The sequence below is a fragment of the Hordeum vulgare genome, chromosome 5H, assembly GCF_904849725.1.
Source record: "Hordeum vulgare subsp. vulgare chromosome 5H, MorexV3_pseudomolecules_assembly, whole genome shotgun sequence".
NCBI lineage: Eukaryota > Viridiplantae > Streptophyta > Magnoliopsida > Poales > Poaceae > Hordeum > Hordeum vulgare.
The window spans coordinates 128,028,310-128,100,398 of NC_058522.1; positions in this window are offsets into that span (position 1 = coordinate 128,028,310).

Here is a 72,089-nt window from a genome sequence, read left to right on the forward strand (position 1 = left end):
GGAAATTGGTCTAGAACAAATTCCTCAACCAGATCATCCGAGGATTGCAAATGAAGTAGAACTTGACAAAATCCTCGATGATATCAACGTGGCACGTCCTCTCACTCGCTCAAAAGCTTCACACTTAGTTAACTTTTGTGGGCATTCTTATTTTGTGTCTATCACAGAACCTTCAAAAGTTGCTGAGGCTTTCATGGAACCTGAGTGGATTCAAGCCATGCAAGACGAATTTCTTCAATTTAAGCTGAATGACGTATGGGAGCTCGTCAAACGACCAGATCCTCGCAAGCACAATATCATCGGCACCAAGTGGATTTTCCGAAACAAGCAAGATGAAGATGGTCAAGTTGTGAGGAATAAGGCATGACATGTAGCCCAAGGCTACACACAGGTTGAAGGAATTGATTTCAATGAAACTTTTGCACCCGTTGCTAGACTTGAAGCTATTCGAATACTACTTCCTTATGCTAATCATCATAACATTACCTTATATCGAATGAATGTGAAAAGTGCATTCCTCAATGGTAAGCTTGAGGAAAAAGTATATGTTGCTTAGCCCCCTGGTTTTGAGGATCCAAAGAATCCAGACAAAGTCTTCATACTCAAAAAGGCGCTCTATGGTCCAAAGCAAGCCCCTCGGGCGTGGTACGATACATAGAAGGAATTCCTCATGAAGAAAGGCTTCAAACTTGGTTCGCTCGATCCAACTCTTTTCACAAAATCCTATGGCAATGAACTATTTTTGTGCCAAATATATGTTGATGACATCATATTTGGCTGTACTGACAAATGTTACAGTGATGAATTTGCTTACATGATGAGGGAAGAATATCAGATGTCTATGATGGGGGAGCTGAAATTCTTTTTAGGTCTTCAAATTTGTCAACAGCTCAATGGATCTTCATATCACACGAGAAATACCTCAAGGATGTTCTGAGGAAATTCGACATGCATGAATGTAAAGGCGCAAAGACTCCCATGCCTACCAACAACCACCTCTGCAGTGACGAAAATGGAAAAGAATTCGATCAGCAGGTATATCGGTCAATGATTGGCTCTTTACTTTATTTATGTGCATCTAGGCCAGATATAATGCTTAGTGTTTGCATGTGTGCACGTTTTCAAGCAATACCGAAGGAATCACACCATAAGGCTGTGAAGCATATTCTTCGATACTTAGCTCACACACCAACACTAGGATTATGGTACCCCAACGGCTCAAATCTTCATATTGTGGGATATTCTTATTCTGACTATGATGGTAACCCTATGGATCGCAAGTCAACTTCTGGCACTTGTCATTTCCTCGGAAGATCATTAGTCTGGTGGTCCTCAAAGAAGCAGAACTAAGTTTCTCTCTCTACTGCCGAAGCTGAGTACATTGCTGCTGGATCATGTTGTGCTCAATAGATATGGATGAAGCAAACCCTCAAGGACTACGGCATCAACATGAAAAACGTGTCTCTCTACTGCAACAATGAGAGTGCAATCAAGATTGCATACAACTCAGTACAAAATTCGAAGACTAAGCACATCCAGATTCGTCATCATTTTCTTTGGGACCATGTCCTCAAGGGTAATATCATCATCGACCATGTGAAGACTGACGATCAACTAGCTGATATCTTCACTAAGCCCTTGGATGAGAAAAGGTTTTGCAAGTTGCGGTGTGAGCTAAATATCTTAGAATCTTCAAAAGTTTTGTAAAAACATGCACACATCCCAACACTTATGCAAAATTGATGACTTAGATGTGCAACACACGAAGAATCGATTTTCTTCAAGCAATGAAGAATATCACTCTTAGTTTGAGAAAATTAATGAAGAATTTGATCCTCTCACGACCCTACGACAATTGTACGCGGTGCCTAAAATCATCATTCTTATACGGTGGGTCACGCCACCATGCAACTTTGAAATTCCTCAAGTTGATTTTCTTCAAAGTTGTTTTTTTCTTCAAACTTGTTTTTCTTCAAAGCTGAAATTCATCAACCTGACGCTTCGTCACAAAATCCTCAAGTTAGTCAAAATCTTCAAAACACTTGATGATTTACATTTGCCTATATATATATATATATATATATATATATAGACTGTGATTTCAAAGTCCTCAACAGCATTCACTTATAGCTATTTCTTCAATTTGATATTTCATCTAAGTGAATGTGATCGGACCCTACCCCCCTATGCTTTACTCACCCAGTCTATTCAATTCTTCATATGCATTCTACTTGAAACTTTGTTCAAAATCCTCACTATGTCCTTGTCCGTTGATGATTTTGCAACGAAATCCTCAAATCCTCAAAAATGATTTTTATATTGTTACACAGTAACTGAACCCCACTTCCCACGATCAGATAAGCACCATCTCCATCGCTTGAAACTCTGGCTACACGTGTCGTGCAGAGACGAATAGGCAAGGGCAGTTCGGTCAGAAAGAATCGGCCCGACAGTTTTCACCTGAGCTATAAATATGCCCTTACCCCTTCTGTCCAAACTCTTCGTTCTCTCTCTCGACCTTCTCTCCGCCACAAGCAAAACCTAGCGCCACCACTAGAAATCTAGTTGCCGGCGACGAAAAGCTTCACTGCCTCGACCTCTCCGTCGCCGAACTCACGCCGGAAGAGGAACATCTTCATTCGCCACCGCCGTAGCCGTCTTCTGCCGCCAAGTTAGGGGGCAGCGGACTCGAACCGAAGAGCATCTACTGATATAGGGTAAAAAAAACCTTTTTTACTGTCCCTTTCGATCTACGATTTTACCTTAGATTTGAGAAATCTGTTTTTCCTTAGTGTCTATCAGCCTCGCACACTCTATTCCTCAAACACTTGATAAATTTCACTAAGGCACTAAAATTCGTGACGTGATTCCTCAATTGCGCAAATTTTCGAATCTGTACAACTCTAGAACCCAAGATCAGAGTGCTTAGACAAATTCCTCAACCCACTGGTCAAATTCCTCAACTTTTAAAAATTTCAATTTCTTCAAATGTGAGAATGCATATGACCTCTCTGAATTCCTCACACCTATACTCTGTTCACAGGTACAAAATGTCAGTTGATGAATCTCTAGGTTCTCATCAACTTAACTCATTTGCAGCATTTCTCGAAGAAACTTTGCTAGTGTCATCAGAATCCTCAAGAGTGCAAATTCCTCAACAAAAGCCTCAGCTGAAGAAAATGGAAGATGATAGCAAGCAAAAGGGTGGCAAGAAACTCGAACAAAACACTGCAATTGATATCCCTGAGGATATATACCTTTACTATTGCATGCCAGATGATGAAGAACTAATGCCTAAGAGGAAAATCAGGCTTCAAAAGATAGAACGCAGAAGGGATAAGGAGTGGAAGGAATACCACTTCGTCACTTCAAAGTATGCGAAAAAATTCGCTCTTAAGCCACCTAGCAAAAGGCCTCCTCTCGAGGATAATCAGGTTGGACATCCTTCAAGCCTCAAAACTGTTGATGATTATCCTCAGGAGAAAGACAAACACTTGTTTAAGCTTCAGAAGAAAGAAGAAGTTGCAGTGAGGAAATTCAATTAGGAATCTGTTGTTGCTACTGCAGCCACCTTCTCTGCTGCTGAAGCTTCAGGCACAGCTATTCCTCAAGTGAAGCAGATGCCACAGAAACCAAAGTCTTTAAAGGCTAAAGAGCAATTGCTTCAGAAGGCTGCACCTACGCCTGTGCCAAAACCCTCAACAACTACACGGGCTTCAAAGCCTGAACACAAGAAGATTGTCAAGCAATAGCCTGCTCACTCCAGCTCCTCTGTTCCATCTGCCACAAGCTCGGAGACAAACTCTTCACCAACACCTTTGAAGACTAAAATGACTGCTGGAAGAGGCATCAAACCCAGCCCAAGCAAAGTCATCAAAGTCCCTTCTGCATCAGAAGGAAGTGATGAATATGATGATGAAACTCTTCAATCCATCATCCGAAACAAGTAGGAACGCGTCGCACAAACTTCAGGCAACGCTATTCTCTTGCCATGGACCCGAAGGTCCTGCTGGACTACATCAATGTCTGGTATGATGACCCTAACACACCCATTGATGACTTGAAGCTTCCCCCTGGTATCAGCCATATGGTGGCCACATTAATCAATGAGGCCAAATGGAAGGAGACGCAAGCCAAGCAAGCAAAGGTTGTAAAGCTAAAGAAGGAGAAATTCCTCAGACAGAATCTCCTAAACCTGGCGCCTGATGCTCTTGTGTCAACCCAGGCGGAACTGAAGACTTTGACTGACAAGTATACCAAACTATCTGATCGTCAAAGTCCCAAGACCAATTTCATCAAGTTTGCAACCAATGCAGTTGATGAATACAACAAGAAGGCTGCTCCTCCAGCAAAACCAACGCAGCCTGAGCAGTCTGAGCCCAGCTATTCTCTTCAGCTCATGGAGGAAGATGATGAAGAAGCAACCCCTGCTGAGGAAAATGCCTCAAGAAAGCCGTGATGATGCACCGGTTATTGAGGAAATAGCTAAGGACATTCCAGCTGATGAATATGTGCAAGCTGATGAATCTGCTCCAGCTAAAGAAAATGCTTTAGATGAGGAAATTGCCAGGACTGATACTTCACCAGCTCCTGAAGAGAAAATTCATTCACTCAGTCCCTCAAAGGTGAAGAAAATGGTTCCGTCTGCATCAGACGTGAAGAAAACCAAGGTTGCCGAGAAAGAAGCAAAGAAAAGAAAAAACTTCTTTAACTCCAGAATCATCAGAGGCCAAGCGTCAAAAGACTCTTTATGAAACTGCTCCACTAGATGATGTGCCTCTGAAGATAGCTCCATCATACACTATGGTCCCCTTCGGAATTGACTATGTCATTCCTGAAGAAGATGAGGAGATTCCAGTTGATGAGGAAATGAAAGACGCTGATTCTGACAAAACCATGGATGAGGAAATTGAAATTGATGACATTCCTCAGTCCTTAATTCCACACAATACGTCTGATGAAACTGCACAAGGATCAGATGCAACAACTGAAGATTTTTCCTATTCCTCCAAGCAAATTCCTCAAGCTGAGGAAAACCTAGAAGAAAATCCTCAACCTGAGGAAAATCCTCATCCTAAGGAAAACCCTCAACCTGAAGAAAATCCTCAACCTGAGGTACATGCTAAAGATTCAGAAGGAAGCGTTCTATGAAGAAAGTATGTATTTCATCGGCGACAATCCTTATGACAAGCTTCGCATCACGCACAGGAAGTTTTGGACAATGACTCAGCTCATGGAAGAAACAAAATATTTCAGCACAGGCATATTCCTCATGTTGAGTTAGAAGAAATTCCTTGCTTCGCCCCAGTCCTCAACGTTCTTCATGAAGCCGGATTGCTGCCACTTTGCACTGATATCTGTGATTGGAATAGCGATATCATTCTTCAATTCTATGCAACTTTGCACAGCTCTGGAGACCCGAAGGATATCAACACTTGGGTGCTGGACTGGATGACACATCATAGACATTACAAATCCCCTGCCACTGAGCTACTGCGAGTACTTCCAGTTTCAATTCCCTCATAACATGTTGTGATGATGTATGATGAATGGGAGTTGCCCAATAAGCTGATGGAAGTCCTCATGACGCCTTTGCCCAAGGATCAGCCTCCAAGAACGACTTTTCTGGTTCAAGACTTGAAGTATGAACCCAGGACTATCTACAGGATTCTGTGCAGTGTCATTGCTCCAATCAAAGTCCATGATGATGAAGAAGATGTTGTAGGCATCATGAAGAATATTCTCTTCAACATCATCCATGGCATCCCTATAAACCTTCACGACTTCTTCCTGAGGACTCTGGCTGACAATGCTATGTCACCCTTCGACCTGAAGATTTACGCTCCATGGATCATCAGATTCATCAGACGCAGGTCAGGCATGAACTATCATGCTGATTTGAACAATCACATTGGATATATGCCTCCTATTAGAGTCAATAAGAAGACTTTTGAGCCCGTTGAAGGAAAAGGAAAATCAGTCATCGATGAAGGTAGTTGGCCCCTTGATGGATAGTTTCATGAACCAGATGCATTTTCTTCATGGGATGATATTGAAACTCACGAGCCACCAAGCCCTGTTGCACCAAGGGTGATGACTAACCGGGAACTACTCCTCAGTCTTCATCAGAAGGTAGATCGGAATCACAAATGGGTAAAACGTCAATTCAGCGCCATTGTGAAAACCCTAAACGAGACCCAGAATGCAGTGAAGAAAAATCACTACTATCTTCATGAGATTTTTGATCGCACTTGGGTCACTTTGGCTCATCTGAAGACTCAAGAAGAACTTGATGAATTGGAATTTACTCAGGACTTCGACTGGTCGTGGCCTCCCAAGAGGAAATTCAAGCCAATCCCAGTTCTAGACCTTGAGGACAGCTCCTTTTCTTCATTCCGCACTACAGAATCTGATGAAGATCAAGAATACACTGCCACCGGCCCAAGGAGGAAGCCCGTCAAGAATCCTCACGTGTCTTCTTCATCAGCCAAGAAGCGAAAGTCTTCAAGGGTCGTTAGTCCTGAGTTTTTTCCCTTTTCGTCACTTCATGACAAAGGGGGATAAATCTGAGAGTTAGTCTTCACGCGGGATATATTTTGGGGCTTATGAACTTTATTAAGTTACAAACTCTTGGCTCTTCTGAAGTGTTTTATGTAATGAGTTGTAACTTAATCCCGATGGTACTCTGACACTTTTGAACGTTTTTCTTCGCATGATTATTCCTCAGAATATTAATGCACGCATGCCGAAATTCGTCAGATACCATTTCTCATCATGCATTCTCAAATTCTTCATATTATATGTCATATGTATGCATGATTTACAAGACTCAGGGGGAGATCTCCATGATATAAATCATCAATATGCATTTGATGTGAAAAGCAAAATCCTCAAGATATGCACATCTTCAGGGGGAGTCTCTGTGTATCTTGATTTCATATTACTCAAAATGAGTATTTACACTTCATATTTTTATCCCCGTTGAAGACTTAACCTAATTGTCATCAACCACCAAAAAGGGGGAGATTGTAAGTGCATCTAGTGCCCCTTAGTGATTTTGGTGGTTTGAAGACTTATAGGTTAAGTATCTAATCTGTTCATGAGTGTACACAGGATCTATAAGTCACTGAGGAGTTTGAAATATATGATGACTATTGACCCCTAAAAATGTATATCTTGGGCTGAAGAAATTGGTCTTCTGCTGAAGACTTTGATCGCGAAGAAATTTCAATGAAATTGATATTCCTCATGCAGATGTTGAAGATGAGGAATTCGGTGTGTCCTCAAGAAAAACGATCCGAAGACTTTGAAGCGTGAAGATTTATTCTTTCTGTTTCATTTTCTTCACTCTTGAGTCATAGGAACACCGTACTATTAAAGGGGGTAGAGGTAACACTTTGGAATGAATTTCTTCATGATACTCAACCCAAGCCTAATCCTACCGAAAAGCCTCAAGTGAGGAATATGAGAGACATGAGGACTCTCACAGTTGAGGGTCCCGACCGTTGCCGCAATTCGGACCACACCACCAATCTTATCCACACCAATGGTCATATTATTTAAGGGAATTAATGTCAAAACATGTCGGGATGCTCCCAGGCTATAAATAGCCGCCCCACAACCATTAGCTGGTTGGCTGCTCCGTGAGAAACTGACACTTGTCATTTAGAGCAACCCAAATTCCTCAGAGTCTTCGAGAGTAAATCATCAGTGAGGAAATACCCCAAACACCAAACCACAACCCAAAAACCAAGTGATTGAGCATCACTGAAGAATTTGTTCCTGTGTGGAACTGAAGCCTTTTACCTTTGAGGATTGTGCATCCTCCAGACGGTTAGGCGTCATGGTCTAGAGCAATCCAGCAGTCAATTGTGGATCGCCGGGTGACTAAGTTTATGAGGGTTTGGAAGTCTACCCTGAAGACTTACCACGAGTGTTGGGCGAGGATTGTGTGTCCTTAGCTCAAGGAGAATACGGTAGGGACTGTGTGTCCTTTGGTTTCAATACCAAGCCGCTCCAAACCAGACGTACAACTGTCACAGCAGTTGCAACTGGGTCATCAACCACTTTCTTCACTTTGATACAGGTTATATTTCTTCAACACTTTCAATTCCTCAATATTGTATGTTGAAGATTTTCGTTGTCACTGTTTGAAGAATTTGCTGAAGACTTTCTGTGAAATTCCTCAACCTCAAATTCTTCACGCGAGTTAATCATCACCTGCTTTCTTTGTGCCTGCGTACTTTGCAAACTGTTTTTCATATTCCTCATCTTGCAAACTGATGTAGTGATACTTTGCACCCCTGATCCTTTGTTGTTTCCGCTGCAAGTTAGTCATCAGTGAGGAATTTGCGCAAAAGGAATTTCCTCAATGATGAAATTCTAAAAATCTCCTATTCACCACCCTCTAGTCGATATAACGCACTTTCAACATTAGTTCCTAAAAGCGATCAATGATGATCTTCGAAAGAAGAGTTCTTCTTATCTTGTCAAACTGTTACTCTTGTCTACTTTTGTTCTACAAGTTACACCTAAGAACACTAGTAACAAAGGCAAGAAAGTTTCTTCATCTATTAATAGCAATGCTAAAGCTAAATTTAATAATGTTGTTGCTAGTAGCTCACTAATGATCCTCTTAGACAAGTTGCACCTGAGGAAGAAAACGATTTATTGAAAGAGATTATAGAGAGAGGTGTCTTCAAGAGTCTTGTCGGAAGTAAACAATTTCAGGAAATTGTGCGCAAGCAAGGAGGGCATCGGAAGAAACAAGGTGTTTTCTACTTCAACGTCAACAGAGATGATTGGGAAGAAGGTCCATATCCCATCCCTAAGTTTGTTCCCCAAGAGGAGAAGGATGATCCTACTCCTCCCAAAGGAACACGCTCACAATCTAACCTTCTACCACAAGACCACAAGGTCAAGGGAAATCTTCAAGATGACTTGACTTATAAGAAGAAGAACCCCAAATCAAGGTCAAGTGGATTCCCAAGGACACTACTAGCACTACCTCTTCTAGTGCTACCACAACTCCAAGGATTCCCATCAAGTTGATGATGATCCCCAAGAGGAAGAACTAGTAAGTTCTTGAGGGTTGACTCCACCAATGAAATTCACTCTTATTCACTTTGGCAAGAACTATATGCAATCAACCTTCACCATACGAATTAGTTCAAGGAGTCACACATTCCCTCAAAGGTAAGGTAAGCTAGGAACAAGGTAATTAATGCATCCTTGGACATCATACCATGTGTGTTGCACTCCATGTCCATAGATATTGTTGCACATGTTCCTTTTTCTTTGGGACTAACCCATGTAGGTGAGAAGAGTAAGAAACAACAAGGAATCCTCCCAACTCAAGATGATCTTCATCAACATTGAGCATCCACCACTACTTCACCTACTTGAAGTCTTCTATGACAAAACCCAAGGTTAGTTTATACCTCTTAGGGGGGATGTCATATCAAGGGGGAGTTTTACTCTAAATCTTGAGTATAAGCATCTCTTAAGGATATGAACACATTAATGCTTATGTAAAAGTGGTAACGCCACTTGTGCTTAACGATGAGTATGACCTATGATCAAGTATTCTTACTTGGCTCCTAAGTCAATATACTCATATATAAATGACTTTGTGATCTCCCAAGTGTTTAATAGATGCTAGGATATTTGTGCATGTTCACCATATTTTATCTATCATCTTATTGTGTGAGCACGTTGGCCTGCATGTGTTTACTTATTCGAGGACATCCAATTCTTGTTATTTGGCTCTTGATTTATCTTTTGCCAATTGGATGGACAAGAATGCCTAGGACCCTCCTCTAGCTATCTATGCTATCTCATCTCAAGTTATATTCATGCTTCATCACAAAACTTGAACAAGCACTTGTCGATCCCTCTATGTGAAGGTGCACTCGGAGTTCCATATCGTCAAAGGCTGCCTTCGAAAACCTCTTTGGAAATCTTGGTGAGACCAACTCCACAAACTCGGTTCCAGCAAATTTCCAAAGTTGTTCTGGTCTTCAATATCGGTACCACCGAAATCACAAACTCGGTTACACCGAGTTTCCATGTCAAATGATAGTACAGGAACTCGGTGACACTGATTTCGTAATCTCGGTGACACCGACAGGAATGGGTATATATTCTGGCGGATGATTCTTTGAAATCAGATCTTCAAAAACCTTTCATCTCAAACCCTAAGCTACCCCAAAGGACCCCTGGTCGTCGCCTTTGCCTCCCCGAGTGCCTCTGTCATTGGGAATCGCCGATGTCGAAGGAATCTTCACCGTCGTCGCTGCCGTAGCCGGACCGCCACCAAGCCAGGGTTCGATTCCGATCTCCTTCTGTGCTCCCTCTATCCAACACATGCGCATTGGGTAATTTTATCTACAAGCCACCATGTTCAAACGTCTCCCTTCCACCAGAGTATCTCGTAGCAGAGAGAACGACGAAATTTTGGATCTGGTGTGTCGAAGCATACAACTCGGTGAGACCGAGTTGGTAGAATTGGTTCCACCAATTTCTCTTTTAGGGTTCGTGAGAAGCAACTCGGTGAGACCAAGCAGATCTTTTCAGTGAGACCGAAACAGACTGCCAAGTTTCTGTTACTCGAGTAAAATTTCTTGGCGACTACGAAATTACCAACCCGGAGCTACCGATTTTCATTCTGCAGAAGATCATACCCTAAGTTTCTGACTTCAAATTTTTGAAAATTCCTTCTGTGTTTTGTGATGCTCAACCCTTCTACCATTCCTATATCTTCTTCATAGGATTGCTCATTGTTGGTGTGCTGCTGAGTTGTTGTTTGTCTGCCAAGATGTCAGGATCTGAAGATAGCCAGAATGATTTCAGAGAGAACATTGTTGAGATGGACTCAAGTACAAGACCTGAGAAGACTGACTCTAACCCTGGATCCTACAACTCCCATGGCTTGCCCAAGGCAGCCACCAGGTAGAGGAAGAAACTTAACTCAGATGAAGAAGACTCAGACTTTTTGCGAGAGGAAGCTTCAGCTCCTCCAAAGGCTCCTAAGAAGACTAACAGGAAAGAATACGCAAGACCTGCTGATGTTAGATCTCATGAGTTTGCAAAGCAGAGCACGTCACTCTCCACTAAAAAACCTGCCAAGAAGGCTGGTGTGAAGAGAGCCAGGAAGAGGATAGTTCATGTTGTCATGTTGTTGGGAGACAGACTTGTATGTTTGAGGAACCAGAATATGCTGTTGGAGAAGATGAGATCCTAGCTCCTCCTAAGAAGAAGAAGCTCATGGCTGATTCGATGCCCAGGAAATCTGCTCCTAAGCCTCCATCCAAGGCTAAAAAGGTTGTAGCTCATAGGAAGACTACAAAGGATATTCCTGCAGCTGCCAAGGAGAAAGGCCCTGCTTCAAGTGCCTTTGCTATAGAGCAAGAATATGAGAATGCACCAATTCTTAGAAAGCTCCGAACAAATCTTCCAGTGCACAATGTTGCTCACCCAGTAGAAGAAGACATGAAGAAGAGGAAAGATGCGGGTTTGAGGAAATGGAGAGCTGTAGATCCATATGCCATAAGGAGAAGAACTTCTGTTGATCCAAGGTTTCACACCAAGGAACAACAAGATTTCTATGAGATTGTCGTGTATGACAAGAGTCCAGTTCTCGATGATATGAGATATGTTGACTCGGCTTACATCAAAGCCAACGAAAATTTCTTTCCCCACATGTAAGAAAACTTCAGGTTAGTGGACATTAAAGATTTTGTTGGAAAATAGATCACCCCATGGAATGATGAGCTGCCATGCAATTTTACTCAACTTTTCATTTCTATGGAGATGGTTCTATTGTCTGGATGACACATGGTCACAAGTATGAGTTTACGATTGATGAGTGGGCCACTATCATTGGTTCCCCCAAGTAGAAAGAGAGTCATGTCGATGGGTATTCTGAAGCAAAGATGAGCCACAACGCCACAGCCAAAATGTACAAGCCAATTCCTCACAAGTATTTGGCAAGTCACAAGATGGGCTCAGTATACTTCTGGCAAGCAAGGATACCCACAACTAACACCATTCCGAGACACACCTTGATGCCTAAACCAGGTGATGATAGGATGATTGGAGGACACTCCATCAATGTACTGCACCATTTGGACTCTCACACTAGATTCGAAGTGATGGACTTGATAGTAGAGACTATCCGCGGGATTGCTGCTGATCAGAAAAGATCTTGTGGATATGCCACGTACATTGAGATGCTTATCAATACCAAGTTAGGCAATCATGCATATCTCCTTGATTGTCCCCATCTACCCTTCAGCCATATGAAGACAATGTGGTGGCGATGGATAAAAATGATCCCAGCTTACCTGCAGCAAGAATGGCAGCAGAGGCAGCAGAAGCTGAGGCTACTAGAAATGAGCCACCACCAGTTCCACAGCTCAGAACTCAAGCTGAGAAAATGTCATTTCTAGTTAGCTCTGTCGAACGTATGGAGAGGAACATCCAAGAGATGCTGCAAAATCAGAAAATCCTTGAGAGAATCGTGGAAACAAAGTTTAATGACATGGATGTGAAGGTAACGAAGCAGACCACTATAGTCAAACAGATTCAACATGAAGTTGACTCAGTGGAGATCCCACACTCAAATGATGATGATGATGATGATGATGATGATCATGATGATGAGTCTCCTCCTCTCACTACCACACGGTTCAGCACCCAGCCAAGATCAGGTGTTGTACCTGCTTCGAAGACAAGACAAACTTCATCAGCTCAAGCGAATGCACCTTCAACTCCAACTCCAGCTCAAGAACCTCTAGTATCCACTCCTCCAGCTCCAGGACACTCAACATATGCCTTCGTGGATGCTCTTGTGTCGACTCAGTCATCAGCTACCCAGTGAGACGAGTAGCTCTATACTTTTTGAACTTTTTGGTAACTTTGTGCCAAAGGGGGAGAAGTGTATAGATCATAAAGCTTTGAGAGAGAGAGAGAGATTTTGACTTTATTTGCGCTCATTTGGTTTTAAAACTTTGGTATTTTGGATGACTTTATCCTGTTATGTGTGTTTGATCATACTCTTCTCTTGGTTAATGCCACATTATTATCCTTTTAGCTATATATGTGATGATCATTCACTTATCGTGTTGGTGGCATGTACATTACTATTCATTCTTATCTTGTATGTCCACCACCAAAATGTATCTGACATGGAAGAGTGACCCAAGATCCTAATCGATTGTGCATTTGCATTCAAACACAAATTTTAAATAATGCACAAATTTAGGGAGAGCTCTTGCTTTTCACATACTTCTCAAAGCATCGATGCTAATCATTGATTAGATCTTTTATCGATGCTTTGATCTATATGTTGTCATCAATTACAAAAAAGGGGGAGACTGAAAGCACAATTGCTCCCTAGGGTGGTTTTGATAATTGATCACAACATATGCATCATTCGACTAATATGTTTTTCCAAGTATATTTCAGAATAGTTCAAAAGATGTTTTGGCTAAAGGCTTATGTGGAGATGCCCCTCGATGAAAGAAAGGAATAAGATTGCATCAAGCTTTAAGCTAGAAGACTCTTCATTTTATATTTGTGAGAAAACACTTTTGAGTCCATAGGAAAGCCAATACTATTAAAAGGGGGCGAGGTAGTAAAATGAACTGGTTGCTCAAGCGCTCAAAGTTAGCCACCAAAATACTCACTCACTTTTCCCACATAATCATTCTGTACAATTCCACATACTGAAACTCGTGCCACTAAATTTCATATTTTGGCCTCATCGAGTTTGACCTTAGACAGATGTTTGGCAACGTAGTCATAATTCAAAATTTCCTGCGTGTCACCAAGATCAATCTAGGAGATGCTAGCAACAAGAGAGATGTAGAGCATCTTCATACCATTGCAGATCGCTAAGTGGAAGCGTTACTATGAACGCGGTTGATGGAGTCCTACTCGCGACGATCCAATCCGAGCACCGAACGAACGGCGCCTCCGCGTTCAATACTCGTACAACCCACGAACGTCTCCTCCTTCTTAATCCAGCAAGGGGAAGCAGAAGTTGAGGGAGAGCTCCGGCACCATGACAGCGTGGTGGCGGTGGAGCTTGTGGTTCTCCGGCAGGGCTTCGCCAAGCGCCACAGAGGAGGAGAAGTGGAGAGGTAGGGCTGCGCCAAGGGGAAGGGTTCAGGGGTGTGTGCATCCCTCCAAACCCTCCTCTATTTATAGGAGGAAGGGGAGAGAGGGGCGGCCACCCTAGAAAACCCTAGGAGGGGGCGGCGGTAGCCCTAGGGTTGGTTTGCCTCCTAAGTCAAAGGGAGGCAGCCCCACGCCCTAGGCGCCTTGGGCCCCTTGGGTGGCTTGCACCAGCCAACCAGGGAGCTGGTTCCCTCCCACTTTTGGCCCATGTGGCCCTCCGGGACAGGTGGACCCCCGCTACCCTTTCGGTTGTCTCGGTACAATACCGATAAACCCCGAGACCTTTTCGGTGACCTAAACTGGACTTCCCATATACAAATCTTCACCTCGAGACTATTCCGGAACTCCTAGTGACATCCGAGATCTCATCCCTGACTCCGAACAACTTTCGGTAACCACATACACAATTCCCATCACAACTCTAGCGTCACCGAACCTTAAGTGTATAGACCCTATGGGTTCCGGAACCATGCAGACATGACCGAGACACCTCTCCGGCCAATAACCAATGGCAGGATCTGGATACCAATATTGGATCCCACATGTTCCACGATGATCTCATTGGATGAACCACGATGTCAAGGATTCACTCAATCCCGTATACAATTACCTTTGTCTATCGGTATGACACTTGCCCGAGATTCGATCATCGGTATCCCTATACCATGTTCAATCTCGTTACAGGCAAGTCTCTTTACTCGTTCCGTAACACATGATCCCGTGGATCACTCCTTAGTCACATTGAGCTCATTATGATGATGTATAACCAAGTGGGCACAGAGATACCTCTCTGTCACATGGAGCGACAAATGCCAGTCTCGATTCGTAAAAACCCAACAGACACTTTCGGAGATACCTGTAGTGCACCTTTATAATCACCCAGTTACGTTGTGACATTTGATACACCAAGAGCATTCCTATGGTATCCAGGAGTTGCACAATCTCATGGTCTAAGGAAATGAAACTTGACATTAGAAAAGCTCTATCATACGAACTACTAGATCTTGTGCTATGCTTAGGATTGGGTCTTGTCCATCACATCATTCTCCTAATGATGTTATCCCGTTATCAACGACATCCAATGTCCATGGCCAGGAAATCATGACCATCTATTGATCAATGAGCTAGTCAACTAGAGTCTCACTAGCGACATGTTGTGGTCTATGTGTTCACACATGTACTACGGTTTCCGGTTAATACAATTATAGCATCAAGAATAGACAATTATCATGAAAAAGGAAATACAATAATAACCATTTTATTACTGCCCCTAGGACATATTTCCAACAGTCTCCCACTTGCACTAGAGTCAATAATTTAGTTACATTGTCATGAATCGAACACCCGTAGAGTTTTGGTGCCGACCATGTTTCGCTCGTGGAAGAGGTTTAGTCGACGGATCCACAAAATTCAGATATGTATGTACTTTACAAATATCTATATCTCCATCCTGAATGTATCCACGAATGGAGTTGAAGTGGCGCTTGACGTGCTTGGTCTTCTTGTGAAACCTTGCCTCCTTGGCAATGGCAATATCTCCAGTGTTGTCACAGAAGAGAGTCATCGGGCCCGATGCACTCGGAATCACTCCTAGGTCGGTGATGAACTCCTTCATCCACACGCCTTCCTGCGCTGCTTCTGAAGCATCTACGTACTCCGCTTCACATGTAGTTGTTGCCACGATGCTTTGCTTGCAACTACACCAGCTGACTGTCCCGCCATTCAAAATATACATGTATCCGGTTTGTGACTTAGAGTCATCCAGATATGTGTCTAACCTAGCATCAACGTAACCCTTTACGACGAGCTCTTCGGCACCTCCATAAACGAGAAACATATCTTTAGTCCTTTTCAGGTACTTAAGGATATTCTTTACCGTTGTCCAGTGATCCACTCCAGGATCACTTTGGTACTTCCCTAACAAACTTATGGCAAGGTTCACATCAGGTCTGGTACACAACATGGCATACATAATAGAGCCTATGGCTGAATCATAGGAGTCAATACTCATCTTTTATCTATCTTCTACCGTGGTCGGGAATTGAGCTGTGGTCAATCTCACACCTTGCAATACAGGCAAGAACCCCTTCTTGGACTTATCCATATTGAACTTCTTCAATATCTTGTCAAGGTATGTGCTTTCTAAAAGACCAATGAGGCCTCTCGATCTATCTCTATAGATCTTGATGCCTAATATGTAAGTAGCTTCTCCAAGGTCCTTCATTGAAAAACACTTATTCAAATAGGCCTTTGTGCTTTCCTAAAGTTCTATATCATTTCCCATCAACAATATATCATCCACATATATTATGAGAAATACTACAGAGCTTCCACTCACTTTCTTGTAAATACAGGCTTCTCCATAAGTCTTTAAAACCCAAACGCTTTGATCACCTCATCAAAGCAAATGTTCCAACTCCGAGATGCTTGCACCAGCCCATAGATGGAGCGATGGAGCTTGCATACCTTGTGAGCATTTTTAGGATCAACAAAACCATCTGGCTGCATCATATACAATTCATACTTAAGAAAGCCGTTAAGGAATGTCGTTTTGACATCCATTTGCTATATCTCATAATCATAAAATGCGGCAACTGCTAACATGATCCGGACGGACTTCAACATCGCTACAGGTGAAAAAGTCTCATCATAGTCAACTCCTTGAACTTGTCGATAACCCTTAGTGATAAGTCGAGCCTTATACATGGTCACATTACTATCCGCATTAGACTTCTTCTTGAAGACCCATTTATTTTCTATGGCTCGACGATTAACGGGCATGTCCACCAAAGTCCATACTTTGTTCTCATACATGGATCCTATCTCAGATTTCATGGCTTCAATCCATTTGTTGGAATCCGGGCCCGCCATCGCTTCTTCATAGTTCGAAGGTTCACTGTTGTCTAACAACATGATTTCTAGGACAGGGTTGTCGTACCACTATGGTGTGAAACGTGTCCTAGTGGACCTACGAAGTTCATTAGTAACTTGATCTGAAGTTTCATTATCATCATCATTAACTTCCTCTCTAGCTGGTGCAGGCACCCCAGAAATATTTTCCTGTGCTGAGCTACTCCCCGGTTCAAGAGTGGGGACAATTACCTCATCAAGTTCTACTTTCCACCCACTCACTTCTTTCGAGAGAAACTCTTTCTCTAGAAAGGATCCATTCTTGGCAACAAAGATCTTGCCTTCGGATCTGAGATAAAAGGTACGCACAATAGTTTTCTTAGGGTATCATATGAAGACGCACTTTTCTGATTTGGGTTCGAGCTTTTCAGGTTGAAGTTTCTTGACATAAGCATCGCATCCCCAAACTTTCAGAAACGATAGCTTAGGTTTCTTCCCAAACCATAATTCATACGGTGTCGTCTTAACGGATTTAGACAGTGCCCTATTTAAAGTGAATGCGGTAGTTTCCAATGCGTATCCCCAAAATGATAGCAGTAAATCAGTAAGAGACATCATAGATCGCACCATATCCAATAGAGGGCGACTACGATGTTCAGACACACCATTACACTGAGGTGTGCCAAGCGGCGTGTGTTGTGAAACAATACCACATTTCCTTAAGTGCGTGCCAAACTCGTGACCCAAATATTCTCCTCCTAGATTAGATCGTAAGAACTTTATTTCCTTGTCACATTGATTCTCTACCTCACTCTAATTCCTTAAACCTTTCAAAGGTCTCAGACTTGTGTTTCATTAAATAGACATCCCATATCTGCTTAAGTCATCAGTGAGGGTGAGAACATAAGGTAGCCACCATGAGACTCAATGCTCATTCGACCGCATACATCGGTATGTATTATTTCCAACAAGTTGGTTTCTCGCTCCATTGTTTCGGAGAACGGAGTCCTAGTCATCTTACCCGTGAGGCACAGTTCGCACGTGTCAAATGATTCAAATTCAAGAGACTCCAAAATTCCATCTGTATGGAGTTTCTTCATGCTTTTGACACCGATATGACCAAGGCGGTAGTGCCACAAGTATGGGGGAGTATCAATATCAACCTTACATCTTTTGGTACTCACACTAGGAATATGTGTAACATCACGTTCGAGATTCATTAAGAATAAACCATTGACCAGAGGGGCATGACCATAAAACATATCTCTCATATATATAGAACAACCATTGTTCTCATATTTAAGTGAGTAGCCATCTCGCATCAAACGAGATGCCGATACAATGTTCATGCTCAAAGCTGGTACTAAATAACAATTATTGAGGTTTAAAACTAATCTTGAAGGTAGATGTAGAGGTAGCATGCCGACGACGATCACATCGACCTTGGAACCATTCCTGACGCGCATCGTCACCTCGTCCTTTGCCAGTCTCCTCCTATTCCACAACTCCTGTTTTGAGTTAAAAATGTGAGCAACTGCACCGGTATCAAATACCCAGGAGCTACTACGAGCACTGGTAAGGTACACATCAATAACATGTATATCATATATACATTTGACGTTGGCGGCCTTCTTATCCGCTAAATACTTGGGGCAATTCCGCTTCAAGTGACCATTTCCCTTGCAATAATAGCACTCAGTCTCAGGCTTGGGTCCATTCTTGTGCTTCTTCCCGACAACTAGTTTACCAGGCAGGGCAATTGCTTTGTCGTCCTTCTTGAAGTTCTTCTTACCCTTGCCTTTCTTGAAACTAGTGGTCTTATTCACCATCAACACTTGATGTTCCTTTTTGATTTCCACCTCTGCTGATTTCAACATCGAATACAACTCGGGAATGGACTTATCCATCCCTTGCATGTTGTAGTTCATCACAAAGCTCTTGTAGCTAGGTGGAAGCGACTATTGGATTCTATCAATAACCGAGTCATCTAGAATATTAACTCCCAGCTGAGACAAGCGGTTTTGCAACCCAGACATTTTGAGTATGTGCTCGCATACATAACCATTCTCCTCCATCTTAAAACTGAAGAACTTGTCGGAGACTTCATATCTCTCGACCCGGGCATGATCTTGGAAAACTAGTTTCATCTCTTGGAACATCTCACATGCTCCATGTTGCTCAAAACGCTTTTGGAGCGCCGGTTCTAAACTGTAAAGCATGTCGCACTGAACCAGGGAGTAATCATCACTACGCGATTGCCAGGCGTTCATAACGTCTTGAGCCGCTGGGAAAACGGGTTCGTCACCTAGCGGTGCATCAAGGACATTTATTTTCTTGGAAGCTATGAGGATGAGCCTCAAGTTAGGAACCCATTCCGTATAGTTGCTTCCATCGTCTTTCAGCTTGGTTTTCTCTAGGAGCACGTTGAAGTTCGATGGGACATTGGTGTGGGCCATTGGATCTACAATATAGATTGTAAAGACAATTTTAGACTAAGTTCATGATAATTAAGTTCATCAATGGTACATGATCCACATCAACTAGGTTGTGTCCTATCATCACGTGAGACAGACTAGTCATCAATGGTTACCATCTCCATGTTGATCGTATCCACTATACGACTCATGTTCGACCTCTGGGTCTCTCGTGTTCCGAGGCCATTTCTATAAATGCTAGGCTTGTCAAGTCAACCTAAGTGTTTTGCATGTGTAAATCTGGCATACAACCATTGTATGCGGACATTAGAATCTATCACACACGGTCATCACGTGGTGCTTCGAAACAACGATGCTTTGCAACAGTGCCCACTTACGGGGAACACATTTCTTAAAATTTTAGTGAGGGGTCATCTTATTTACTACCGTCGTTCTAAGCAAATAAGATGTAAAAACATGGTAAACATCACATGCAAATCATCTAGTGACATGATATGGCCAATATCATCTTGCGCCTTTGATCTCCATCTTCGGGGCGCGACATGATCACCATTGTCACCGGCACGACACCATGATCTCCATCGCCGTGTGTTCGTGAAGTTGTCTCACCAACTATTACTTCTACTACTATGGATAACGGTTAGCAATAAAGTAAAGTAATCATATGGCGCTTTTGATTGACACACAGGTCATACAATAAATTAAGCAACTCCTATGCCTCCTGCCGATTGTCATACTCATCGACATGCAAGTCGTGAATCCTATTATAAGAACATGATCAATCTCATATATATATCACATGTATTTCATCACATCCTTTTGGCCATATCACATCACATGGCATACCCTGCAAAAACAAGTTAGACATCCTCTAATTGTTGTTGCATGTTTTACGTGGCTGCTATGGGTTTCTAGCAAGAACGTTTCTTACGTACGTCACAGCCACAATGGTGATATGCCAATTGCTATTTAACCTTCATAAGGACCGTCTTCATTGAATCCGATCCGATGAAGTGGGAGAGACAAACACCCGCTAGCCACCTTATGCAACAAGTGCATGTCAGACGGTGGGACGTGCCTCACGTAAGAGTACGTGTAAAGTAGGTCCGGGCCGCTTCATCCCACGATGCCACCGAATCTAGATAAGACTAGTAACGGTAAGCAAATTGACCAAATCATCGCCCACAACTTCCTTTTGTTCTACTCGTGCATAGAATCTATGCATAGACCTAGCTCATGATGCCACTATTGGGGAACGTAGTAATAATTCAAAATTTCCTACGTGTCACCAAAATCAATCTAGGAGATGCTAGCAACGAGATAGAGGGAGAGCATCTTCATACCATTGAAGATCGCTAAGCGGAAGCGTTACTCGTGGTGATACGATCCGAGCACCGAATGAACGGCGCTTCCGCGTTCAACACTCGTACAGCCCATGGTGATCTCCTCCTTCTTCATCCAGCAAGGGGAAGAAGAAGTTGAGGGCGAGCTCCGGCAGCACGACGCCATGGTGGCGGTGGAGCTTGTGGTTCTCCGGCTGGGCTTCGGCAAGTGCCACAGAGGATGAGAAGTGCAGAGGTAGGGTTGCGCCAAGGGGAGGGGTTCAGAGGTGTGCGCAGCCCTCCCAACCCTCCTCTATTTATAGGAGGAAGGGGAGAGGCGCCCGGCCACCCTAGGTGTCGGGACCCCGATCCTAAGCCATAGGAATCCAGTCTGTAACACATCGCATCCCTTTGCGGTCTCACGCACGGTTAACCCCCACTGTTGCCACCTTACCTTATCCGGGACCGTTTGTGCCTTTTGACTCATGTATGCATTTGTATCGCTAGCATTCCAATGTCAAAGAACCCGGGTCGACATAACTAGTCACAAACTCAAGTGACTCAAGTGTACAGAGAAAGGCATACATAACCCAGCAAAGCAGGTGTCGGTCATCAGCGAGTGTAGACGAGTTGTAGCAAGATACAAGGACTCCATTGCACCGCGTGACATTTCCCCGTAGGGACAGACACAACAACTAAGAAGGATACATGCCGGTCAACCAATGTGTCCGGAGCAGTAGCGAACTATCAAGGCTCATGGGAAGCACAAAGGGGCATTTCTCTGTATAGAGAGATACTAAGGGCATACGACTAGGTGTCGAATCCCATACATATCACAGTGCATCACACGTACGCATGACATACTCGATATGCATAGATACAACAATGGCATCACAACATAACCATACAACATCACAACATTTATTTAGAAGACTCGGAAGAGTTTTGCGTAATATGTTCATACAGGCAGGGGTCACACGACCCGACACTAAATACATACAAACAGAGTCATACTAACCAAGCGGAAGCATAAAAGTTGTCTGAGTACAGACAGTTGAAAGAAAAAGGCATAAAGCCTGACTATCTACAGATCCCTTCTGAAAGGGGCCAGGTCGTAGCTGGGATACCAGCTACTCGTCATCATCAATTTCTAGATACAACCCACCTGTTGGCTCATGGGTATCCTCTGCAATATATATTAACCAAACATGAGTACAAAAGTACTTAGCAAGACTTTAGAATAGGTCTATCTACTCATGCACGGGTAACAACAAAGGGGGTTGTGGTGTTTCATGCAGCAAGCCATCTTTGACTCTTGGCTAGGCTAAACTACAATTTTAAATAGTTTTAAACAACTTTGATAAATTTTACACGAGTCCACTACCACCATAACAATACACTATCATGGATTCTTTTCCGTCTCCCTACGGAAATCCCAAAAATGATACTCACGCTTATCTTGATACTCTTATTAGTAGCCATTAAAGTTGTCTATGAACAACATATGTCTCCAAGTAGTCCATATCCACGGACGCGGCTATTCGAATAGATCATAACCCTGCAGGGGTGTACTTCTTCACACACGCTCTCGCCACTTATCGCCATGCGCATGTCATGCACCTCGAAACCCTTCAAGCGGAAGCCCAGCAAGGGAGTCATCCATGACCGTTAACCAATTTGGGTGATCAATTTGCATATATTATTTGTCAAATTTGGAGTTATATTCAATTTTCTATGAATTTCCAAAGTTTTGCACGTATTCTGGAATTAATATAAAACATAATTAGTATTACTGCATCAGCGTGACATCAGCGTGTCAATCTCGCCGTTGAAAGTCAAATTTGACCAGTGGGACCCACTAGTTAGTGACTCTGGCCAGATTTTAATTAAACTTTAAGTTAAATAGTTAGTTAACACGGGTTGGACCACATGTTAGTGTCTGCTTAGTAATTAACATTTTCTTAAATTCTTTTTAAGTTAGTTTTATTTAACCAGGGGCTGGCCCCACCTATCACAGGATCAGGGGAGTCAACCCACCGGCGTTGGGGGTCAAACCCATCGTTGTTGAGCCGCCGGTGGCTCCAGGGACGGCGGAGAGCATCGGAAATGCACCTCCGGTGACCAAATGAGCGGTGGGTGGCACAAGAGGAACGACCACTCATCCGCGAGTCCATTTTTGCAAGTCTCAGGGGTTGAAACGGCCGGAGATGACGCCGGCGACAAGCTCGGCGGCTACCGGAGCTCGGGCATCATCAAGATCATCGAAACAGAGGGCATTAGGGTCGGGGATTGGCTCCTACAACATCTACAAGATGCACTGAAGCCGATGGTAGTCTCAAATAGACAAACCCATCATCAGAACATCACCGGCAATGAGCTCCCATGGCGGATCTCATCGGGCTCCAGTGGAATCAGGCGTTAGGGCACGGGATCGATGGGGAAAAGAAGGGGGAAACCATCCTGAGCTCACAGGGGTTGCAGAGACGACGAGAGCGGGCTCGGGGACGGCCTGGAGAGGGAGAACGACGGCGCCGAGCTTCGGTGATCTGAGGAGGAAGATGATGGCGTCCGGGAGATGCACGGCTCGAGGGCTTGCTTCCTTTAGCAGGGACGATGTGCTCGACGAGGCGGACCGAACGACGTGATCAGGGAGACTTGAGGTGGCCAGGGATGACGGTGAGCTCGAGCTCAGGCTCGGCTCTAATGGCGGCCTTGAGAGAGAGAGGCACAGGAGGGCAAATGAGGAGAGGGAGAGAGATAGAATGGGTGCGGGAGGCTTATCCCTTCGCAGCCAGCGCGACGGGGAGGCCAGGCAGGCACTCAGGTGTGTGGCTACTGCCTCTTGAGCTTGCGTTGGTTTTTCCCTTGAAGAGGAAAGGGTGATGCAGCACAGGAGCAGTAAGTATTTCCCTCATCTTGAGAACCAATGTATCAATCCAGTAGGAGAATCGAGCCAACTGTCCAGAGTACCTGCGCAAACACAAACGAGCTTGCACCCAATGCTATAAAGGGGTTGTCAATCCCTTCAAGATTGATTGCAAAGTGAGATCTGAAGGCGGAAAGTCCAAGGAAGTAAAAGTGTAAGGCTGAAAATATGATGTGAAGTAGACCCAGGGGCCATAGTGTTCACTAGAGGCTTCTCTCAAAATAGAAAATATTACGGTGGGTGAAAAATTACAGCCGAGCAATTGATAGAACCGCGCAAAGTCATGACGATATCTAAGGCAATGATCATACATATAGGCATCACGTCCGAGACAAGTAGACCGATACTTTCTGCATCTACTAATATTACTCCACACATCGACCGCTATCCAGCATGCATCTAGTGTATTGAGTTCATGACGAACAGAGTAACGCCTTAAGCAAGATGACATGATGTAGAGGGATAAACTCAAACCAATGATGTAAACCCCATCTTTTTACCCTTGATGGCAACAACACGATGCGTGCCTCGCTGCCCCTTCTGTCACTTGGAGAGGTCACCGCACGGTATGAACCCAAAACCAAGCACTTCTCCCATTGCAAGAATCATCGATCAAGTTGGCCAAACAAAACCCACAACTCGAAGAGAATTACAAGGATATGAAATCATGCATAAAAGAGATCAGAAGAAACTCAAATAAGATTCATAGATAATCTGATCGTAAATCCACAATTCATCGGATCTCGACAAGCACACCGCAAAAGAAGATTACATCATATAGATCTCCATGAAGATCATGGAGAACTTTGTATTGAAGATCCAAGAGAGAGAAGAAGCCATCTAGCTACTAGCTATGGACCTGAAGGTCTATGGTGAACTACTCACGCATCATCGGAGAGGTCATGGTGTTGATGAAGAAGCCCTCCGTATCCGAATCCCCCCTCCGGCAGGGCACCAGAACGTGCCCCGGATGGGATCTTGCGGAGACAGAAGCTTGCGGCGGCGGAAAAGTATTTTCGTGGATCTCTCTCGCAGTTTTGGATTTTTCAGGAATTTATAGGCGAAAGAGGTAGGGCAGACGAGCCACAGGGGCCCACAAGCCTGCTAGGCGCAAGCCCCCCTGGCCGCGCCTGGGGGGCTTGTGGGGTCCCCTGGTGGCCTCTGCCTTGGTTCTCACGTCCCCAGCGTATCTTCTGTTCCGGAAAAAATATTTTCGGAAGTTTTATTCCGTTTGGACACTGTTTAAAATCCTCCTCTGAAAAGGGTCAAAAACACGGAAAAAGCAGGAACTGGCACTTGGCACTGAGTTAATAAGTTAGTCCCAAAAAATATATAGAAGGCATACAAAAACATCCAAAGTTTGACAAGATAATAGCATGGAACCATCAAAAATTATGTGGCACAACGGGATAGGTGGATCCTCCCGGTGGACCCCCGGTACCCTTTCGATAGTCCCGGTACAATACCGATAAACCCCGAAACCTTTCCGGTGACCGAAACTGGACGTCCCGTATATAAATCTTCACCTTCGAACTATTCTGGAACTCATCGTGACGTCCGGGATCTCATCCGGGACACCGAACAACTTTTAGTAACCACATATACAATTCCCATCACAACTCTAGCATCACCGAACCTTAAGTGTGTAGACCCTACGGGTTCGGGAACCATGCAAACATTACCGACACACCTCTTCGGCCAATAACCAACAGCGGGATCTCAATACCCATATTGGCTCCCACATGTTCCACAATAACCTCATCGGAAGAACCACGATGTCAAGGGTTCACTCAATCCCGTATACAATTCCCTTTGTCTATCGGTATGACACTTGCCCGAGATTCGATCATCAGTATTTGTATACCTTGTTCAATCTTGTTACCGGAAAGTTTCTTTACTCATTCTATAACACATGATCCTGTGGCTAACTCCTTAGTTGCATTAAGCTCATTATGATGATGTATTACTGAGTGGGCCCAGAGATACCTCTCCGTCACATGGAGCGACAAATCCCAGTCTCGATTTGTACCAACCCAACAGACACTTTCGGAGATACCTATAGTGCACCTTTATAATCACCCAATTATGTTGTGATGTTTGATACACCCAAAGCATTCCTACGATATCCGGGAGTTTCACAATCTCATGGTCTAAGGAAATGATACTTGACATTAGAAAAGCTCTAGGAGACGAACTACATGATCTTGTGCTATGCTTAGGATTGGGTTTTATCCATCACACCATTTTCCTAATGATGTGATCCTATTATCAATGACATCCAAAGTCCATGGCCACGAAATCATGACCATCTATTGATCAATGAGCTAGTGAACTAGAGGCTCACTAGGGACATGTTGTGGTCAATGTATTCACACATGTATTACGGCTTTCGGTTAATACAATTATAGGATGAACAATGGACAATTATCATGAACAAGGAAATATAATAATAACCATTTTATTATTGCATCTAGGGAATATTTCCAACAAGATAAACCCTAGCCATTCCCACCAAGTCGGTGCGACCGAAAGCATATCGGTGCTACCGAGTTCAGGGTGACCAACTTTCTGTTGCCTCGGTACGTAAAATCAGAATTTCCAAGTTTGCATATCGATGTCACCAAGGTTGGTCATCTGACTGTTAGCCACCTTTTCGGTGCCACCGCATTGTGTATATCGGTCCCACCGAGATTCAAAATGTGCTGCCTTTTGTGCGAGTCGTTACCATCGAGTATATGACTTCGGTGTCACCAAGTTTGCCACTTTATGTGTAATGGTTGGATTTTGTGTGCTGCCTATATATACCCATTCACCCACCTCTCACTCATCGAAGAAGCACTCAGAACACACACTTCATTTCCAAATCCATTTCCCGGGAGAGAACCACCTACTCATGTGTTGGGACCAAGATATTACAATCCAATCATTTGAAACTTAATCTCTAGCCTCCCCAAATTGTTTTCCGCCAAACCAATCTCTCCTACCCATGCCTATTTTGTGAGAGAGTGATTATGTTGAGGAAACTCTATTTAGAAATACAAGAGCAAGGAGTTCATTGATCTACCACATCTATTAGCTTCTGGAGGGTAGTGCCTCCTAGATTGGTTAGGTGTCGCTTGGGAGCCTCCTACTTTGGTTTGTGGTGTTGAACCAAGATGTTTCTAAGGGAAAGGAGATCACCTACTTCGTGAAGATCTACCGTGAGTAAGTCTAGGCCTTCGTGGGTGGAAGCCATGGTGGAATAGACAAGGCCGCTTCTTTGTGGACACCTTGTGGGTGGAGCTCTCCGTGGACAATCTCAGTCGTTACCCTCCGTGGGTTGAAGTCTCCACTAACATGGACGCACGATAGTGCCACCTATCGGAACCATGCCAACAATCGTCGTGTCAACCTCATGCATTTGATCTCCTTGCCTTACTCCTTTACTTTACACTTGCATGTTTTACTTTCCGCTGCTACACTCTTAGAACTGCATGTGTAGGGTGTACTTGTCTTGCTACAACTGCCAAAACTGCCCCTCAACTATAATTGGGAAAAGGAAAAAAATATCTTGTCAAGTAGTCTAATGACCCCCCTCTAGACATACTTTCGATCCTACAATGTCGGAACCCCGATCCTAAGCCATAGGAATCCAGCGTGTAACACATTGCATCCCTTTGCGGTCTCACGCACAGTTATCCCCACGGCTGCCACCTTTCCTTAGCCGGGACCGTTTGCGCCTTTTGACTCACGTATGCATTAGTGTCACTAGCAATCCAATGCCAAAGAACCCGGGTCGACAAATCTAGTCATAAACTCAAGTGGCTCGACTGTACAGAGACAGACATACATAACCCAGCAAAGCAGCTGTCGGTCAACAGCGAGTGTAGACAAGTCGTAGCAAGCTACAAGGACTCCATTACACCGCATGACATTTCCCGAAGGGACAGACACAACAGCTAAGAAGGATACATGTCGGTCAACCAATGTGTCCGGAGCAGTAGCGAACTACCAAGGCTCGGTGGAATCACAAAGGAGGATTTCTCTGTATAGAGAGCTACTAAGCCATACGACTAGGTGTCGAATCCCATACATATCACAGTGCATCACACGTATGCATGACATACTAGATATGCATAGATACAATAATGGCATCACAACATAACCATACAACATCACGACATTTGTTTAGAAGACTCGGAAGAGTCTTGCATAATATGTTCATACAAGAAGGGGCCACACGACCCGACACTCAAAGTCATACAATCAAAGTCATACAAACCAACGGAAGCATAAAGCTGTCTGAGTACAGACAGATGAGACGATAAGGCATAAAGCCTAACTATCTACAGATCCCTTCTGAAAAGGGTCAGGTCGTAGCTGGGACACCGGCTACTCGTCATCATCGATGTCTAGAAAGAACCCACCTGTTGGCTCGTGGCTATTCTCTGCAACAATTATTAAGCAAACATGAGTACAAAAGTACTCAGCAAGACTTTAGAACAGATCTATCTAATCATGCTAAGGTATCAATAAAGGGGGTTGTGGTGCTTCATGCAGCAAGTCAGCTTTGACTCTTGGCTAGACAAAGCTACATTTTCAAATAGTTTTGACAACTTTGTTTTCTCGCACACGATTCCACTAACTCCACAACAATACACCATCATGGAATCATTCCCGTCTTCCTACGGAGATGTCATCCATGACACTCACACTTATCTTGGTACTTTTATGAGTAGCCATTAAAGTTATCTATGAACAACATATGTCACCAAGTAGTCCATATCCGTGGACGCGGCTATTCGAATAGATCATAACCCTGTAGGGGTGTACTTCTTCACACACGCTCTCGCCACTTATCGCCATGTGCACGTCATGCACCTCGGCAACCTTCAAGCGGAAGCCCAGCGAGGGAGTCGGCCACGACCGTTAACCACGCTAATACCTAGTCCAGGTTTATCGCCTATTTGAAGGTAACCCGCACGGAAGTCCGGCTGAGGTTTCCGCCATGGCCCCAAACGATGTGCGCAGGATTCCCAAGCCCACCATCCGGGTGCCACTTGGTACACCGTGCCACTGCCTACCGCGTCATAGCCCACCTCTAAGGTCAGCACTATGCATGGTCTCCAGCATGACTATAAACACCAGAAACTACTTGCAACTCCTGGACCGAGTACTAGGCGATTAATAAGTCAAGAGGGTTAATTAAGTATCCCAACGTCTGGTAGTATCTAGTCTTGGATTACATACACGGAACTCAGTTCCTAAGGACGGTTCCAATGAAACAACCCGCCATGTACTCCTACATAGCCTTTCACCGGTACCTTTACCAAATCAGGTTCAACACACAACCTTTATTAACAGAACACATTCTCACGATCCTTTTCATCACCCAGTTGACAGACCAAACACAACTCTAAGCATAGCATGCTTAGCAGGATAAGACACATCATGGCTCAAGCATCTACCAGGTATGCTAGGTTGCAAGGTTTAGCTAATTACTGTGACAAAGACATGTCATGCAAAGGAATCGGTTCAACTAACGTGGTAAAAGCATTTGAAGCATTTTGACCTAATGCAATAAATAAGGGCGGGAGCGAGAACATGGGATTTATCGGGATGATCAAAATTGTTGCTTGCCTTGTTGCTCAGCTGAGGGGTGATATCCGTCAGCTGGATATTCAGTCGTATCCGGAGGGGCGGGGCCTACCGGAATAACAACATACAATTAATAGCAATCATATGCAACAATCATGATGCATGAACATGGCATGAAATGAAGGGTGATATGATTCAATGTGGTTGGTGAAACCTTAGTTTGCATCTGGTTTGAAATCCAAATTCAAATACCATTTGAAATGGCATATTTATCTTAATTATTTAATTGATTTGACCTGATGCTGTTTCATAACTTTGTTTTCATGCATGAAAGTAGCACCATTGTGTTCATTGAATTTTTCTGATCAATTTGCATATATTATTTGTCAGATTTGGAGTTACAATAAAATTTCTAGGAATTTCCAAAGTTTTGCAATTATTCTGGAATTATTTTAAACTAGAATTGGACTTATTGCATCAGCATGACATCAGCACGTCAGCTGGCCGTTGAAAGTCAAACCTGACTAGTGGGACCCACTGGTGAGTGACTCTGGCGAGAAACTAATTAAGTTTTAAACTAAATTAGGTATTTAACATATGTGGACCCACATGTCAGTGACTGATTAACTTTAATATAATTTTATTTTATTTTATTTTTACTAATCTCAATTAGTCAGGGGGCTGGCCCCACATGTCATTGAGTCTGGGGAGCTCAGATCCACCGGCGGGAGGTGGAACTCGCCGGCGATGAGCTCCGGCGACCATAAAGACGGTGGGGACCTTCGGGTTTCTATTTCCGGCGACCAAACACACGGCGGAAGACACTAGAAGAACGAGTGATCGATTGTGGATCCATTTTTGCGCAAAGCAGTGGCTGAAGTGCCCGGAGATGACGCCGGTGACGAGCTCGACGGCTGTCGGAGCTCAGGCTATGTCGAGGTCGTCAAAACAGAGGGCAAATCACGCGGGGTTGGTCTCCTAGAGCATCTACGCGACGTGCTGGAGCTGATGGAGAACTTAGATGGACCAACCGCTCACCGCAGGGTCACGGCGACGAGCTACCGCGGCGGTCCTCATCGGGCTCCGGTGAATCAGGGCTTAGAGCTCGGGATCGGGAGGGAAAACAAGGGGGAAAGCACCCAGAGCTCACAGGGAGTGCAGCGACGTCGAAGGCGGGCTAGGGGATGGCCTAAGAAGGGAGAACGACGGCGGTGAACATCGACGATCCGAGGAGGAAGATGACGGCATCACGACGTCTCAGGGGTTCTCGACGTCGAGCAGCTAGCTGGAGAGCTTCAGGAGACCATGGCGATGCTTTTGCGTAGCTCAGGTGAGAGAGAGAGATGCTGGAGCAACGGCGAGCTTGAGCTCGGCTCGGGCTCTAATGGTTGCCGAGAGGGGAGAGAGCAGGGGGAATAATGAGGCGAGGAGGAGCTCGGAGATAGTTGCGGGATGCTTATCCCCTCCTTGCCAGCATGAAGTGGCGGCCAGGCTGGCACACAGGTGTGTGGTCGCGCCGGAGGGAGCGGCGGCCACCTCCTGCTGCCGACTTGCAGGAGGTAGACGACAGGCAGGAGCTAGGCCGGGCCAGGGTGAGCGACAGGTAAGCTTTCTCTTTTCTTTTCCATTTCTGTTTTCTGTTAAAACAATTTTGACTTTGTTTCATTTTATTTTTGGCTCCAAACTATTCCTAAAATAGTTTGAAAAATGCTGGGGTGTTATTTGGAATATTTCCAAACAAATATAAAGTTTTCAACCTTTTTGGAAACTTTGGATTATTTGAAATCAATTTTATAGTTGATTTGAGTAACTTTTAAAATTAAAATAAAATCCCAAAAGCATTTTGAAAATATATTTCACCCCTGATATTTGTTTTCAACATTTATCACAAATGATGAACTTTTCTAATGGCCATTTTGGGTTCATTGATTTGTCACCAAAATTTGGAATTGTTTTGAATTAGAGTTGCTATGGTTTGCTTTTGTTTTCTTTTCTTTGCTTTTGATTTCATTTCATTTATTTGGATGCAAAGGAAAAGACATGAGCACAATCTTGCTAAACTCTATTAGGGATTCAGGGATGTGATAACTCACCCCCACTCAAAAGAATCTCGTCCCGAGATTTGGAAGTCGTCAGGAATAGCGCGGGATACTCAAGTCGTAGACGATCCTCTGTTTCCCATGTTGCCTCTTTTTTAGAATGATTTGACCATTGAACTTTAAGAAACTTGAGGTTTCGACGTCGAGTGGTACGCTCAGCTTGACCAAGAATACGAACGGGGTATTCTCAGTATGAAAGGTTATCTTGGAGATCAAGCGTTTCGTGGTCCACTTTGTGGATAGGATCGGAAAAGCAATGCCTGAGTTGCGAGACGTGGAATACATCATGAACCTTGGAAAGATGCGGAGGAAGTTCCAATTGGTAGGTAACTTCTCCTCGTTTGGCAAGAATGCGAAAAGGACCGATGTAACGAGGAGCCAACTTGCCCTTGATACCGAAACGATGGGTACCCTTCAAAGTTGTAACCCGAAGGTAAGCCTTCTCATCAACTTCAAAGGTCACAGCCTTATGATAACGATCATATTGGCTCTTTTGACGAGACTGGGCTGTTTTCAACTTTTCACGAATAATGCGAACTTGCTCTTCTGCTTCGTGGATCATATCTGGACCAAAGAGTTGCCTCTCTCCGGTTTCTGACCAATTAAGAGGTGTTCGACATCTTCGTCCATTGAAAACTTAAAAAGGGGCTTTGCCCAAGCTTGATTGATAACTATTGTTATAAGCAAATTCGGCAAATGGAAGGCACTTCTCCCAATTCATACCGAACGATATAACACAAGATCGGAGCATATCTTCTAGGATTTGATTCACTCTTTCTACTTGACCACTTGATTGAGGATAGAAAGCAGTACTAAAAGATAGGTGAGTCCCCATGGCATTCTGAAAGCTTTCCCAGAAGCGAGAAGTAAAAATACTTCCACGGTCTGAGTTAATCTCCAGAGGAACACCATGAAGAGACACTATTCAAGAGATATATAACTCTGCTAGCTCGCTAGTTGTTATACTCTCACGAACTGGAAGAAAATGAGCTACTTTGGAAAGACAGTCAATGACCACAAAGATAGCATTATTTCCTTTCTTGGTCTTGGGAAATCCATTAATGAAATCCATACTGACTTTTATCCCATTTCCATTCAGGAGTAGCTAAAGGTTGAAGGGTGCCACCAGGCCTTTGATGTTCTGCCTTAAATCGACGACAAACGTCGCAGTTAGCAACGAACTCAGCAATTTCTCTCTTCATCCTAGTCCACCAAAACCTATGGCATAGGTCGTGATACATCTTAGTACTACCAGGATGAATAGTGAGAGGAGAATCATGAGCCTCCTTAAGTATCAACTATCGCAGACGTTTGCTCTTAGGAACCACTAGACGGTTCTGAAAGAACACGACACCTTGCTCATTGATAGAGAAATCCCTAGCGTTTCCTCTAGCAATATTCTCCTTGATCCGGGATATACGCTTATCATATGTGTGCACAGCTATGATTTGATCCCCAAGAGTAGGTTTCGCCACCAGGTTAGAAAGGAATCCTTGAGGAACAATGTGAACGTTTAACTTCCAAAATTCCTCGTAGAGATGTGGTTGACCTCGTGGTAGCATCAGATTGTTACAATAAGACTTACGACTTAGTGCATCAGCCATAACATTGGCCTTCCCCGGGGTGTAAGTTATTCCTAAGTTGTAATCTCTGATCAACTCAACCCACCGTATTTTCCTGAGATTCAAATCCGGCTGGGTGAAGATATATTTCAGACTTTGGTGATCAGTGAATATTTCACAACGATTACCAAGAAGGTAATGTCGCCAGGTTTTAAGTGCATGGACTACAGCTGCAAGCTCAAGATCATGTGTGGGATAATTATCCTCATGTGGATGCAACTGTCGAGATGCGTATGCAATCACATGACGATCCTGCATGAGAATGCAACCTAATCCTTGTCACGAGGCGTCGCAATCGATAACAAAGTCCGTAGAAAAAATCTGGTGGTAGCAACACAGGTGCAGAAGTCAGGCTTCTTTCCAGTTCCTGAAAACTATGCTCACACTATGGTGTCCACTCTAACTTTTTATCTTTCTGGAGGAGTTCAGTTAGAGGCTTTGCAACCTTGGAGAAATTCTTGACAAAGCGGCGACAATAGGTCGCTAGACCAAGAAAACTCCTAACTTGCTTAACTGATTTAGGTTGAGTCCAATCAAGGACAGCTTGAACTCTTTCGGTATTGACATCAATACCCTTACCACAGATTACGTGGCCTAATAGGTCACTTCTGGTAACCAAAATTCACATTTTGAAAACTTGGCATAAAGGCGATGCTCTCAAAGTTTCATCAATGCCAGCCTTAGATGCTCTACATGTTCTTGTTCGTTCTTCGAGTAGATGAGAATATCACCGAGGTATACCACGATGAATTTATCCAAATACTCCATGAAGATTGAGTTCATCAAGCGAGAGAAGGTGGTTGGGGCATTGGTGAAACCGAAGGACATGACGGTGTACTCATATTGGCCATAATGAGTGACAAAAGTCGGTTTTGGAATGTCCCTGTTCTTGATCTTGATTTGATGGTAACTGATGACCCACAAGTATAGGGGATGAATCGTAGTCCTTTCAATAAGTAAGAGTGTCGAACCCAACGAGGAGCAGAAGGATCTGACAAGTGGTTTTCAGCAAGGTAAAATCTTCAAGCACTGAAATTATCGGTAACAAGTGATTGTGTGGTGAGATGATTCGGAGCAAGCAACAAGTAACAAAAGTAGCAACGGTGCAGCAAAGTGGCCCAATCCCTTTTGTAGCAAGGGGCAAACCTGGACAAAGTCTTATAGGAGGAAAAACGCTCGCGAGGACACATGGGAATTTCTGGCAAGCTAGTTTTCATCATGATCATATGATTCTCGTTCGTTACTTTGATAGTTTGATATGTGGGTGGACCGGCGCTTGGGTACTTCCCTTACTTGGACAAGCATCCCACTTATGCTAAACCCCTCTCGCAGGCATCCACAACGATGAAAGAAGTATTAAGACAAAGTCTAACCATATCATTAAACTAGTGGATCCAAATCAGCCCCTTACGAAGCAACGCACAAACTAGGGTTTAAGCTTCTGTCACTCTAGCAACTCTTCATCTACTTACTACTTCCCAATGCCTTCCTCTAGGCCCAAATAATGGTGAAGTGTTACGTAGTCGACGTTCACATAACACCACTAGAGGAAAAACAACATACAACACATCAAAATATCGAACGAATATCAAATTCACATGACTACTATTAGCATGACTTATCCCATGTCCTGAGGAACAAAAGTAATTACTCACAAAGGATAATCATATTCATGGACATAGAGGTAATGAGTAGCATCAAGGATCTGAACATAAACTCTTCCACCAAGTAATCCAACTAGCATCAACTACAAAGAGTAATTAACACTACTAGCAACCTTACAAGTACCAATCGGAGTCGCGACACGGAGATTGGTTACAAGAGATGAAATAGGGTTTGGAGATGAGATGGTGCTGATGAAGATGTTGATGGTGACGAGTCCCCTCCGATGAGAGGAGTGTCGGTGATGACGATGGCGACGATTTCCCCCTCCGGGAGGGAAGTTTCCCCGGCAGTCCTGTCGGAGCTCTAGATTGGTTCTGCTCAAGTTCCGCCTCGTGGCGGCAGTGAATCCTCCGAAAAGCCTCCTCTTGATTTTTTTTTCGAACGAAACCCTTCTTATAGCCAAAGGGGGGACCAGAGGGCCATCTGGGTGCCCATAAGCCCCCTAGGCGCGTCTAGGGGGTGGCCGCGCCTAGCAGGCTTCTGGCCACCTGCTGGCGCCCCTCTGGCACTTCTTCGGCCTAGAATTTCTTATAAATCCCAAAAAAATCCTCGTTGATTTTTACGGCGTTTGGAGTTGCGCAGAATAGGTATCTCAAACTTGCTCGTTTTTTAGGCCAGAATTCCATCTGCCGACATTCTCCCTCTTCATGTAAACCTTGCAAAATAAGAGAGTAAAGGCATAAGTATTGTACCGTGAAGTGAAATAACAGCCCAAGAAGAGATAAATATCAACATAAAAGCATGATGCAAAATGGACGTATCAACTCCCCCAAGCTTAGACCTCGCTTGTCCTCAATAAATATGTCCACGTGTTTAGGGAGAGAGGTGTCGACAAAACAAGATAGGAACATGCATGCATCATGATCATGATCAGAACAACAATACCAACATATAATCTCTCATGCTAAAGTGAAAACTCCTTCACAAAGTAAAGCATGTATCAAGAACCTTACCGAGAAGTAACAACTCTCATGGCAAAACTGGGTTGAAGGTTTATGGATGCACAAGTAGTATCTCTACTTGGTGCGGGAGTTTTGGCTAATTTGAGGTGGAAGCAATCATCACATGCTAAGGGATCTCTAGTTATATAACATTGTTCGGAACCAAGCAAACACAATTCATTATGTTGTCTTCCTTGTCCAACATCTACCTCTAAGCATGTAATAGTTTATTGAGTGTTCACAATCATAGATGGTGTCAAAGATGATATATTTATATGTGAACCTCTCCTTCTTTATCACTTCCTATTAATTGCAACAATGACCAAGGTCTATGTTTGTCTACCCTCAACAAGTTTCAATCATCATTCTTTTTATGTGTGAAGCCATCACTTCCCATAAGATCATCACATGATCTTTCATGCTTTTGTTCTTTTCTAATCTTTTCATCATGGCAAGAGACAAAGCCCTTCAACTAAGACACTCTTTATTATATGGCTCATGAGCTCAAATACATGGGGGGTGACACAAAGCAAAACTCAAGCCTAAAACACTAAGGCCTTTATTCTACCAGAGAAATTGAAAACTGAAAAGGAACAAATTAAACAAAGGTAAAGGCAAAAGATGTGATGGTGATACGATACCGGGGCAAGTCCCTCAAGCTTGGCACAAGCCAAGGGTATTTCCCATACCCATGCTCAGTTGTCTTCCTTTGGAGGTGATGGTGGTCAAGTTGTTGAAGAGGTCTTGAGCTTTTTTAATTTCCACTTGAGCTTAAAATTCTGCTCCCTGGGATCATCATTTTCATCTTCAAGCTTCAACACCCTTTGGCATAATTCCTGCTTACTCTTCAGGCTTCTTCCTTGAGTCAAGGAGGCTCGACTTCTTGAACTCCACATGCGTGTGTCGAGGTTGAGGTAGAGGAGCCTCCTCTTCATCGGAACTTGTTTGTTCCTTCCCCTTGGGATCATAATCTTCTTCCTCATCGGTGGTCCAGCCATAAGGATCCAAGTCCCCATAGACCTTCGGGTTAGCAAGGTAATCCGCCACATAGCTCTCCCTCTCTGAATCTTGAGAGGGCATCTTCTCCCTAAATCTACGGCAGAAATTAGGCTCCAAACGAAAACAGAGGAAATCTGCGTGATACGAGGGTCAGACCCTACAGGAGAATATATAATGATTTTTTCCACACCAGAAGGAGTACTCCGCTCGAAAACGGAGTCCGGGAGGCACACGAGGTGGCCACAAGCCCCCCAGGCGCAGCCAGGGGGTGGGCCCGCACCTGGCAGGCTTGTCGCCTCCTCGCGCGCTTTCCGGACTACTTCCAATTTTTCTATTTTTTCAAATATCCCAAAACGGAGAAAAATTCCTACTGGAAAAGTTTTGGAGTCTGTTTTCTTACCGAATCACATACCTCTTCGTTTTCGGAGTCTGAAACAGGCTGATAAATATCCCTTAGGTATCCTTCCGGAGTTATGGTATTGATAATATTGCTTTCAACATTTATGGGAGTACCTGAGATATAGTGCTTGATTCTCTGCCCATTTAGAACTCTCGGACAATTACCTTTCGTGTTGTTGATCTTGATAGCACCGGAACGATATACTTCCTCAACAATATAGGGACCTTCCCATTTAGAGAGAAGCTTGCCTGCAAAACATCTTAAACGAGAGTTATATAGCAAGACATAATCACCTACATTGAACTCACGCTTTTGTATCCTCTTATCATGCCACCTCTTAACCTTCTCTTTGAACAACTTGGCATTCTCATATGCCTGAGTTCTCCATTCATCAAGCAAGCTAATGTCAATAACCTCTTCTCACCATCAAGTTTGAAATCAAAGTTGAGCTCTTTGATTGCCCAGTAAGCTTTATGCTCTAGCTCAAGAGGTAAATGACATGCTTTATCGTACACCATTTTGTACGGAGACATACCCATGGGATTCTTATAAGCAGTTCTATAAGCTCACAGTGCATCACCGAGCTTCTTAGACCAATTCTTTCTAGACCTGTTGACAGTCTTTTGCAGAATTAGTTTAATCTCTCTATTGCTTAGCTCTACTTGACCACTGGACTGAGGGTGATAATGAAACGCAATTCTATGGTTGACATCGTACTTAGCAAGTGTTTTACGGAAAGCACCATGAATGAAATGTGAACCACCGTCAGTCATTAGATATCTAGGGACTCCAAATCTAGGGAAAATAACTTCTTTAAGCATCCGGATAGAGGTGTTGTGATCAGCACTACTAGTGGGGATAGCTTCTACCCACTTAGTGACGTAATCAACAACAACTAGGATATGAGTATACCCATTGGATTTTGGAAAAGGTCCCATATAATCAAAGCCCCAGACATCAAATGGTTCAATGATGAGTGAATAGTTCATAGGAATTTCCTGACGTTTACCGATATTACCTATTCTTTGATATTCGTCACAAGACAAGACAAACTTACGGGCATCCTTGAAGAGAGTGGGCCAATAGAAACCTGATTGCAATACCTTGTGTCCAGTTCTATCTCCCGCATGGTGTCCTTTGTAGGCCTCGGAGTGACACTTCTGTAGGATCTGTCCCTGTTCATGTTCAGGTACACAACGTCTAATAACACCATCTACTCCTTCCTTATAAAGGTGAGGATCATCCCAAAAGTAATGTCTCAAGTCAAAGAAGAATTTCTTCTTTTACTGGTAAGTGAAACTAGGTGGTATATATTTGGCAACGATATAGTTTGCATAATCAGCATACCACGATGCACTATGTGAAGCATTGATGACATTCAATTTCTCATCGGGAAAGCTATCATCAATAGGTTGTGGGTCATCAAGAACGTTCTCCAACCTAGACAAGTTATCTGCTTCTGGGTTATCAGCACCCTTCCAGTCGACAACGTGCAAATCAAATTCTTGTAGCAAGAGAACCCATCTGATAAGTCTAGGTTTAGCGTCTTTCTTCTCCATGAGGTACTTAATAGCAGCATGATCAGTCTGAATAGTGACTTTGGAATCAATTATGTAAGACCTGAACTTTTCACATGCAAACACGACTGCTAGAAATTACTTTTCCGTAGTAGCATAGTTCCTTTGGGCACTGTCTAGAGTTTTACTAGCATAGTGAATAACATTCAACTTCTTATCAACTCTTTGCCATAGAACAACACCAACAACATAATCACTAGCATCACACATGATTTCAAAAGGTAAGTTCCAATTAGGTGGTTGAACCATAGGTGCAGTTATCAAGGCCTTCTTAAGTATTTCGAAGGCTTCCTCACAATCATCGTCAAAAACAAAAGGAATATCCTTTTGCAAGAGATTGGTAAGAGGCCTAGAAATCTTAGAGAAGTCTTTAATGAACCGTCTATAGAAACCAGCATGAGCAAGGAAACTTCTTATACCTTTGATATATGTGGGATATGGCTTTTTCTCGATTGCATCAACCTTAGCCTTATCTACTTCAATACCTCTTTCAGAAATTTTATGTCCTAAGATGATGCCTTCATTCACCATAAAGTGGCACTTCTCCCAATTCAAGACAAGATTGGTGTCTTTACATCTCTGCAAGACTCGATCAAGGTTGCTAAGGCAATCATCAAAAGAAGACCCGTAAACGGAGAAGTCATCCATGAAAAACTCGACAATCTTTTCACAAAAGTCAGAGAATATAGCCATCATACATCTTTGAAAGGCGGTAGGTGCATTACATAAGCCAAAAGGCATACGTCTATAAGCAAAGGTACTGAAAGGGCAGGTGAAAGTGGTTTTCTCCTGATCAGATTATGGAATTGGTATTTGGGAGAAACCAGAATAACCGTCTAGAAAGCAGAAGTGTGTGTGTTTAGACAGTCTTTCTAGCATTTGGTCGATAAAAGGCATAGGGTAATGATCTTTCCTAGTGGCTTTATTCAATTTCCAAAAATCGATCACCATCCTATAGCCAGTAATAATCTTCTATGGGATCAATTCATCCTTATCATTTGGGACAACGGTAATGCCTCCCTTCTTAGGGACGCAATGCACCGGACTCACCCAATCACTATGAGCAACATGATAGATAATACCCGCTTCCAGGAGCTTTAGTATTTATTTTCTTACTACCTCTTTCATCTTAGGATTCAATCTCCTTTGATGATCAACAACTGGTTTGGAATCAGGATCAGTTTTGATCTTGTGCTGGCATAGAGTGGGACTAATTCCCTTAACATCATCAAGAGTATATCCAATTGCAGCACGACAATAGAAGCTAAGGCAATAATTTCATCCTTACTGGGCAACTCCTTTTCATGAGGTTGTCTACCAAACTTGGAGAAATTGAACTCATGTGACACACCTTCAAAGCCATCAGTGATAGTTTGCTTCTCATAGTCAATATGAGCCTTGACAGTATTGAGAAAAGGTCTACCAAATATGATGGGACAAAAACTATCTTGAGTGGTAGCAAGAACGAGGAAATCAGCAGGATACTTCGTTTTACCACACAAGACTTCAACATCCCTAACAATTCCCACAGGGCAGATAGTATCTCTATTGGCAAGCTGAATAGTGACATCAATAGGCTCTATCTCAATAGGTGCAATCTCATCTTTGATTTCATCATATAAGGATTGAGGTATTGCACTAACACTAGCACCCACGTCACATAAACCATGATAACAATGATCTCCTATCTTAAGTGAAACAACAGGCATGCCAACAACAGGCCTATGTTTGTCTCTAGCGTGAGGTTTAGCAATTCTAGTAGCATCTTCACAGAAGTGAATTTTATGTCCCTCAACATCGTCGGACAGAAGATCTTTGATAATAGCAATGCTAGGTTCAACTCTAATTTGCTCAGGGGGTGTGGATGTTCTAATGTAGCCTCTACGTATCACAGTTGAAGCTTTAGAATGATCCTTTATCCTAACAGGGAAAGGTGGTTTCTCAATGTAAGCACCGGGAACAATAGGATCATTATAGGCAATGACTCTCTCTTCAACTGGACTGGGTTTAACTACATTAAACTTATAAAGGAGGATGATATTTAAACCAGTTCTCTTTGGGGAGATCAATATGAGCAGCAAAATATTCACACAGTGAAGCTACTATCTCGGAGTCAAGTCCATACTTAGCACTGAAGTCACAAAAAGTATTTGTTTCAACAAAGGATTTAACGCAATCAAACTTGAAATTCATACACGACTCCTTACCTTCTTCAAGCTCCCAATCTTCAGAGTTGCGTTTAATTCTCTCCAATAAATTCCATCAGAAATCAATATCTCTCTTCATATAATAACCGGTACGAGAAGTGTCAAGCATGGTGCGATCATCATGAGAAAGCCGAGCATAGAAGCTCTGAATGATAATTTCTCTCGAGAGCTCATGATTGGGGCATGAATATAACATTGATTTATGCCTCCCCCAAGCTTGAGCGATGCTTTCTCTATCATGAGGCCAAAAATTATAAATATAATTCTGATCACGATGTACTAAATGCATAGGATAAAACTTTTGATGAAATTCCAATTTCAACCGATTGTAGTCCCATGATACAGTATCATCACATAGCCTATACCATGTCAACGCCTTATCCTTCAAATCTAAAGGAAAGACCTTCTTCTTGACCTCATCCTCGGGAAAACCGGCAAGCTCAAATATACCACAAACTTCATCTAGATTAGATGCAAGTCTGGATGTGATGTTCCATCTCCTATAAAAGAATTAGCCAGCAGTTTCTCAAGCATACCCGAAGGAAATTCAAAGCAAATATTTTCAGTAGGTGCAGAAGGTTGAGGAGCAACTCTTTGTTCTTCCGTTTGAGGTGAAGATACCCCGAACAAGCCCCTCAAAGGATTAGTTTCCATAGTGACAAGTGACAATAAATTTCAGCACACTATATGGATGTTTCCTTACCAAGTTCCACTTACCAAAGGCGCTTCACTCCCCGGCAACGGCGCTAGAAAAGAGTCTTGATGACCCACAAGTATAGGGGATCAATCGTAGTCCTTTCGATAAGTAAGAGTGTCGAACCCAACGAGGAGCAGAAGGATCTGACAAGTGGTTTTCAGCAAGGTAAAATCTGCAAGCACTGAAATTATCGGTAACAAGTGATTGTGTGGTGAGATGATTCATAGCAAGCAACAAGTAACAAAAGTAGCAACGGTGCAGCAAAGTGGCCCAATCCCTTTTGTAGCAAGGGACAAGCCTGGACAAAGTCTTATAGAAGGAAAAACGATCCCAAGGACACATGGGAATTTCTGTCAAGCTAGTTTTCATCATGTTCATATGATTCGCGTTCGTTACTTTGATAGTTTGATATGTGGGTGGACCGGCGCTTGGGTACTTCCCTTACTTGGAAAATCATCTCACTTATGATTAACCCCTCTCGCTAGCATCCGCAACTACGAAAGAAGAATTAAGACAAAGTCTAACCATAGCATTAAACTAGTGGATCCAAATCAGCCCCTTACGAAGCAACGCATAAACTTTGGTCTAAGCTTTTGTCACTCTAGCAAGCCATCATCTACTTACTACTTCCCAATGCCTTCCTCTAGGCCCAAATAATGGTGAAGTGTTATGTAGTCGACATTCACATAACACCACTAGAGGAAAAACAATATACAACACATCAAAATATCGAACGAATACCAAATTCACATGACTACTATTAGCATAACTTATCCCATGTCCTCAGGAACAAAAGCATAATCATATTCATGACCAGAGAGGTAATGAGTAGCATCAACGATCTGAACATAAACTCTTCCACCAAGTAATCCAACTAGCATCAACTACAAAGAGTAATTAACACTACTAGCAACCTTACAAGTACCAATCGGAGTCGCGAGACGGAGATTGGTTACAAGAGATGAACTAGGGTTTGGAGATGAGATGGTGCTAATGAAGATGTTGATGGTGACGAGTCAATGAGAGGAGTGTTGGTGATGACGATGGCGACGATTTCCCCCTCCGGGAGGGAAATTTCCCAGTAGGATCATCCTGCCGGAGCTCTAGATTGGTTCTGCTCAAGTTCCGCCTCATGGCGGCGGTGAATCCTCTGAAAAGCCTCCTCTTGATTTTTTTCCAGACGAAACCCTTCTTGTAGCCAAAGGGGGGAGCCGGAGGGCCAGCTGGGTGCCCACAAGCTCCCTAGGCGTGGTCAGGGGGGTGGCCGTGCCTAGCAGGCTTGTGACCACGTGCTGGCGCCCTTTGGCACTTCTTCGGCCCAGTATTTTTATAAATCCCTAAAAAAATACTCGTTGATTTTTACGGCGTTTGGAGTTGCACAAAATAGGTATCTCAAACTTGCTCCTTTTTTAGGCCAGAATTCCAGCTGCCGGCATTCTCCCTCTTCATATAAACCTTGCAAAATAAGAGAGAAAAGGCATAAGTATTGTACCCTGAAGTTAAATAACAGCCCAAGAAGCGATAAATATCAATATAAAAGCTTGATGCAAAATTGATGTATCAACTCCCCCAAGCTTAGACCTCGCTTGTCCTCAAGCGAAAGCCTAGCTCAATACATATGTCCACATGTTTAGGGAGAGAGGTGTCGACAAAACAAGATACGAACATGCATGCATCATGATCATGATCAGAACAGCAATACTAACATATCATCTCTCATGCTAAAGTGACAATTCCTTCACAAAGTAAAGCATGGATCAAGAACCTTACGGAGAAGTAACAACCGATAGCCTGTAGTCATTGAAGCAATTGCAATTTATCACAGCATCAGAAAGAGTCAAATAAGAGCTTGTAAAGCAAATCCACATACTCAATCATCCTTTCATTCTCTACAATTTCTACAACTCACGTGGTACTCATGAGATCAAAGTTTCAGCTGAACACAGAGAAAGATAGGGGCTCATAGTTTTGCCTCCCAACTGCTTACCTCAAGGGTAATGTCAACAATAATAATTCATGAATACTTACATCCAAGTTGACATATGAATATAGATCTTTCCCAAGCATATGACATTAGCCAAGATAAAGGCGAAATAAGGAATTGGTGAAGATCACCATGACTCTTTCAAGGACAAAAAGTAAAGGTACAAGATAGGCCCTTCGCAGAGGGAAGTAGAGGTTGTCATGCGCTTTTAAGGTTTGGATGCGTGTCCTCTTAGTGCGGAGGAACGTCACTTAATATTGCCTCATGTGATACAGAACTTTATTATGCAGTCTGTCGCTTTTATCTCTTCCTCATCATAGGTTCGTACAAAGCTTATTTTCCACACGCTAATAGATCATACATAATAGGGAGCAATTTTTATTGCTTGCACCGATGACAACTTACTTGAGGGATCTTATACAATCCATACGTAGGTATGGTGGACTCTCATGGCAAAACTGGGTTGAAGGTTTATGGATGCACAAGTAGTATCTCTATTTGGTGCGGGAGTTTTGGCTAATTTGAGGTGGTAGCAATCATCACATGCTAAGGGATCTCTAGTCATATAACCTTGTTCGGAACCAAGCAAACAGAATTCATTATGTTGTCTTCCTTGTCCAACATCTACCTCTAAGCATGTAATAGTTTAGTGAGTGTTCACAATCATAGATGGTGTCAAAGATGATATATTTATATGTGAACCTCTCCTTTTTATCACTTGCTATTAATTGCAACAATTACCAAGGTCTACGTTTGTCTACCCTCAACAAGTTTCAATCATCATTCTTTTTATGTGTGAAGCCATCACTTCCCATAAGATCATTACTTGATCTTTCATGCTTTTGTTCTTTTCTCATCTTTTCATCATGGCAAGAGACAAAGCCCTTCAAATAAGACACTCTTTATTATATGTCTCACGAGCTCGAATACATAGGGGGTGACACAAAGCAAAACTCAAGCATAAAACACTAAGACCTTTATTCTACCAGAGAAAGAGAAAACTGAAAAGGAACAAACTAAAACAAAGGTAAAGGCAAAAGATGTGATGGTGATACGATACCGGGGCAACTCCCCCAAGCTTGGCACAAGCCAAGGGGGTTGCCCATACCCATGCTCAGTTGTCTTCCTTTGGAGGTGATGGTGGTGGAGTTGTTGAAGAGGTCTTGAGCTTGTTTAATTTCCACTTGAGCATAAAATTATACTCCCTGAGATCATCATTTTCCTCTTCAAGCTTCAACACCCTTTGGCATAATTCCTGCTTACTCTCCTGCAAGAAACGGGAAGGGATAAACAAAGTCTTACGCTTCTTACTTGAGTCAGGGAGGCTCGACTTCTTGAACTCCACATGCGTGTGTCTAGGTTGAGGTAGAGGAGCCTCCTCTTCATCGGAACTTGTTTGTTCCTTCCCCTTGGGATCATAATCTTCTTCCTCATCAGTGGTCCAGCCATAAGGATCCAAGTCCCCATAGACCTTCGGGTTAGCAAGGTAATCTGCCACATAGCTCTCCCCTCCGAATCTTGAGAAGACATCTTGCCCTAAATCTACGGCAGAAAACAGGTTCGAAACGAAAACAGAGGAAATCTGCATGATACGAGGGTCAAACCCTACAGGAGAATATATAATTATTTTTTCCAGACCAGAAGGATTAATCCGCACAAAAAAGGAGTCCGAGAGGCACACGAGGTGGCCACAAGCCCCCCAGGCGCGGCCAGGGGGTGGGCCCGCGCATGGCAGGCTTGTCGCCTCCTCGCGGGCTTTTCGGACTACTCCCAATTTTTCTATTTTTCAAATATTCCAAAACGGAGAAAAATTCCTACTCGAAAAGTTTTGGAGTCTGTTTTCTTACCGAATCACATACCTCTTCGTTTTCGGAGTCTGAAACAGGCTGATAAATATCCCTTAGGTATCCTTCCCGAGTTATGGTATTGATCATATTGCTTTCAACATTTATGGGAGTACCTGAGATATAATGCTTGATTCTCTGTCCATTTACAACTCTCAGTCGATTTCCTCCTCCGGGAGGGAAGTTTCCCGGGCAGGATCGTCCTGTCGGAGCTCTAGATTGGTTCTGCTCAAGTTCCGCCTCGTGGCGGCGGCGAATCCTCCGAAAAGCCTCCTCTTGATTTTTTTTCCAGATGAAACCCTTCTTGTAGCCAAAGGGGGGAGCCAGAGGGCCAGCTGGGTGCCCACAAGCCCCCTAGGTGCGGCCAGGGTGGGTGGTCGCGCCTAGCAGGCTTGTGGCCACCTGCTGGCGCCCCTCTGGCACTTCTTCGGCCCAGTATTTTTTATAAATCCCGAAAAACATCCTCATTGATTTTTATGGCGTTTGGAGTTGCGCAGAATAGGTATCTCAAACTTGCTCCTTTTTCAGGCCAGAATTCCAGCTGCCGGCATTCTCCCTCTTCATGTAAACCTTGCAAAATAAGAGAGAAAAGGCATAAGTATTGTACCGTGAAGTGAAATAACAGTCCAAGAAGCAATAAATATCAACATAAAAGCATCATGCAAAATGGACGTATCACTAACCCAACCTCAAATCCATTTTGGAGAAGACTGAGGATCCAGTGAGCTGATCATACAGATCGTTGATCCTAGGAAGCGGATACTTGTTCTTTTTGGTGATGAGGTTAACTGGTCGATAATCTACAACCATCTGATCCGTTCCATCTTTCTTCTTAACAAAGAGAACGGGACAAGCCTAAGGAGAGGAGCTAGGAACAAAGAAACCTTTATTCAAGGCTCATCTAGTTGCTTCTTAAGTTCGGCTAGCTCTAGGGATGCCATCTTATAGGGTCTTCTGGCTATTGGAACAGTTCACCTTGCGATCCTGCATTAGGACACAACCTATTCCTTGACGAGAAGCATCACAGTATATGATGAAATCCCTTTTCGTATCTGGAGGAGCAAGTACTGGAGCGGACGTCAGTTTGTCCTTGAGCGCTTGGAAACTTTCCTGGCATTTACCAGTCCATTCATACTTAACACCTTTGTGAAGCAGGTTGGTTAAGGGCTTCGCAATCTTGGAGAAGTTCTCGATGAATCGACGGCAATAGCTGGCGAGTCCGAGAAAACTTCTGACTTGCTTGACATTCTTTGGGGGAGTCCAGTCAAGAATAGCTTGAATTCGTTCGGGGTTGACCACAATACCATCCTTGGAAATCACATGACCAAGGTAAGTCACTTCGTCTAGCCAAAACTCACATTTGGAATACTTCGCATAGAGTTTATGCTCCCGAAGCTTATCCAGTACAAGACGAAGATGTTCAGCATGCTCTTCTTTGTTCTTCGAAAACACCAGAATATCATCCAGATATACCACGACAAATTTCTCGAGGTAGTCCATGAATATATAATTCATCAATCGAGAGAAGGTTGCCGGTGCATTGGTTAAGCCGAAGGACATGACGGTGTACTCGTATGATCCATATCGAGTAACAAAGGCGGTCTTTGGAATATCCTCCATGCGAACACGGATCTGGTGGTATCCCAATCTCAAGTCGAGCTTAGAGAAAACGATGGAACCAGCAAGTTGATCATACAAATCATTTATCCGAGGGAGAGGATATTTGTTTTGAATAGTGGCCTGGTTGATAGGACGATAGTCTTGGACCAATCGATTTGTCCCATCCTTCTTTTTAACAAAGAGAGAAGGTGCTCCCCAAGCAGAGGAACTCGGACGGATGAAACCCAGACGGAGCGAGTTGTCAATTTCTTGCTTAAGTTCAAGGAGTTCATGTGGCGGCATTTTGTAAGGACGCTTTGAAATAGGAGTGGTACCGGGTACCAAGTCAATGACAAACTCGACAGCTCGAGCAGGGGGAATCCCCGGAAGTTCTTCTGGAAAGACATCTTGAAATTCTCGGACCACTGGTATGTTTTCAATCCCTTCCAGAGGCGACGCATTTAATGCATTCAAAGCATACAGTCGTGCCTCAGCATTACGGACGAGATGCGCATGGTAGCTTATTACTTCATCTGAAGGGTGTAGGAGGTGGACGGTCTTGGTGGCACAAACGATCGATGCCGTATGAGCTTTCAACCAGTCCATCCCCAATATGAGATCAATGTTGGATGACTTTAGTAGGATGGGGTTGGCAAGGAATTCTAATCCTTCAATTTCAACCGGAACATGGGGGCAAACCACAGAGGTTCGGCATTCGCCCCCAGGGGTGTTTACCACTATCGGGATGTTCATCTCTTCGCTCCTAATGTCATGCATGTATGCAAAAATTTCCGACATAAAGGAATGTGATGCTCCTGTATCAAACAATACAGAAGCAGGTACTGAGTTAATGAGAAGTGTACCCATCACGGTAGTAGGCTGGTCTTGAGCTTCACCCATATCAATGTTGTTGGCCTGACCACGAACATAAGCAGGCTTAGCGTTGAAGTTGCGGTTCTAGTAGTTGCCACTGCCAGTTGCGGGAAGTGCCAGCTGATTCGGATACTGCCTGCAGTCTCTAGCACGGTGACCTGGACGGCCACACTTGAAGCACAACCCGTCCTCAGGGCGGGAAGGAGGAACTTGAGGCGGTGGAGCTGGAAGCCTCGGCTGCCTAGGTGGTGGAGGAGGCAGGCGAGGTGCAGCATAGGACAGCCTCGGAGTAGGAGCAGGTGCATGGTACATGTTGTTGGGAATCCAGATCTTCCGCTTCTGTGCAGATGAGCCCGAAGATGAGCCCATGTCACGGTTGCGCTTGCTGCTATCTTTGTATTCCTGCAGACCAGTCTCAACCTGAATAGCCTTGTTCAGCAGGGTGGCGAAATCAGCATAGTCCTGAACGAGGAGTGTCACCTTGATATCAGGGTGGAGGCCTTCACAGAACTTCTCCTGCCTGCGTGCATCAGTCGCAATGTCTTCTTCAGCATAGCGAGACAATTCCAGAAATTCCCGCTGATAAGCATCCACAGTCTTATTGCCCCTGGACCAAGTTGCGGAACTCACGCTTCTTCCGGTCCATGATTCCCTGGGGAATGTATCGAGCACGGAAAGCAGCCTTGAACTCTGCCCAAGTGATGATAGTTCCATCGGGCTGAGAGCGCCTGTGGCTGTCCCACCATTGAGCAGCGGGACCCTTCAGAAAGTAGGCGGCAAAGTTGACATAGCTCGCCAGGGGCACATTGGCAGACTCCAGCTCATAAGAAATGTCACCGAGCCAGTCATCAGCATCAAGAGGCTGAGTTGAGCTGCGGTAGATCGCAGGGTTGAGGCGGCAGAAGTCTTGAAGTGTCACGCCTTGCGGTTGGTTCATGTTCGGCCTTTGGAACTGATCCATGAGCCCTTGCATAAACTGGCGGTTCAGCTCAAACTCTTGGATCATCCCCGCCATATACTCAGGAGGCGGGGGTGGTGCATCGTTGGCAGGGCCACGCGGGCGGCCAGCTGGTCTAACCATCCTGTTAAATATTTAGCAGGGATATTTTAGCATTAAAGTAATTGAAAGGCATCGCACGCATTCATGAAGTGGTTAAGCATAATGCAAGGGAAATGCGATAGATACTCCTTAATAGTTGAGTTCGACATACAGACCCATACATAAGTTCGATTACAGGCTAACGGTTACAAATTCGAAATTTGGCGATAGCCCGGACGCATTAGACGATACCCTGGACTCACTAGGCGGCGCGCAGGCATGCGGTGGAAGAGTACCACAACGAGATGTAGCGATAAGGCTACATCAACGTCGGAGAGGACGATCGAATCCTGGTAGCTGGCGGTGATAGAAGGTAGGGACAGGACCCTGTGTCCCGTTGTGACTCTGGTGAGGGTACCGCATCCAGTCGAGCAGCTGAGGTCCAAGTGCAGGGGTTCTACCCCCAACATCAGTCCACTCGAGAGCTGATGGTAGCTCTGTCCTGCTCGGCTCGCGGATGCACATAGGTGGAACCCTCGGACAGTGTGATGGCTGCAGCTCTGTCAACGCATCGTAAAGACGAGCGCGCGTAGCATACAACTCCACAGTCAGATCTCGGAAAGCACGATCCATTGCCTCAGTGTACTGCACCAGAATCCGCGCGTCGTAGCGACGCGTCACGTAGGGGGCACAGATAACGACGTAGGAACGGTCGCTACGCTCCCGAACGTCAGAAGCGTAGGCAGTGAGATCAGACCCAGTCTCATCCCCAGCAGGAGCATGCGGGATGTATCGGAAAGAGCTCTCCTCCAGGTGAGGGTACGCTCCACGGAGACGGGTGATGGCGATGTAGGCCACATCATGGACGGCCATCTCGACCGACACTCCAATACCACAGAACACGTGGCGCTCGAGGGTCTCGCCGCCCCTCTGGTCGAAGATGCGAACCTCATCCTGGTACTGGTACTGGTTGTACTCGCGGAAATCCTCGAACACAGTGTACTCGGGGTACCAGCGATATCCCAGCCTGGTCAGGAGATCGACCAAAATGGCCGGGAACCCAGTCGTCTCAGTGGCCTGTGTCAGGCGCACGTGTTGTCTTGCGGGACGCATCTGAAAATAAGATTGACGGATGTCAATGACAGTGTGTGTAATACATATTCAGGAGAAAAAGAGTAGATAGTCCAGCGCTCCGGATCGATGTGATTCGAGAACCTAATGTTAGAGTTAGTAAAATCTTTGACCCGAAAGAGAAGAGAAAGTAGAGCCCAGAGTATAGGAAAGGAGTAAAAGATACTAATACCACCCAATTGATATGTGGGCCCGTAAGCCACAACATCAGTGTTAGTAAAGTTTTTCAAACACTAGACCCAACTTCGACCAAGGAGTTGGAAAGGGGGCTACCTACAGGCAGTCGACTCTGATACCAACTTGTGACGCCCTCGATTTAATTGTACGCTAATCATACACGCAAATGCGTACGACCAAACCCAAGGACTCACGGGAAGATATCACAACACAACTCTAGACACAAATAAAATAACATCAGCTTCATATTACAAGCCAGGGGCCTCGAGGGCTAGAATACGAAAGCTCGATAAACACATGAGTCAGCGGAAGCAACAAATATCTGAGTACAAACATAAACATGGGGTGCCTTAGAGAAGGCTAGCACAAAATATACAACGATCGAACGAGGCGAGGCCTCCTGCCTGGGAACCTCCTAACTACTCCTGATCATCAGCGGCCTCCATGTAGTAGTAGGCACCGTCGGGGTAGCAGTCTTCGGCGGCGGGGACCTCCATCTCCTGGGCTCCATCATCTGGTCGCAGCAACGAATCAAGGGGACAAGGGGGGAGCAAAGCAGCGGTGAGTACTCATCCAAAGTACTCGCAAGTCTTACATCAGAACTATCCTAATTATGCATCGGTATCAAAGAAGGGGGTTATATGTGGACTGACTGCAACAATGCGAGAATAGAGAGAGAAGGCCTAGTCCTATCGAAGACTAGCATCTTCAGGGTCTTGCAGCAATAGACGAGAGTAGAACAGGGGTAAAATATAAATAGTCATATTGTTGCAGCAATATTAAAGTGAGGTCACGCCTAAAGATCCTCCCTCGACTCCCTGTGCGGAAGCAATCCCGAGGCAAACTAATGATCCAGTTAAGTAACAATTGTAGTTGTAAAAGATCGGGGTACAACTCCAAGTCGTCCTGTAACCGTGGACACGGCTATCCGAATAGTTAATTTTCATCCCTGCAGGGGTGCACCACATGTCTCGTCACGCTCGATAACACTCTGGCCGGACATACTTTTCTGGGTCCTGCCCGGCCTTGGAATATCGACACGTCGCAGCCCCACCTAAGACTAATCAGAGAGGCCAGCCCGCCGGTCTAACTCCTATGCACAAAGGGTTCGTGGGCCCAGTTCCCCTTCGCGCTCCTGCACGTGGCGTGGGCGGCCGACGTCAGTCCTAGCATCCCTTACTCACAAGCGCGATGCATCTCGGGACCACTCGGGCGCGCGCCGCTACATTGCTGGCATCTGAAAAGCTTCGGCTGATACCGCGACGCCGAGTACCCATAATTCTTCCCGCGTAGTCGGTTAGTGCGAAAAGGTCTCCGACCAACCCAGATCAAATACCCAAATCCATTAGCATTTTAATTAGGCCACCAACACAATCTCACGGGAATCCACCCGTCTTACAACTAATCACCAAAGATCCCAGTAACACGGTTGAGTAAATGTGTGGTTGTAACATCGGGGGGGGGGGGGTCCGAGGTGTGACCCTCGTTGGATTCCAAACGATGTACCCATCAAGGTGGGCTTAGAGGAATCACCCTCGGGGGTCCCACACTTGAGGGGTTGCACGACAGGGGCGTCATCGGGAATGGTGAAAGAGGAATCACCCTCGATAACCACGACCGACTAGCTATACTACAGAGATATCATCAGCAGTACTTAGCGAGGTGTCACCCTCGGTACCCGATAGTATCCCTATAGCGTCGTACAACGAAGGGGGTGAATGTGCTGGGTCGGGTCTGGCTCGTCGATCAGAGATCGAGATTTGAAAACAAGCGGGGCAACTGAACTACGGGGTCAGACGGGATGACTGCTCCACCTATACTAAGCATATTTAAAGTACAGGACTGAAAGTAGCAGTTCATCAAAAATAGGCTATGCATCAGATATAGGAGCTAACTACAACAGTAGCAAAACACAAAGCATGACATGGAAACATGCACGCTAGACATGAGCTAACGCAGGAACATCCGTCATAGACGGGTCGGAAGAATATCTGACGATATTTTCCGGGCCTCGGGCTACTACCGGTAATACTGGAAACGATGGAAAAGTTCCATGTTTGCTATGCTAGGGACGCGTGACAGACGAACGGACCGTGTATCCGGGTTCGTCCCGTTTTGCTGATCAACTTTCATGTTGAAATTATTTTGATCTGACTTACGGATTATTAAATATTAATTTTTAAAGTTTTATTTAATAATTAGGAATTGAAAACAGATTTAAATATTTTAACAAAATCCTATTATAACATCATCGCGATGTCATGGTGACATCAACATTTGACTGGTCAACTGACCAGCGGGTCCCGAACGTCATAGGCACAAGTTTTAATTAAGACTAAATATTATTTAATCAGATTAATTTAGTGGGGGACCCACGTGTCATACTCTCATTAGGTTAATTAATTATTCTAATTAACAGATTAACTTATATATCTATTTAACTAATTCATTAACTCATTAATTAATTATTATATCTATTTATTTATTTATTTAATAAAACAAATATTTTTATTATTTATATTAACTATCGCGTGGGGCCTCCCTGTCATAGACAGCGGGTGCGTTGGCCCCACCGGTAAGTGACCCTAGGCCAAAAACACATTTTTAATCACAAATACATAACCATACAAATGTCGTATTCCTCCACATACCTATATACGCAAATACATACATACGTACGGGCATCAATGCATACATACATATATACGGAATACATCATTTGTTTTTATTTCTCTCAAAACTCTCATCTCCCTCTCTCTGTTAACAAATATAACAGAGAGGTTCTTTCCTAACTCCACATAGAAGAACTAAATGTTCAATCCTTCCTACCGGAGTCTACCATCGACGGATCGAAGGCTCGTTTGCCGGAACGGAACCGGGACGGCGAGGAGAACGACATGGTGGGAGGAGCCCGAGGAGGGGCTCACCGACGTTGACGGGAGGGGCCGGTGAAGCCGGAGTTCGCGGGAAGGGGCGGAGGAGACGGTGTGGAGGCGGACGAGGCGGTGACGGTGACGGTGACGGCGCGGTTCCGGTGGTGATGCCGGTGAGGACGGTCGCCGGAGAAGCCTCCCGGAGGTGGCCAACCGGCGTGACGAGGAGAGGGAGTCTCCCTGCCCGGTCCCTCTTGGACCGAGTGGGAGGGGCTCGCCGGCGGGGTGGAGGGCCGAGGTGGCCGGGGCTCCTGCCGGTGGGGTGGAGGGCCGAGGTGGCAGGGGCTCCTGCCGGCGGGGTGGAGGGCCGAGGGGGCCGGGGCTTGGGGCCGAGAGGGTGGAGGAGGTAGGGGAGGGGCGCGCCGGCCGGGAGTAGAGGGGCCGACGGGGGGGGGAGGCCGCCGGCGGGAGGACCTGGGAGGGAGGAGGCGACGTGGGAGAGGAGGGCTCGATGGGGGGGCGAACGAGAGGTGAGGGAGGGTCTGGCGTCGTGGGGAAGGGGTGGGGAGTGGGGCTCTCGTAGGCAGGGAGAGAGAGACTGCGAGAGGGGAAGGAGAGGTGGCGACGGGGTGGGGGATCGGGAGGAGGCAGTGGGAGGGGTTGGCGTGTGGATGCCTAGGGTTTCAGGGGAGTGGGAGGGGGGCCGATGCGAGAGGGCGTGGCCAGCTGGGCCACTTGGCCTAGCCCGGCCAGGGGGAAAGGTTAGCTTTGCTTTCTTTTTTTTATTTTTTATTATTATTTATTATTTAATATACTATGTAACTTTCTTTTTAAATACTTTTCTTATACTTTCTTTTACAATTTATTATACATACTTCTAATTCTTTTTTTTATTTATTTATTTTCATTTACTATATTTCCTTTATTCATCTTATTCAATATCCACATTTAAATATATAGTGTTTATCGATAATCCCTAAAGTGCCCGATTCGATATTATAATCCGTCAGGGAATTTTTTGATAACTCCCCGACGTTTTTATTTCAACAACACGAAAATCTTTTCTCGTCTGACTTTATTTTAAAGCTTCGAATTTGATTCGGTTTCAACCAACACGAGATCATTAATATCACTTCTGATGACGTGGCATCATTAGCGCGGGATCAGTGTCGCTTAATTACAATCATTACTGTAGCAAAAGTCGAGGATGTCACAGGGCGTCACAAGTTGGTATCAGAGCCAACTGCCTGTAGGTAGCCCCCTTTCCAACTCCTTGGACGAAATTGAGTCTAGTGTTTGAAAAACTTTACTAACACTCATGTTGCGGCTTACAGGCCCACATCTCAATTGGGTGGTATTAGTATCTTTTACCTCTTTCCTATACTCTAGGCTCTATTCTCTCTTCTCTTTCGGGTCAAAGATTTTACTAACTCTAAAATTAGGTTCTCGTAATCACATCGACCCGTAGCGCTGGACTATCTACTCTTTTCTCCTGAATATATATTACACACACTGTCATTTGACATCCGTCAATCTTATTTTCAGATGTGTCCCGCAAGACAGCACGTGCGCCTGACACAGGCCACTGAGACGACTGGGTTCCCGACCATTTTGGTCGACCTCCTGACCAGGCTGGGATATCGCTGGTACCCCGAGTACACTGTGTACGAGGACTTCCGCGAGTACAACCAGTACCAGTACCAGGCTGAGGTTCGCATCTTCGACCAGATGGGCGGCGAGACCCTCGAGCGCCACATCTTCTGTGGTATTGGAGTGTCGGTCGACATGGCCGTCCATGCTGCGGCCTACATCGCTATCACCCGTCTCCGTGGAGCGTACCCTCACCTGGAGGAGAGCCCTTTCAGATACAACCCGCATGCTCCTGCTGGGGATGAAACTGGGTCTGATCTCAATGCCTACACTGCTGACGTTCGGGAGCGCAGCGACCGATCCTACGTCACTGTGTGCGCCCCCTACGTGATGCGTCGCTACGACGCGCGGGTTCTGGTGCAGTACACTAAGGCACTGGATCGTGCTTTTCGAGCTCTGACTGTGGAGTTGTATGCTACGCGTGCTCGTCTTTACGACGCGTTGACAGAGCTACAGCCATCACACTGCCCGAGGGTTCCCCCTATGCACATCCGCGAGCCGAGCAGGAAAGAGCTAACATCAGGTCTCGAGTGGACTGATGTTGGGGGTAGAACCCCTGCACTTGGACCTCAGCTCCTCGAGTGGATGCGATAGCCTCACGAGAGTCACAACGGGACACAGGGTCCTGTTCCTACCTTCTATCACCGCCAGCTACCAGGATTCGTTCGTCCTCTCCAACGTTTATGTAGCCTTATCGCTATATCTCGTTGTGGTACTCTTCCACCGCGTGCCTGCGTGCCGCCTAGTGAGTCCAGGGTATCGCCTAATGCGTCCAGGCTATCGCCAAATTTTGAATTTGTAATCGTTAGTCTGTAATTGAACTTATGTATGTGGCTGTATGTCGAACTCAACTACTATGAAGTATCTATCGCATTTCCCTTTCATCGTGCTTGATTACTTCATGGATGCGTGCGATGCCTTTGCAATTACTTTAAGCTAAACTACCCATGTTAAATATTTAACTGGATGGTTAGACCAGCTGGCCGCCCGCGTGGCCCTGCCAACGATGCACCACCCCCGCCTCCTGAGTATATGGCGGGGATGATCCAACAGTTTGAGCTGAACCGCCAGTTTATGCAAGGGCTCATGGATCAGCTCCAAACGTCGAACATGAACCAACAGCAAGGTGTGACACTGCAAGACTTCTGCCGCCTGAACACTGCGGATCTACCGCTGCTCAACTCAGCCTCTTGATGCTGATGACTAGCTCCGTGACATTGCTTATGAGCTGGGGTCTACCAATGTGCCCATGGCGAGCTATGTGAACTTTGCCGCCTACTTCCTGAAGAGTCCCGCTGCTCAATGGTGGGAAAGCCACAGGCGCTCTCAGCCCGATGGAACTGTCATCACTTGGACAGAGTTCAAAACTGCTTTCCGTGCTCGCTACATTCCTCAGGGAATCATGGACCAGAAGAAGCGTGAGTTTCGCAACCTGGTCCAGGGCAACAAGACTGTGGATGCTTATCAGCGGGAATTTCTGGACTTATCTCGCTATGCTGAAGAAGACATTGCAACTGATGCACGCAGACAGGAGAAGTTCCGTGAGGGCCTTCACCCTGATATCAAGCTAACACTCCTCGTTCAGGACTATGCTGATTTCGCCACCCTGGTGAACAAGGCTATTCAGGTTGAGACTGGTCTGCAGGAATACAAGGATAGCAGCAAGCGCAACCATGACATGGGCTCATCTTCGGGCTCATCTACACAGAAGCGGAAGATCTGGATTCCCAACAACATGTACCATGCACCTGCTCCTGCTCCGAGGCCGTCCTATGCTGCACCTCGCCTGCCTCCTCCACCACCTAGGCAGCCGAGGCTTCCAGCTCAACCGCCTCGAGTTCCTCCTTCCCGTCCTAAGGACGGGTTGTACTTCAAGTGTGGCTGTCCAGGTCACTGTGCTAGAGACTGCAGGCAGAATCCGAATCAGCTGACACTTCCCTCAACTGGCAGTGGCAACAACCAGAGCCGCAACTTCAACGCTAAGCCTGCTTATGTTCGTGGTTAGGCCAACAACATTGATATGGGTCAAGCTCAATACCAGCCTGCTACCGTGATGGGTACACTTCTCGTTAACTCAGTGCCTGCTTCTGTATTGTTTGATACAGGAGCATCGCATTCCTTGATGTCGGAAAATTTTGCATACATGCATGACATTAGGAGCGAAGAGATGAACATCCCGATAGTGGTAAACACCCCTGGGGGCAAATGCCGAACCTCTATGGTTTGCCCCCATGTTCTAGTTGAAATTGAAGGATTAGAATTCCTTGCCAACCCCATCCTACTAAAGTCATCCAACATTGATCTCATACTGGGGATGGACTGGTTGAAAGCTCATACAACATCGATCGTTTGTGCCACCAAGACCGTCCACCTCCTACACCCTTCAGATGAATTAATAAGCTACCATGCTCATCTCGTCCGAAATGTTGAGGCACGGCTATATGCCTTTAATGCATTAAATGTGTCGCCTCTTGAAGGGATTGAAAACATTCCAGTGGTCCGAGAATTCCAAGATGTCTTTCCAGAAGAACTTCCGGGGATTCCCCCTGCTCGAGCTGTCGAGTTTGTCATTGACTTGGTACCCGGTACCACTCCTATTGCTAAGCGTCCATATAAAATGCCACCACATGAACTTCTTGAACTCAAGCAAGAAATTGACAACTCGCTTGGTCTGGGTTTCATTCGTCCGAGTTCCTCTGCTTGGGGAGCACCTTCTCTCTTTGTTAAGAAGAAGGATGGGACAAATCGTTTGGTTCAAGACTATCGTCTTATCAATCAGGCCACTATTCAAAACAAATATCATCTCCCTCGGATAAATGATCTGTATGATCAACTTGCTGGTTCCACCGTCTTCTCTAAGCTCGACGTCAGGTTGGGATACCACCAGATCCGTGTTCGCAAAGAGGATATTCCAAAGGCCGCCTTCGTTACTCGTTCTGGATCATACGACTACACCGTCCTGTCCTTCGGCTTAAGCAACGCACCGGCAACCTTCTCTCGATTGATGAACTATATATTCATGGACTACCTCGACAAATTCGTCGTGGTATATCTGGATGATATTCTGGTATTTTTGAAGAATAAAGAGGAACATGCCGAACATCTTCGTCTTGTACTGGATAAGCTTCGGGAGCATAAGCTCTACGCGAAGTATTCTAAATGTGAATTCTGGCTGGACGAAGTCACTTACCTTGGTCATGTGATTTCCAAGAATGGTATTGAAGTCAACCCCGAACGAATTCAAGCTATTCTTGACTAGACTCCCCCGAATAATGTCAAGCAAATCAGAAGTTTTCTCGGACTCGCCAGCTATTGTCGTCGATTCCTTGAGAACTTCTCCAAGATTGCGAAGCCCTTAACCAACCTGCTTCACAAAGGTGTTAAGTATGAGTGGACTGATAAATGTTAGGAAAGTTTCCAGGCACTCAAGGACAAACTGACATCCGCTCCAGTACTTGCTCCTTCGGATACAAAAAGGGATTTTGTCATATATTGTGACGCTTCTCGTCAAGGAATAGGTTGTGTCCTGATGCAGGATCGCAAGGTGATTGCTTATGCTTCACGTCAACTGCGTGCTCATGAAGAGAACTACCCAGTTCATGATCTCGAGCTTGTCGTAGTTATTCATGCACTGAAAGAATGACGACAATACCTTGTCGGTAATCACTGTGAAATCTACACCGACCATCAAAGTCTGAAGTACTTGTTCACTCAACCGGAGTTGAATCTACGTCAACAAAGATGCATGCAACGTATAGCAGATTTTGACTGTAGTATATCATATACCCCTGGCAAGGCTAACGTAATGGTTGATGCCTTGAGTCGCAAGTCATATTGCAACCACCTCCAGGTTCATAAGGTTCACGATCGTCTGCAAGAGGAATTCCGCAAGCTGAACCTCCATATTTTTCCTCAGGGTTACCTTGTTCCCCCTCGTGAAGAGTCTCAAAAGATGAACCTTCATGTTGTTAATCAGGGTTCCCTCAGTAACCTAGTTGTTGAACCAGATCTTGTGGGTGCCATAAAGAATCTGCAAGGCTTTGACGATGATGTCGATAGGATTAAGAGTTATATTGCGAAGGGTAAACAATCCTTTTTTACTGTTGCTGAAGATGGCGCCTTGTACTTCAAGGGTCGCCTATTCGTCCCAAATAAGAAGGAAAAATGTCAGGATGACCGAAGAGGTGATGAAAGAAGCTCACGACACACCATTGTCTATTCATCCGGGTAGTACCAATATGTACCAAGACATCCGGCAAAGATTCTGGTGGCCCAATATGAAACAAGACATTGCACGCTATGTGGCCGAATGTGATATATGTCGGCGTATCAAAGCAGAACATCAAAAGCCTGCTGGAACCCTGCAACCTATCTCTATTCCTGAGTGGAAATGGGACCATGTTGAAATGGACTTTGTCACTGGTTTTCCCAAATCTCAGAAAGGTAATGATGTTATTCTTGTCGTCATTGATCGACTGTCCAAAGTTGCACATTTCATGGACGTCAAAGAAACAATTAATGCTAATCAGCTGGCAGATCTTTATATGTCAAGAGTTGTTTCACTTCACGGTATTCCATTGGTAATCAGCTCGGACGGTGGCAGCTTGTTCACTTCAAAATTCTGGGAAAGTTTTCAGAAGGCTATGGGGACTCATCTGTCCTTCAGCACTGCATTTCATCCTCAATCCCAGGGACAAGTTGAACGAGTCAACCAAATTCTCGAGGACATGTTTCGAGCTTGTGTCATTTCCTTCGGTAAGAAATGGGAGGAATCTCTCCCGTATGTCGAGTTCTCTTACAACAATAGCTATCAAGCTAGTCTGAAGATGGCCCCTTTCGAAGTATTGTATGGACGAAGGAATCGAACTCCTCTGAATTGGTCAGAAACTAGGGAACGATCACTCTTCGGTCCAGATATTATTCGGCATGCCTAAGATCAAGTCCGCATTATTCATGAGAATCTGAAGGCTGCTCAGTCTCGTCAGAAGAGTCAGTATGACCGTCATCATCAAGATATGGTCTATCAACCTGCCGAAAAGGCTTATCTTCATGTCACACCAATGAGACGTGCACACCGTTTTGGGATCAAGGGCAAGTTAGCTCCTCGCTATATTGGTCCTTTCACTGTTCTCGAAAGGCATTGAAGAGTGGCTTATCAATTGGAACTTCCAGCGAACCTTTCTCAGGTTCATGATGTCTTCCATGTTTCTCAGCTCCGCCACTGCTTCAAGGATCCTATTCGAGCAGTGGATCATGGTATGCTTGAGCTGCAACAAGACCTCTCTTATAAAGAGCATCCGATCCACATTCTCGACCAAGCTGAACGTAAAACTCGTCGTAAAGTCACCAAGTTCCTTAAAGTGCAGTGGTCAAATCATTCTGAAGATGAAGCCACTTGGGAATGCGAGAATCACCTTCATGTTGAATACCCCGAGCTCTTTCCTTCTACCTCTTAATTCTTGGGAAGAGAATTCTTGTTAGTAGGGGAGAATTGTGACATCCTCAGCTTTTGCTACAGTAATGCATGTAATTAAGCGACAGTGATCCCGCGCTAATGATGCCACATCACCGTTAATTATATCAATGATCTCGTGTTAGTTGAAACCGAATCAAAATTCGAAGCTTAAAGCTAAAGTCGAATGAGAAAAGATTTTGGTTGTTGAGATAAAAATGTCGCGGGAGTTATAAAAATTCTCTAACGAATTATAAATAGGAATCGGGCACTATTGAAATTATTAGGTAATCCCTATATATTTAAAAGAGGAGCTTTGAATAAAATAAATAAAGGAAATATAGTAAATAAAAGAAAGTATTAAAAAATTGTAAAACAATATTGTGAATAAAAATAAAAAATAAAAAAGAAAAAGAAGAAAAGGATAACGAAACCCCCTGGCCTAACTGGGCCAAAACTAGCCGAGTCTGCCCCCATTCGGCCCACCCCTCCCTCGGGTATAAAGCCCCCAGGGGGCAACCCTAGCCGAGCCGACCCCCCTTCCCCTCGTTCCTCTGGCCGCCGCCACCCCATGAACCCTCCCCAGCCTCTCGCTCTCCCCCCCCCACCGACAGCCCTCCTCTCGGTCCTCCCACCTACCCCCCACGACACCCCCCCCTACCGCACCGAGAGCCTCACCAACCCCCACTCCCCCCGAGACCGAGAGCCTCCCCCCACCTACCGCTCCTCTCTCGGCCTCCCTCCTCCTCCCAGATCGAACCCCACTGTCTCCCCTCCGAGCCCCGGATGTCTCTCCCTCCCGTCGGCCTCCCTCCCCTGGAGACCGAGCCCCACTCCAGCGACCGAGCCCCACTTCCCGTCGCCTTCTCACCTGGCCGTACCCCTTCCTCTCCCGTCGGCCACCCTCCCTGCAAGTTCTCCCACCCCCCCCCCCCCCTCGATCCCGTCGGCCCCCAGGAACCAACCATGCCGCCTCGCCCCTCCGGCGGCCCCATCCGAGCATTGCCCCTCCTCCGGGCTGGATCCGGCCGGTCCCTCCGGCGACCTCCACCAGTCGGCCCTCCTCGTCACCAACTTCACCGCGTGACCGCCACCCCCATCACCGCGTCTTCCTCCACGTCGTCTCCTCCGCGCCTCCCAAGAACTCCGGCTTCACCGGGCCCTCTCGTCAACGTCGGTGAGCCCCTTTTTGGGCTCCTCCCACCGTCTCCTTCCTTGCACCGTCCCAGTTCAATTCCGGCAAGCGGCGCTCCGTTCCGACGTCGTTAGGATCGAGTAGGAGTAGAGGGAGATGTATCTCTCTCTCTGTTGTTGAGTTTTGTGTTGTTTAGCACAGAGGTTGGAGAGAGAGAGAGTTTTAGGTAGAAATAAAAATAAAATGATGTATTCGCGTATGTATTTTATATGTATGAGATGCACGTATGTATGTATTTAGGCATGTAGGTATATGGAGAAATACGTTGATTGTATAAATTTGTTTATGGGTGTTTTGTGTGTATGTGGCCTAAGCCACTTACCGGTGGGCCAACCCACCCCGCTGTCTATGACACGGAGGCCCCACACCCTCTTTTGAGAAAAGTGAAAATTAAAATATAAAATAAAAATATGTTTTTATTCAATAAATAAATATATATATTATTTATTTATTTATTTAGGTAATTAGAATAATTAGAGTATGACACGTGGGTCCCCCACTAAATTAATTTGATTAATTACTATTTAATCTTAATTAAAAACTTGTGTCTATGACGAATGGGACCCACTCGTCAGTTGACCAGTCAACTGCTGATGTCACCGTGACATCATGCTGATGTCATAATAGCTTTTAAGTTAAATTAATTAAATCTGTTTTTTATTCATAAATGTTAATAAAACTTTGAAAATTATTCTAAAATAATCCGTAAATCAGATCAAAATATTTTCAACGTGAAAATTGATCAGCAGAACGAGACGAACCCGGATACACGGTCCATTCGTGTGTCACACGTCCCTAGCATAGCAAACATGGAACTTTTCCATCGTTTTCTGTCTGACCGTAGTAGCCCGAGACCCGGAAAATATCGTCAGATATTCTTCCGACCCGTCTATGACGGATGTTGCTGCGTTAGCTCATGTCTAGCCTGCATCTTGCCATGTCATGCATTGTGTTGCACCGTTGCTATTATTTATTATTTCTTCCCCCTCTTCTTACCGGTAGACCCCGAGACTGACGCTGCTGCCGGGTACATCTACGACCTTGCCGATCAGTCCTTTGCCGCAGAGCAGCAAGGCAAGCAAACCCCCCTTGATCATTCCTATATCGCCTATGTCTTTCTTCCTACTGCTTGCATTAGTATTTTGCTACTGTTGTAGTTAGCTCCTATATATGATGCATAGCCTCTTTTTGATGAACTGCTACTTTCAGCACTGTACCTTTAATCTGCTTAGTATAGGTGGAGCAGTCTTCCCCTCTAACCCCGTAGTCCAGTTGCCCCGCTTTGCTTTCAAATCTCGATCCCTGATCGACGAGCCAGACCCGACACAGCACATACACCCCCTTAGTTGTACGACGCTACAGAGATACTACCGAGTACCGAGGGTGACACCTCGCTAAGTACTCCTAATGATATCTCTGTAGTATGGCTAGTCGGTCGTGGTTATCGAGGGTGATTCCTCTTTCACCATTCCGGACGGTGCCTTTGTCGTGCAACCCCTCAAGTGTGGGACCCCCGAGGGTGATTCCTCTAAGCCCACCTTGACGGCTACATCATTCAGAATACAACGAGGGTGATACCTCGGATTTCCCCTGATGTTACAACCACACAGTTACTTGACCATGTTGCTCGGATCATTGGTGATTACTTGTTAGATGGGTGGATTCCCACGAGATTGTGTTGATGGCCTAATTAAAATGATAATGGATTTGGGTATTTGATCTGGGTTGGTTGGAGACCTTTTCGCACTAACCGGCTACGCGGGAAGAATTATGGGTACTCGGCGTCGCGGTATTAGCTGAAGCTTTTCAGATGTCAGCAACGTAGCTGCGCGCGCCCAAGTGGTCCTGAGATGCATCGCGCTTGTGATTAAGGGATGCTAGGACTGACGTCCGCCGCCCACGCATCATGCAGGAGCGCGAAGGGGAACCGGTCCCATGAACCCTTTGTGCTTAGGATTTAGACCGGCGGGTTGGCCTTTGTGTTGAGTCTTAGGTGGGGCTGCGACGTGTCGATATTCCGAGGCCGGGAAGGACCCAGAAAAGTGTGTCCGGCTAGAGTGTTATCGAGCATGACGGGACATGTGGTGCACCCCTGCAGGGATGAAAATTAACTATTCGAATAGCTGTGTCCACGGTTACACGACGACTTGGAGTTGTGCCCTGATCTTATACAATTACAATTGTTACTTAACTGGAATTAGTTGCCTCGGGATTGCTTCCTCGCACGGAGTCGAGGGAGGATCTCAGGGCGTGACCTCACTTTAATATTGCTGCAACAATATGACTATTATTTGTGTTACCTTGCTCTATTCTCGTCTATTGCTGAAGACCCTGAAGATGCTAGTCTTCGATAGGACTAGGCCTTCTCTCTTTATTCTCGCATTGCTGCAGTCAGTCCACATATAACCACCCCCCCCCTTCTTTGATACTGATGCATACTTAGAATAGTTCTGATGTAAGACTTGTGAGTACTTTGGATGAGTACTCACCGTTGCTTTGCTCCCCCTTTGCCCCCTTGATCCGTTCTTGCGACCAGAAGATGGAGCCCAGGAGATGGCGGTCCCCGCCAACGACGACTGCTACCCTGATGGTGCCTACTACTACGTGGAGGCCGCTGATGACCAGTTGTAGTTAGGAGGTTCCTAGGCAGGAGGCCTCGCCTCGTTCGACCGTTGTATCTTTTGTGCTAGCCTTCTCTAATGGTACCCCATGTTTTATGTCTGTACTCAGATATTGTTGCTTCCGCTGACTCGTGTGTTTATTGAACTTCTGTATTATAGTCGTCGAGACCCCTGGCTTGTAATATGAAGCTTGTATTGTTTTATTTGTGTCTAGAGTTGTGTTGTGATATCTTCCCATGAGTCCTTGAGTTTGATCGTACGCATTTGCGTCTATGATTAGCGTACAAATAAACCGAGGGCGTCACAGCGGTCCTCATCGGGCTTCGGTGAATCAGGGCTTATAGCTCGGGATCGAGAGGGAAAACGAGGGGGAAAGCACCCTGAGCTCACAGGGAGTGCAACGACGTCGAAAGAGGGCTCGGGATGGCCTGAGAAGGGAGAACGACGGCGGTGAACATCGATGATCCGAGGAGGAAGATGACGGTGTCACGGCGTCTCAGGGGTTCTCGGCGTCGAGCGGCTAGCTAGAGAGCTTGAGGAGACCATGGCGATTCTTTTATGCAGCTCAGGTGAGACAGAGATGCTGGAGCGATGGCGAGCTCGAGCTCGGCTTGGGCTCTAATGGCGGACGAGAGGGGAGAGAGTAGGGGGAAGAATGAGGCGAGGAGGAGCTCGGGGACAGCTGTGAGATGCTTATCCCCTCCTTGCCAGTGCGAGGCGGTGGCCAGGCAAGCACGCAGGTGCATGGCCGCGTCGGAGAGAGCGGCGGCCACCTCCGGCTGCAGACTGGCAGGAGGTAGACGACACGCACGAGCTGGGCCGGGCCAAGGTGAGCGACAGGTAAGCTTTCTCTTTTCTTTTCCATTTCTCTTTTCTGTTAAAACAATTCTGACTTTGTTTCATTTTCTTTTTGGCTCCAAAATATTCCTAAAATAGTTTGAAAAATGCTGGGGTGTTATTTGGAATATTTCCAAACACATATAAAGTTTTCAACATTTTTGGAAACTTTGGATTATTTGAAATCAATTATAGAGTTGATTTGAGTAACTTTTCAAATTAAAATAAAATGTCGAAAGCATTTCGAAAATATATTTCACCCCTGATATTTTCTTTTCAACATTTATACGAAATGATGAACTATTCTAATGGCTATTTTGGGTTCATTGATTTGTCACCAAAATTTGGAATTGTTTTGAATTATAGTTGCTAGGGTTTGCTTTTTTTTTGTTTTCTTTGCTTTTGATTTCATTTCATTTACTTGGATGCAAAGGAAAAGACATGAGCACAATCTTGCTAAACTCTATTAGGGGTTCAGGGATGTGACATACATTTTCTCACTAAGCAAAGAAGAGAGGCTCAACATGAAAAAACTAGAAGAGAAATTAAGCATAATGAGTTGTACGACAGGTTTAGGAGGGACATGTATCTTGGTATACGAAAGAAGTTTGAGGAGTCATTTATGAAGCTGAAGATACTAATGTTGAGAGATAGCTAGGAGACACACGGGGAGGTTGGCCTCGAGGATGGCACTTATTGTGGAATAGCACCACACAAGAGTAGTTGTGCATCAGCTAACCCGAGCGACACTAAGAGTGTAGCTGGACATGATGGTGCTATATCTGATCTATATGTACATGATAGGAGAGTGAAGGTCATTCTTACACATTATGGAGGCACATTAAAATGTGCAACAATGTGGGTTTACAATCCTGAATTGGACGGGGGACTTTTGTTGGAGAACATGACATTGACGTCAGCTTGTGTGAAGTACTACGAGACTGAAATAAAACCCGAATTCATGTATTTTTTCCTAAAGAATGTCCTAGGAAACTATGATGAGCACAAGACCTTGGGAAAAACACTTTCAAATCATATAGAGTGGCCATAAAAAATATACTTCTTGGTTGAGATCCCTCCAGCGCCTCCCCCCACCCAAAAGCAACCAATGTGGCCCTCGAACCGGTGACTCTCCTCTTGCCACAATAGATCTTGCGTGCCTCCCCCGAGGAACATACTAGGCATAATCCGATGCCTGAGGCATTAACCTGTGATCAGCCCGCTGGTGTCTACTACATAACTTTATTCTTGTAGACTATGTTGGGCCTCCAAGCTTAGAGTTTTGTAGGACCGTAGAAATTTTCCCTCAAGTGGATGACCTAAGGTTTATCAATCCATGTGAGGTGTAGGATGAAGCTGGTCTCTCTCAAACAACCCTGCAATCAAATACAAAAATCTCTTGTGTCCCGAACTGTGACATCCCCAGATTATGCTATAGTAATCCCTTGTAATTAAGCTACAATAACATGGGGATTAAGCTAATACTTTCCTATTCCATCACTGGTCAGTTTTGGAATCAAAACTCAATTCAAATTCCTTTGCAATTCCAATTAATTTGAAAAGTGGAACTATAAGTATTGCAAACCAGTAAATAAGAATCATGTTTGGGTTACAAATATTCTCCTAGTATTTATAAAATTGGAACCAACATTTTATCAAATACTTTAGTGCCTCAAACCAACTAAAACAGAGGCCAAAACTTTTAATTAAATGCCTTTTATATTATGGAGCATCCTTAGTTTTGCAAATACCACCCAAACTTTTTGTGGTAGTGTATAAAATTACAACACTAAATATGGGCCAAGTCCCATAATTTTTATAAAAGTATTTTGTGGCTAAATCTATTAAAACAGAAAACAAAAAACATAAAAAGATAAAAAAATGAAAAAGGACCTATGCCCCACCCCCATTGGGCTGGCCGAGTCACCTTTTCCTTCCCGAGTCGACCCACATACCCACCGGGGTACAAAACCCCCAGCCCGAAACCCTAATCCCCCACTCTCCCCATTTCCCCCATAACTCCCCCGGAGCCACCCAAACTGGTGGCTACCCCCGCTCCCCTCACTCAACCGGTCGAGCCAGCCCCCATCGGCCATCGGCAGCCATCACTACCGTCGGCCGCCCTTCCTCGCAGGCTACCTCGCCCCTCCCCGAGCCTCGGCTTCCCACTACAACGTCGGTGAACCCATGCCCCCCCTTCTCCTCCTTCACCCCCACTCCAGCGGACCTCTTCCTCTCTCGGGCCATGCTTTGGCGAGACCCTAGCCGCTCGATGACCGCGCCGCCGCGCACCCTGCCACACCGTCCTGTGTGCTCGCCCTGATAGTGTTCCCCACACGCCATTCCTCGCGCCGCGCCCCGTCCGCCCCGCCGCTGTCTCCAGGCCGTTGCTGCTCCCCGATGCCACCCCGTGCCTGAGCCTCCCCACGCTGCGCACCCTCTCGTCGTCGCGGCCACTCATCGCTCGTGCCCCCGCATGGCCGTCGTTGTTCCGTTCCCGCCAGCGCCGCCCCACTCGCCTCCGGGCCTTTGACCCCGACTGTGGCCCCCTCCCGCCCAGCTCGCTGGCCTCGCGAGGAGCTGTCGGCCGTGACTCGGCTGGCTTCGGGCCCGGGCATCCCGTCCCTTTCGTGTCAATCGTGGGGGATAACCCCCCCCTCAAAGGGGCTAATCCCCCTCCCACACACACAATGACAAGTAGGTCGTGACCCTTAAACGTTTTAGAAATAATTATAATAATAATAAATAGAAATAAAAAAAGTTAATTAATTAATTAGTTAACTTAATTAAACTACTAATTAACCTGTATAATTAATTAGGTTAATTAAACATAATTTGTTTAATTAAGTTTGTTATTTAATTAGTGTTAAATGATAGTGGGACCCACTAGTCAAATTGACTAGTCAACTAAGACTGTTGACTGCTGATGTCAGCATGACATCATGCTGATGTCATAATTGAATTATTGAATTAAATTAAATCAGCTTAATTTTAGAATATTATAAAACTTGAAAAATTAATATAAAATAATCCGTGATCCGGATGAAAATAATTTGTACATGAGAGTTGATCAAAAAACGAGACAGACCCGGATATGATGTCCGTTCGTTTGTCACGCGTACCTAGCATAGTGAACATGGAACTTTTCCATCGTTTTCACTTGTCCGGTAGTAGCGAGAGACCCGAGAAATATCGTCAGATATTTTCCTGATCCGTCGATGTTTAGTACTGTGTTAGCTCATACCTAGCACTACATATTGCCATGTCATGCATCGAGATGCATGTGTGTGCTTTATATTTATTATTTCTTCCCCTCTTCTCTTTGGTAGACGCTGATGCTGACGCTTCTGCCAGGTACGACTACCCTCCTGACGACCAAGCCATTTCTAAAGAGAAACAAGGCAAGCAACCCCCCTTGATCATTCTTATATCGCCTATTCTTTCTCCCTCATGCTTGCATTAGATTTTTCTACTGTTGTAGACAGATCCTATTCTGATGCATACCTACCTTTGATACACTCTATATAATCTACTGTAATATAAAATGCTTAGTATAGCTGGCTCAGTGATCCTCGTTGACTCCCTTAGTCCCAGTTGCCCCACTTTATCAACAAGTCTTGATCTACTGATCAACGAGCCATGACCCGTCACATCACTCACACCCCCTTGTTGTACAATGATGCAGAGCTACTATCGAGTATTGAGGGCGACACCTCGATACGTACTCCTCATGTTAGCTCTGTAGTGTAGTTAACCGGTTGTGGTTTACGGGGGGTGATTCCTCGTTCACAACCTCCGATAACGACTCTATCGAACAACCCCTCAAGCATAGACCATCACGGGTGATTCCTCCATGGTTGCCCTGACGGTTACATCGTTCGGAATCCATCGAAGGTGATACCTCAGACTACTCTCATGTTACAGCCACACATTTACTTGACCGTGCTACTTCGTACATATGGTGTGTTGCGGGTGGATTCCCACGTGGTTGTGACGAGGCGTTGCTGGGCATTCTTGGACCTTGCCACACATCCTCGAGACGGCACGACGGGACCACATATCGTAGATTGCTGATCATTGTTGCAATGTTAATTAAAATGCTAATGGAATTTGGGTATTTGATCTGAGTTGGTCATGGACTGTTGTGGTTTTGTCACGGGAGATGTCCTCGTGAAAGGACTTAGTGGTGAGGCCATTGTCGCAGTGTGGTGACTCTAAGGGGTTGATTGGGAAACGAAAGGCAGATTTACCAAGGTTCAGACCCTCCAATGGAAGTAAAAGCCTACGTCATGTTTGTGTTTCTATTGATGGGAATCTCGATTTCAAGGGTGCGGAATCAATAACCTAGCTCTCGAGGGTTTCTTACTTGATCTTATCGGGCTTGAGGGCTCTCCTTTATATATAGGTAGTGTCCCCAAGTCTACAATGGAGTCCGGGACGAATAAACACCCACGTCCTACCACAAATCTACCTAATCTTTCTTCCTATGTTAGGAAGGCTTATGGTGTCTCTTGCCTTCTACATCTTTGAGCCGTCGTCTTCTGGTGATGTGTGGGGACCCCGACTTGTAGGTCAAGATCGCCGAATGCACATGTACAGTGATCCCAGAGATCAATGCTCACTAAACACACAGATACCGAATAACAAGAGTCTTACATCCATACATAACGTGTGATACAAATAGGGCCATTATGTCCAAGTCATTACATAAATACGGCTTTGAAAGCTTACACACCATCATACTAATGAAATGCAGATAACTTGGAGGATAACATGAACCCATTCCATCTGCCTTAACCTACATGCATTCTGACTCGGAAGCATCCTAGGTTGCATGCCCGTCTCCGACGACGAACTCTTCTCCGAACTCCGGTTCTTCCATGCCTGGGCAATTAAATAACCAGTGGCAAGCCAATGAGTACATTGAATGTACTCGCAAGCAACCCATGTTTGGAACAAGGCAATAATGAAGCATGATATAACACTGATATACAGTCTTTGTGAAAAGCAAGTTTTCACTAAATGCAGTAACATGATCAAGTGCTGGTATGAACATGCATCATAAGGTAAGTGGTAACCACATGAACATGTTACAAATATCAACATTTTATACCGAGGGCTGAACACCTCATGTTCACCCTCCATGCCAAGTCATCTCACTTGACCCTCGTAGCATGTTTCCCACCACACACCTATATCACACACGCGCACCAGGTTTATGTGGAAACCACTAGACGTAGTTTAAGCAGCACCACCCGAGTGTCCTTGACCGTGGACATGACTATTCGAATAGTTTTACACTCTGTAGAGGTTGTGACCTGTACTCACAAGACTCGGGGAACTTCTTTGTCATCCACGACTCGCGGTATATAATATACTCGAGGTAAGCACCCAAACAATGCATTTCCCCTGACGGAGCTAAACAAAGAGTCCACTCAATTGGTACCCAGCCCACATGATGTACATCTTTCGAGCCTCGCTCTAGATCGTATCATCCATGCAGGGACCAATGGTGTGCCCGACACATATAAAAATAACATAGTCGTCCTACCTGGGATGACCCCGACAAGATAGTTACCACACCACTTTCGCCACCAGTAATTTGGGCACTCTGCTAGTATCGACCAAAGTAATCAACAAAGCCCCGTCCCATAAGGGGTATCGTGGTCGCAAATGTAAGCTTGGGACGGTCGACAAATCTTAAATCTAATCCCGTTTCCGAAACCACACACACACACAATATTTCTTGATACACCACTACTTTCACAAGTGGTCATCCATCTCAACATCATCACCCTCGGGCATTAGTGGCAACCGGCGGGGTTTTCAAAAACCTTTGTAATCACATCCGTGTTACCATCAACAAGCATATGCTCGCTCTATGCGTAGCACTAGTAGCAACCTATCAACTTTCATCAGTGTGACCCTCATAGATGGTAGGGCCATGCTCACATGCAAGTGTTACCGAAGAACGATCGAAAACACCGCACCGAGGGGTTTACCGACTCAACCACGATCACATGCATCGGAATGAATAATACACTTGTCATGCATGAAGGTATTTTCTCAGACATGGCCAAAGGGCTTCTTGCCGTGATCAGCAAAGTCTCCGGGGTCTTCGAGGTCTTCGGGTCAAAATCCTTTGTCAACCACGTGATCTATCGTCGCAATAGTAATAACAATAATAAGGATCACAATAAAAATAGAGCACACAATCCACTTCTGAAATGTTGACCTACTTTGGAAAATACTAACTTCACTTCTAAAAATATTTTCTTCTGGTTTCGGAGTGAAAATGGTTTTAGAAACCATTTTAAGAGAAGCTGGAATTACTCTATACTAGGTTTTAAAATAAATCTAAGCATAAAAATTTCTGTAAAATTACACGGATAGTTTTATTAAATTCCTCATATTTGTACAAGATTTATGGTGGAAAAATAATTGGATTTGGATGCATTTACATTTCTATGGAATTATTTAAAAAATCAGAAAAAGAAAAGAAAAAGGGTATTGTGCCCATACCAGAGCCAGCAAGCAGCTGGGCTGGCCCAGTTAGCCAGCAAGCCAGTGAGCGGAGGTGCGCGCGCGCCGTTAGGTTTGACCCTGACGTGCGGGGCCCTGCGGCCACCTACTGGAAGGGGGAGTAGAGAGAGAGAAACACTGAGAGGTGGGGCTCCCCTGTCAGGTCGTCTTCTACCTCGGGATAGAGGGAGGGGAGGATCTCCGGCGGCAGCTTAGGTAACGACGATGAAGGGTGAGTGCCGGTAGGGGTTCCTTGCACTCCCGCCTTTCGAATGGAGGTCGAGGGAGGGGCTGAGGTGGCTGGAGTCATAGGTCACGAGGAGGTCGCGGTGGAGGTCTTCGGGAGGTGGCTGGTGACGATGCTCAGAGAGGGGAGAACGTCGGGGAAGAGGCGGAGACGAAGCAGTAGTTGTGTGTGGCCACAAAGGAGGCGAAATGAGCGTCGGAGCGGTCTTGTGTCTTGAGAGCGACGGAGCCCCGATGCATCGGCGCCTCGGTCGATCTCGAGCACTGGTGCTTAAATTTCTCAAGTGTAAGGTTGGGGAAGTTGATTGGAGCTGCAAGAGAGGTCCAAGAGGGTCGGAGAGGAGCCAGGGTGGCCTATTTATAAGGGGGGCGCGGTCCACCGAGAGGTGGTGCGCCGGCGAGGCCGCATCAACGGCTAGCGAGGAGAGAAAGTCCAGGGGTGAGTCTGGGACCGTCATGGGTGCGAGGCCACAACAACGGCTAGCAAGGGAGAGAAGGTCGAGGAGTGAGTTTGGGGCCTTCGTGAGTGCGGTCTATGCGAGCTGGAA